The sequence below is a fragment of the Caretta caretta genome, chromosome 1, assembly GCF_965140235.1.
Source record: "Caretta caretta isolate rCarCar2 chromosome 1, rCarCar1.hap1, whole genome shotgun sequence".
Taxonomy (NCBI): Eukaryota; Metazoa; Chordata; order Testudines; family Cheloniidae; genus Caretta; species Caretta caretta.
The window spans coordinates 257,710,037-257,780,316 of record NC_134206.1 but is presented as its reverse complement, the minus strand read 5'-3'; the positions used below and the strand labels follow the sequence as shown (position 1 = coordinate 257,780,316).

At 49.1% G+C, this 70,280-nt stretch overlaps 3 protein-coding genes across 9 annotated transcripts in view; all 3 read right to left on the bottom strand.

Moving 5' to 3' along the window:
* Positions 1-286: 286 nt before the first annotated feature.
* Positions 287-7,658, bottom strand: HMOX1 (heme oxygenase 1). The gene is made up of 5 exons (XM_048832730.2): positions 7,468-7,658; positions 7,015-7,135; positions 4,006-4,497; positions 3,227-3,335; positions 287-991 (listed from the first exon to the last, which is right to left on the bottom strand). Exons 1-5 carry the CDS (start codon positions 7,497-7,499, stop codon positions 855-857), a joined length of 891 nt encoding a protein of 296 aa, XP_048688687.2. The 5' UTR covers positions 7,500-7,658; the 3' UTR covers positions 287-854.
* Positions 7,659-33,036: 25,378 nt separating this feature from the next.
* On the bottom strand, positions 33,037-61,071 carry TOM1 (target of myb1 membrane trafficking protein). 3 transcript variants are annotated; one of them, XM_048832706.2, is made up of 15 exons: positions 60,954-61,071; positions 49,523-49,607; positions 47,810-47,888; positions 46,892-47,041; positions 46,416-46,550; positions 45,896-46,042; positions 44,757-44,873; positions 44,068-44,201; positions 43,189-43,222; positions 42,436-42,544; positions 41,877-41,997; positions 37,602-37,677; positions 35,200-35,259; positions 34,352-34,391; positions 33,037-34,263 (listed from the first exon to the last, which is right to left on the bottom strand). In XM_048832706.2, the coding sequence occupies exons 1-15, from the start codon at positions 61,003-61,005 to the stop codon at positions 34,124-34,126; spliced, it is 1,479 nt and encodes a 492-aa protein (XP_048688663.2). In that variant the 5' UTR covers positions 61,006-61,071; the 3' UTR covers positions 33,037-34,123. The 3 variants fall into 3 exon arrangements, with proteins under 3 accessions (XP_048688663.2, XP_074979607.1, XP_074979608.1); XM_075123506.1 differs by having other exon boundaries at positions 45,896-46,009; XM_075123507.1 differs by lacking the exon at positions 60,954-61,071 and adding an exon at positions 60,472-60,568.
* A 3,149-nt stretch (positions 61,072-64,220) lies between these two features.
* HMGXB4 (HMG-box containing 4) overlaps positions 64,221-70,280 on the bottom strand; it is a 20,877-nt gene continuing 14,817 nt past the window's right edge. For all 5 annotated transcript variants that reach the window (XM_048832656.2, XM_048832672.2, XM_048832640.2 and 2 more), the window contains one exon: positions 64,221-66,454. In XM_048832656.2, the coding sequence (XP_048688613.1) occupies positions 66,410-66,454 (45 nt within the window). In that variant the 3' untranslated portion in view covers positions 64,221-66,409. The remainder of the gene's footprint in view (positions 66,455-70,280) is intronic.

Below are 70,280 nucleotides of genomic sequence, written 5' to 3'. Positions count from 1 at the left end.
CTTTTCATCCATAGATCTCAAAGTGCTTCATGCAGATGGGTAAGTGTAGTTATCTCCATGGCACAGACAGGTTAAGAGACTTTCCTAAGGTCACACAGTGAATTGGTGTCAGAGCTGGGAACAGAGCCCCGATCTGCTAACTCCCCATTCTGTGCCTCATCATGTCAGTTTTCTGAGCGTGCAGCCATGCAGCCAGCCCCTCCCAAAGCATTAACAACAAGTGAAAGGTACCTCCTTCCTCCCCCAGACCAGAAAAGGCACTAACCCCAGGAAACACACAGCAGAGTCTTCTTACTTTGAGGTTTATTGTTAGTCTATAAATTATAGAGACAGGACACAAGGACAACACTGTATTTTCAACAACTGATCTGAAGTCATGATTGGGAAAATATGCTATAATGGGCTAATAGTGTCATATAAAAACAGTCTACAATCCAAGTGGAGCCTCATCACTCCACAGAAGCAATCGCTGCTGCATCAGCCAGCTGTACAAAACACGGAGTGAACAAAGCACCAGTAAGGCTTTTTCCCGGGCAGCAGGGAAGCTACCAGGCCTGTGCTTTACATCTGGGGCTCTTTGCAGGAACTGTTTGAAGCAGTGCCACGTCCCAGCAGGGCCTTTCAGGACCTTTCTGATTCTGCCTCAGCTTTTTGGTTGAGTTCAGTCTGCGGGTTCAGAAATGCTCTCAGCGCAGATCAGAGAGAATTCACACGAAGGCTTCAGAGTGCTCTGAATCCACTGGAAAAGCGTTAGTGGCACAGCCAAGATCAGAGTGTCCGGGTTGAGGGCTGGATGGACGGCATTAGGTGTGTTAGTTTGGGGAGGGAGCGGCAGGAGGGCAGGGCCCTTCTGTTCACATGGCAAACAAGCCCACAGCAACCGTTGTCACTAGGAAGCTGAGGACAAGAATCCACCGTGCCAGTGGAGTGCTAGGCAGCATGTCTGTGTGCTTCATCGATGTCTTTTCACCTTCTTTCACAGGAGCTGGTCCTAAATCAACAGAAATCAAATTTTTAAGAGCAGGAATCAGGCTAGGAAGGGTTTGTTTCTATGTTAGTTTTATATCAATCTCCAAAGATGCACTGATGTTATCCCCTAGCACGCTAAACTGTGGCCAAAGTGAGCAACTGCACAGGATAATGGTGGAGGGGTACACCAGATGTACACCACAAGTGGGTGGGCTAGTGAGACTCAAGGTCAGTAGTCAAGTACCTTCAACCAGTTCAGAAGGGTAGGGTTTGTGGTGTAAATCTTCACATCCCTCCCAGGCATGTAGTACAGTCTAATAACCCTCACTGCCCTGCAAGTGCACTCAATTGGTTTCCTCCATGCCAGATGTGCAGGGTAGCCTCTCACTGCTGTAACTTAATGTGTTTTGGTTCCTTTTGCTTTTTGTAAATCTCAAATTTAGTACGATGCCAGGCTCCTTCTGCTTCCTAGGAGCAGCTCAGTGCGCTGTGTAGAGAAAGCCTAAGTGTTGGTTAAAGCTTTCTCAGTGAAAAGATTTTTCTGGAGCACCTAAGATTATTTCATCTCCTCCTTGGCCTTGCTTCCTGGAAAGCCCAGTGCCTGAGCCTTTCAGACAGTCTCCAGCCTTGTTTTCCCCAGCCACTCTTCATTCCCTGGCTCCAGCCTGACTTCATGGCCCAGTCTTGGCTCGGACTCACAACCCAACCCTTGCTCCCTCCGTACCCTGCCCCAGTCCATTCTCTTCCTTCTGGGGTCTGCATGAGGGCAGACTATACATTGGACTATAGAAGGTTTGCTGAAGCAGGGCTCCTCTCTGTCAGATCTTAGCAGCTCTGCCAGTGGTCAAAAGAGCCTGCATGAGAGTAATGGGAGCCTCCCTCTCTTCCTGGCTGCCTCTTTGAATCCCTGAGCTCCTCACCCTGGTTCAATACTCCCCTATAGGCCCCTCCAACTCCTGGCAGTTGCAGAATGCAGGTAAGCACTTGACATAAAAAAACCTTTAGGGTGGGATTTTCAAAAGGCCAACGCTGAGTGCTTTTGAGAGTGCCACGCTCAATCGTGAAGAGGGGGATAAAATTCCAGAATGACAAAAGATGCATTAAAAATGTTTCATGCCATTTCTGTGAAAATTATCCCATCCTTGAATGTGTAGAGAGACCTACATACAAGGGTGAAATTGAGAGTAATGTTCCTTATGCTGAAATTAAGGCGACCCAACTGAATACCATATGAAAGCGTTGTTTGCTAGTTTCAAAATTCTTAGGTTACAAGAACTTTCTTATTTTAACCACATCCTCTCAGATAAGTCACTTTCTCCAGTAGAAGTCTGGAAGCAATCTTTGCTACGGAATAGTTACTCTGACCCCACAATAACAGCCTGGTTTGTAATGGCTGGAGATCGCTTTGAACCTCAGCATGTCATTCTTGCAATGACAGCATCTTGTCAGTAGATGGAGCCATTTCAGCTCTAAAGTTAGACTAGAATAGGAGGAGTGGGAAAGTAGTCGCCATCGGATACTGCAGCTGCAAGATCTCAAGCCCCGGGGTGATACCAGTAGTTCTGACTTTGCTATATTTCATAGTAAGGAAATGCTGCAGGGACCACACAGCAGCACTTTCCCAACACTCAGGAGAAAAAGAGAATTTTCTCTTGCTTTCCAGAAATATGCACTAACAATAAGCACAAAAAGTTTCAGTCCAAAAGACAGGAGTCTGGGTAGGTCTTCATGTCAAGGGGCTTATAATGGGAGTGCCTCCTCAGTCAGGGCTGTCGCATCAACCCTTACCATGCTACCCTGCGCCCAGTCCTGCAGCTTTTGCTCATGCAAGCAGTCTCAGTTGGGCCGGCGTAACTCCAGTGAAGCCAATAGAGTTACACTGGTGTAAAACCAGTGAGAGGACCAGAAGAATCAGGCCCATTCATTGTAACCCTTCCAAACAGTCAGTTTTGCCATGTGTGAAAGGGGGACGATGATAGCACTTTGAGACCTACTGGGAAAAAGCACTGTAGAAAAGTGGCGAATTTTTATTTCTGCAGAGCTCACAAGACTCCACATGCTTCCGGCCTCCTTTGAGGCTCTCAGCAGCAGTTTCCTCACACAATCGTCTGCTACACTAACCAACACTAGTGGAGTGGAAATAGAGACACAAGGACAGCTGGTGCCAACTCCTCTTTCTTACCACTCAGCAAGAAAAGGTAAAGGGAAGAAAAAAACCCCAAAGGAAACTAAAAATTGACTTTAGGAAGGTTCTTACCTTGCTCATGTGCTTCACTGGTGCCTCTTGTGCGAAGCTCCGGCTTCTGTTGTGCAGGGTGACTGTTCTCATGGCACTGGGACACGAATTTCTGCAGTTCCTCAAACACCTTGAGAACAAGAAACACACACACAGTTACCGCATTACCTGAAATGCTGTCTTCTCTCCTCCCTGAGCCCCTTCTTACTGCATAAGAGATTTTGGGAACTAGAGAAAGACATCTGGCCCAGCCACTGATCCTGTGTGTCCTTCCTTCTCCAGAAAGGAGTCTACCTAAGGGTCTCTCTTGAACTCCTCTATACTCCTTGCTTGTTTAATAGTATGAAGTGTGTGAAATGCTTTCCCAGGGCAATTCAATAGGAAGCTGTGCTCCAATGCTCATCCTCCAGATCAGAGGGGAAGCAGAGTGTGTGTTCTCATAGAAGAGTTGTAGAGGAGGGAGGGGATATGTGGAAATACTAGGATAAAGGGATATGTGGACTCTGATTCCTGCCCCCAAATAAACACTCATGTTCGAACAAGAGCAGCAAAGGAAGAGCCTGCATTCAAATCCTGGATAGGATCCATTGCCCAAAGGAAAAAAGTTTTCTAGTATCCAGTCTCTTAGGAGGCTCATAAAAGCAACTTTCACACAGGACAAGTTCAGTACAGCTCTCACTACTCCTGCCAGCCCGCAGCTTCCCTTCAGTTCATCAGTACAAATGCCACCTCGCCTATGTGGAGATAGCAGCTGTACCTTAGGTGGGAGAGGCAGTGGGGAATGTGGGCTAGTTCCTCACCTGTATATTCAGCAAGAATGCCCTCTTGGCTTCCTCCAAGATTCTCTTCTTGGTGGCTGGGTCCATCTCGATGGAGTTCATCCGGGAGCGGTACAGCTGCTTGAACTTTGTGGCATTGGACACCCCTTCAAAGGTGAAGAACTCCAGTCCTTCTCCAGTACTGGGTAGGTGGAGAGCTTTCTGGGCAATCTTCTTTAACACCTGCCCACCAGATAGGTCTCCCAAGTACCGAGTGTAGGCATGGGCCACCAGGAGCTCTGGTTCATGCTGGCCCACATAGTGGAGCCTATTCACATATTTCTGAGTGGACTCGGGACACGAGATCTCTTCCCTCCATAGTGGGCCGTAGAAATACTCCAAGTCTTCCTGAAGGGCAGTCTTACGGTGCAGTTCAGCTGGGAAGTAAACGGGGATATAGGCTGGGTGATCCTTGTTACGCTCAATCTCCTCCTCCAGAGCAGAGTAGATGTAGTACAGAGAAGCCATAACCATCTGCAGTAAAAGGGAAGGAATAAGTCAGCGACAGGGTCTCTCGCCTTCCAGCTTCATGTGCACTTCACGTTAATACAACATATCTGCATACATACACTGTGTATGTGTCACTGGTTATTGGGTCGTACCATATCCCCAACTTCACCTTCACCAAGACAGACCTTGGGATCATAGAAATTAGAGTGTGAAGAATCCTATTAGGTCACATCTAGTCTATTCCCCCATACACCGCTCCCCATACAAGGATGATTTCCAAAAGGTACATTCTCCAGTGCACTGTTCAGTTCTGACTGTCTCAAGAGATTGGGGAACTTATCCCTTTCCTAGGCCCTGACAGACTGTTACACAACCTTTTTACTTTATGATCTGTTCATCTAAAGGGCAGACCTCTGCTCAGACACCACAGATGTTGGAACCGCAGCCCCTATCCCTTCATTAAGGTCAGTAAGTAGGGTGGCTACTTTCCTTTCACTTTGGTTGCCTCAAGGAGACCAGATAGGAACATCTTTTCAGAGACATTCAGCTAGTAATCCTCAAAAAACACCCACCCACCGTGGCAGCCAAGGTCACTCCTGGCATAAAAGAGGACAGGAAGCACATTCCATCTCTGAAAAGGGACTTTGTGAAAAGATCATTGGGAGGTTGTGTGTTTGTTGTGTCTCTATTGCCAATTCACATTTTCTCCTCTTACAAGATGCTTTTTCTAACTGCCAGCCCTTCAAACTGGGGCTTGACAGTTAAACTGGGCTCTTTCCTTCTTGTGCATCATCACCAGAAGATCCTGCTGCTCAAATGTTGCTTTCGTTAACACATGTACAGTCCCATTGTCTTTTCAGTCAGGGTGCTCAGGGGTAACTAAGGGCAGAATCTGAAGGCAATGTGATACAGATGGCTCAGGCTTGGTTAAAAATTCTGCTGCGGATACAAAAACCAGAAAAGAAACCAGTTCACTCTCCCTGATCTGTGTTGTTTCTACAGGGCTGACAGCAGCAAAAAGTAATCACTCCTACATTTCCCACTACAGTCAGCAGCTATTTCTACATAGTCATGTTTCAGAAGAGATCTGTATATTACAGGGAAGTTAGCAACAGAAATAAAAAGGATTTTAAACACTGACCCCGTTAGCCAAATCCTTGGAAACGTCTGGTAACAGCCAAAGAAAGCTTGGTTACAAAATAGAGGAAAATTGCATGGCAAGTTAAGAAAACTTAACTAGAATAGTTGATATTTTCAAAGCTAACTAGAGGCTTTAGTGGAAGTTGTGTGGCTAAATCCCCCAGTTGATTTTGAAAATCGCAGCGAGTCGGCATTACCTTTTGGAGCCCATAGTTACTTCTGACTCTCCCTGACAACAGATCACTATCCTCTCAGAAACTGACCTGAATCCCTTGGTCTCTGAGGAATGACTTGTGGGGGGCGGGGGTGGAAAGTGTTACTGTTACCCCCCTTTGAAGTTCATTGCCTAGGTAATGCCACGTCCCCATTTGCAGGAGTTTGGCACTGTAGTTACTTTCAGAAATTGGTGGATGATTGAGTCATGCTAGATCAAATCAACACCTGTGGCATGACAATCCATGTGTCACATCCTCAAGGCTCTCCGGAATTTCTAGCTCACTTGGCTTTCCTGTTTTTCCTTATGGCTTTGTTTATTATGTGATTCAGCTGTTGGGAACCCCATTATCTCTCCAGGGTTAACTTACGCCTAGATATTGTATGATCATAGAAATCGCAGAGTTATGTATAACTGGTCCTGCTCAAGCTGAGCAAAAAGGGCTCCATAAGGTAATTAGCATTTATTCATTCATTCACTCAACTGGAGCAATGATTAGCTCTTGCATATTTGTGAATGACACTGTTTGCTCAAATCCATTAACTGTATGGTCGTGTCCTCAGGTCCAGTGCAAAACCAAGTTATAATTCTAATATTACAGAGGAAACAACTAGGAACCTTCAGGACCAGAGACTATTCTACAGCCTGGCAGACCTCACTTTTAGGAAATGACTTCCAATATCAAGACTGAATTTTCCTTGTCTCTTTCCTGCTGTTACTTCCATGTATACCCACTTAGATCATTCTAAATAATTTGTCACCCTCCTTGGTGGCTTTAAACCCTTCATATGCTTGTACACAATTATATCTCCATCAATCATCATTTGACTATAATCAAACACATGGGCATTTAATTGCTTTACTCTTTCCTCACAAATCAATTTCTTCAGCCCTTTCTTGTAGCCTCAGCAAAGCAAGGCACACCCCCACTAAGCGTAGCTTCGGTACCCAACCAGAAATACACAGCTCTGCGTCACATTCTGCAACAGGAGTTTGCAAGACATTGAGAGAGCCCTGAAGTTACCTGGGGCCAGATGCTGGCGTGATGAGTGACACAATGATGCCACGTTGTCATGACCCAAAGATTTTCCCGTTCAGGAGCCCTGGCTTGGCTGTTCTGAATTAGACACGAGAGGTTCCCTAGAGCCCAGTTTTCCCCATCCACTCCAGCAGCGCTGCAGGGTTACCTTAAACTCCTGGAGTGACACCTGCCCCCTCTGGAAATTCTTCATGAACTCTGTGCTCTCTGCCTGCTCATGCACCTCTTTGGTGGCTTCCTTCAGGGCTTCTGATAAGTCTCCAGGCATGCTGGGAAAGCGGAGGGAAAAAGCCCATCAGTGTCAGAAACATCTCACCACCCCCTCCAAAACAAAAGCTAGCTCTTTCCCAACAAGTGGGGTGGGGAGAAAAAGCATCCCAGGGTGGGAGTGGAAAGAGAAGGAACATCAGCATCCCAAATTCTGCCAGGAGAGGGGGAAGAGATTGTCAGTAGAAAGGAGGAGAAAGGGAAAAGGATCCTCCCATTCCCAGTAGAGTAGAGGTGGAGAGCAGCAATCCGAATCCCAACCCAAAGAGTGAGGTGGGGAGAAATGCCATTCCTTTCTATGATAATTTCCCTTGGATTCTAGCCCCACTCTCACCTTTCAGAGCTGTGTGTCTTGGAACCTTCCATTTCTCTTTTCTTTTCTTCCTTCGCTTTTTCACTCTTCTGTTGTCTTCTTCTCTCCTATCCCCCTTTGTCCTCTCTTCTCTCAGGGCTCTGGGAAGCTTTGGAATTAAGCAGCCCTTCTGCATCCTGCTTTATACTTGGCTCAGATCACGTGAGCAACCAAACAGCTGACCCTGGTGTAATTGTTGCAACATACACACTTTCCTCCAGGGAAGGGAGGAGTCTCCTGACCTCTCTTGACAATGAAGCTCAAAAACAGGATGTTGAAAGATGTCTCCTTACAGAATGCTGGGCAGTTTGCCCAGGCTCATTAACCCTTTTTCTGCCCAGCTGGTAGCACCGAGAACTAAGACGCTCCAGTGTGAATGCTTGGGAGGATTCACTAATGCTTAAGGGGTTCACACTGGGAAATTAATTCAGATTAAAGCAGGGTGTGAATTTAAAGTGCAATCTCTAGTCCTGATCAACTCCCTTTGTGGAGACTGATTCCAGAATAAGGGTGACTTTTTCCGAATTAGTTTAATCCATTTTTGTAAGTGGATTAACTAATTCAGAATAAGGCACTCTAATTCCCTGTGTGGATGCTCATATTCTGCAATAAATCAGGACTAGCTATATCAGAATAACTCCCCGTGTAGACAAGCCCTCAGAGTCTATCTGTACATGTCCTCCCTTTCAGATAACATGAATGGAAATGATGGTTGGCAGCTTCAAGGGTACTAAGTTCCCACACAGTAACTGCTTGGTACATGGCACAGAGAAGGTACATGCTAAAGACCCAAACAAGGGCATGCGCAAGAATAAAAATGTGACTGCCTTTGGAGGGGCATGTTCTGTTGCTTGCTTGCTCTCCCCAGCGCGGCCACGGGGCCGGAGGAGCTCTGTGCCCCACCATTTATTGTGCACATCCCTGGACCTAAAGGATGGTGAACTATACCTGGGTTAGGGGAAATTCTGGTGGAGGTCTGCAGAGACCTTGAAATACAAACAGTTCATCTAACCTGGGTCTAGGAGCAAAAGAGAACCGGATTGTCTAGAGACTGGTCTCCTGGCAGTAGTTGCTGGCACCTGCCCCTTTGCGGTTGTAACTGGTGAATAATTAGGAACTCATGGGGCCAAAATGGAGTTCTCATCAGGCTTTAGGTGGGTTAGAAGCTCAGCCTGCTAGTGTGGAGCTGGATGTGGAAAATGCATCGATTGGCTTTCATTTTGGCAAACAGAACATTCTCCTTCAACCAGAAAACAGGGCAGGGTACAGTTAAAGAAGGGACCAAGGTCCTGGTGAGGGCACTGTGGTGTGAGCCTCTCACCCCAGACCTTTGGCCACACCTTATAACACTGACTGGGGACCGTGCCAGTACTAGGATATAGAAGCCAGCTGGCAGGATTTGTTGTTTTCGCCTCAGTCAGACATTTGCAGTTAGGAGGCTGAGTGTTCAGGAAAGATTACACAGCACTTCTGCAGCTGACTCATCTGGGCTCCCTGCCTTCCCTTTTTCTCTTAAAGCAATGGGAACACTCAAGAACATTTCTGCATAGTCTCTAGTTCCCTTCCTCCCTCACACCGTACATGTCATTACACTTGGGGTGCTGCTATTCTTCTGCATTTATCCTGCAGGATAAAATAACTGTCTCACATCTGAGTTGTGAAATCATGTTGCATCCTCATATCATGACTTGACATCATGAGGCCTAAAATATGCTTGTGACATAGGGGTCCTGAAGGGCGACCGCTACTATGCAGGTCTGCATATACAGGATCCTTCTTCAGAGATCCACCTCGTGGAGGATGGAAAGGTGGTGTCCTTAAAATGACCATTTCTCTCTCACATTGTCCTCAGGGTCATGTGGAACTTTCAGGTCTCTTCAAAGAGTCCTGATAAGAGATAGAGGATGCAAGAAATCAGACCTCTAGCTCTGGCGGAGGGGGAGGTTTGTTTGTGATGAAAGAGCCCCTTCCTTCCAGGAGCACCTCCACCCCAGAAGTTACATGCTTGTGTTACATGTCTGTGGATATCTAAAGAGATGATGTACAACAGGGAGGGAACAATCAGGATATTTGGGGAACTATCTGAAAATTACGTAGGCCCAGTCTTTGCAGTGGCAGGACTTGGACATCGCTGAGCTCCACTGCTGTTGGGAGAGAGGTTTGGTCACCTCTGCCATGCTGCCAACATGACATGTTGTGGAAGGGGACAAGGGGGTTGAGCGTGCCAGTGAGTTGGCACAGATTTGAGAATGGCTCCTCTCTTCCTATTCTGAGTTCAACATCCAAAAAGGGCAGGGGCACAGGAGGAAGCAATTCCAATGCCCGGACACTGAAGCTTGAAAAATACAAACAGGAAATGAGATGCACTTTTTTAAACACTAAGGATTAATTGACCATTGGAACAACGTAGCAAGAGACGTAGTGGATTCTCCGTCATTTGAAATCTTTCCATCGGGATGGAGTCTCTTTCTAAGAGAGATGCTTTTGCTCCATTTGTGAGTTATTGTGGTTGATACAGGGATCACTTGGTAAAATTCTATGGCCTGGTAGAAAGTCAGACTAGATGCTCACAATGATTGCTTTTGATCTTAAAAATCTATGAATCCTAGTGGATGAGCAAATTACACCAAGAAGTCAGATGGTTTAGCAGTTGATAAAGAATTACTGACCAGTAAATGGGATGGAGAAGGAGAACTTAAGGAGCATTTGGCCTTGTATAGGATTGACAGCAAATTCTGCAAGTAGAAGTTATGTTTCCAGTTAGAGCACGTGAAATCACACATCCTAAGAAGTTTCACTTCTCTGTGAGATGTGCTGTCCCTGCTGGGGCAGCAGTGAGTAATGCCGGAGGCTGGGCTCAGAAGAGAACACGGTCCTCAGGAGAAGTTACTGTTGCCATGTAAACAAGGGATTAGTAGTGTTTGCCAGGCCGTGACACAGCAGAATGCAGCCTGGTGGTAGCCTGTAGTGTAATAGAAAGCAGTTAATATTCAGTTTAAAAGATTTAATGGAGATGACAGGAGCTTTATGGAGCCTAAAACCTTCCCCAGCAAAATAGGAACGTGACCCATCTGGAGACCAGGGTTATAGCCACCCCACACCTTAGCTGGCAATTACCAGGGTGAGATAATTTTATTCACGTGGATTCACTGACGTTTACCAAGGGCAGGATGGCCAAACCTACGATCAGTACAGGTATGGTGCAGGTGTAGGCAGTCTGACAAGCCTAGATCAAATGTAAAGTCTGAAATCACAGGTCAGAAGTCAGAGTGCATAGTACTGAAGAAAAAGGGCTGGGCGGAGACGGGCATGTGCCCACAGTATGGCTGAATTCCTGTGATGCACCCTGCTAAGGTGAGGGGTGCACATGCAGTACAGCTCAATTCCTACAGAAGCATACCTCTAAGGTGAGGGGTGCGCACACACTGCGGCTGAATTCTTAGGTTATATACTTCAAGAGTAACGGATTCACACAGTACAGAGGAACTCCAAGGACAAATGCTCCAAACAAGATGACAGCACATAGTGTAGATGAATTCCTAGGACAACTTGCTTGAAGGATGATGGAGAACATAGCACAGATGAACTCCTAAGACAAACATTCCAAAGGTGACAGAAGAACAAGGTAAAGGTGAATTCCCATGACTAATGCTCCAAGCATGACAGAAGTGCACAGTACAGGTACTTGTTCCTAATGTTCAAGAGCTCAGAGCACTGGCAGGTGTGCTGAGCACACACGTGATATGTACACATGCCAGGGGCTGTGACAAGAGTGGATAACAGAAAAACTCCCCAGGGCATATGCTCTTATGCCTCCTATAATATAGAAAGCAATGACCTCTTTAGGATATTGGTAGCGCACACAATGGGAGTCCAAAGTATCAACAAATTCTGGTGAGAGTTTGATGGGAGCACATAGTACAATTAAAGTCCTTAGGGCACGTACAGCACTGACAGGCTCTTCGGAGCACGTACTGGAGTGGGGGCAGAGGTGAAAGTAAGCTAGTACGCCCCGGTACGGCATACTGGCAAGAGCCGGTGCGCCGTACTGGGGTGGATCGGCTTCCCCAGGCGCAATTTAAAGGGCCTGCGGCTCCTTTTAAATTCCTGCCAGAGCCCTGCTGTCGGAGCCCTGGGGTAGCGGTGGCGGGGCGGCGATTTAAAGGACCCGGGGCGGTAGCTGCGGCCGAGCCCTGGGCCCTTTAAATCGTCCCCGGAGCCCCGCCGCCGCTGCCACCCTAGGCCCTTTAAATTGCCCCTGGAGCCTGCTGGAGCCCTGGGGAAGCAGCGGCGGGGCTCCGGGGACGATTTAAAGGGCCCAGGGCTCCGGCCGCCGCTACCACCCAGGGCCCTTTAAACCGCTGCCAGAGGCCCTGGCTGCCGCTGTTACCCCGGGGAGGGGGAAGGAGGCACTTGCCGGTACAGGGTCCCAGGCCCGCCCCTTCTGCCCGAGACCCTGCCCCTTCTGGGGGCCAGAGCCAGCCCCAGCCCAGCCCCGTACCAGTAAGTCCCCAGACTTACTTTCACCCCTGAGTGGGAGTGCACATTACTGATAAACTGTGCAGCATGCGCACTGTGCTGATCAACTACTTGGGCTGTGCATGACCTCCAGTCCCCTATACCGTCACAAATACACCTGGCCGAGGGGGGGAGGGGGGGAGAGAGAGCAAGCAGAAACTCACATAGTCAACCCGCAGAAAATAAGATAATGATCCGATCCCGCAGCGCAAACCCTTAGCATTTAACTGTGTTGTCCCTTTGAATCAACAAGACTACTCATGTGTCTAAAGTGAAAGGTGTGTGTATTTGCAAGACTGGGGCCTAAGCATGAACAGCAGCATTTGAATACCCCATACACAAACCGGTAAATCTGTCTGGTGAGTTGTGTATCTTTCTCAGAGTAGGGGAACCTGCAGGAATTAGATTTCAAGTTCCACTTTACCAAAGCTCCCATTTTCTTCCTGCTCGAAGGGTATCTATCACTCATCTTCCCTTCCCCCTGAAGCAGTAATTAGGGGCTCCCTGGATTTAAGGCTTAGCCGTATTTCCAGATAATTCTGAGGTCTGATTGTTTCCAAAATGGGAGTGTCGCCAGCTGAAGCAGCTGCAATCTCAGGCCAGAGAACAGGAAACTGCTTGATTAATACACAGCCTCACATGGGCCTCTGACTGCCGTGACTCAGCAAAAAAAAGCCTCTGGACTGAAATTTGACACAGCACTCTGGAGAGGCAAACAAACACTACAGTGACTCAGCAAAATGAGGAGCCAAACACATGATTTTGGAGTCCCTTGAAAGGGTTAGTTAGCATAATCCAGACAACTTGGCTCCTGGGCTATGTGCATTTTGGGCGTTTGCTGTTCTTGTGGTCAGAGTTCACAAAACAGATGGATTTTCTGACCGACACACAGCTCCCCAAGTTACCAGCAGTTCAGGGGGGAAGCTAAATAAAATACTACTTTGTTCACCTTCACAAATGGCAGGAGATTGTGAAAAGAGGCAAATCAGAAATTTCCTCCCCACCAAAAGAGCACCACATAAAATATAAATGAGCTTTTAGAAGAAACATTTAAAAACAAATCTATCACCACCTGCCTTCCCCACCCTCTTGATCAGGGGTGCTCAAGCTTTTTCTTTCTGAGCCCCCCCCGCCTAACATGCTATAAAAATTCTACGGCCCACCTGTGTCACAACAGCTGTTTGTCTGCATATAAAAGCCAGGGCCAGCATTAGGGGTAGCAACCAGGGCAATTGCCCGAGGCCCCATGCCACAGGCACCCCTATGAAGCTACACTGCTTAGGCTTCAGCCCCAAGTGGTGGGTTTCTGCCCTGAGCCCCAGTGAGTCTAATGCCGGCCCTGCTTGGTGGACCCCCTGAAACCTGCTCGCGGCCCCAGACCCATGGTTGAGAACCATTGCTCTTTACAACTCTATTTTACACCAGAACAAGCTGCAAATTACTGCATTGCCTCAAAGTAGCAGAATTCATGGTGTTGCATCTTCAGTGTAAAAACTCAATGGAGCTCCGCACATGAGTGAAGTTACTCATTCTTAAGTGCCAGACCACAATACACCAAAAGATTAATTTTATTATGTTGACGTACAGTAGTAGCTGAAAGCCTGTCCTGGTGCACAGGAGTAATTCGTAAAGTCATGTGTGTAAAAAAGCCAAAAATGACTGAGCACTTAAAAACTGAACAGTAACAGACTGCAAATCCCAGCTCTGACTGAACCTAGTGACATCCTGAACAAAAAGAGCTCTCAACTATGCTTGTAGCTGTTTCCTTTGCTTCACACTGACTCAGCAGACATTCTAGACTTCAGTTTGGGGTTATTGCGTATGCTCGTTGTGTTGTGGTGAGGGGTTGTGTTGATTTGTGTTTGGTTTGTGTTGAGCTGGCTGGGAGAGTTGTGTGGACTTGTGCGGGTGGCGAATGAGGTGTGCGTGCTGCAGTGAGGGGTTGTGTATGTGTTTGGAGTTATTGTGTGTGCTTGTTGTGGTGTTGTGTGGATTGATCGGTGTCAGTGGGGTGTGCTGGGAGATTTGTGCTGATTTGTGCAGATGGCAGTTGGGCCCACATATGTGGCTGTTGGGCCAAATAATCCACTGTCTGTGCGGCCTCCCTCATTCAACCAATGAAACCGTTGAATACAAATTAGCTGCAGAACAATGGTGGTAGCTGGTTGAGTTACCTTGGATATCACAGTGGTCTAGGACTCTTCTAGATACAGGCCTTACTGTAGCTGTACGACATATGGGTGTAATTCGTAAACTCAAAATAGCTGAGAACTAAAAACTGGATGGTAAAAGACTGTGAATCCCGGTGATGACTGAAGCTGGTGCTATTCTGAACAAACAGAGCTCTCAGCCATGCTTACAGCTGTTTCCACCACTTCACACGGACTCTGACACTCTGAAGTCCAGAATGTCTAACAGGCAGTGACAGTCCAGGAAGCAAGAGTAACAACCACAAGAAAATAGATCTTACATGCTAGGATTATTGAACAAGCAGATGCAGTGGATTAGTTAATGCCCCTTTTCAAAATTTGCCAGGGCAGGTACAATAGCTACTCATCAATTCTTTGCCATGATCACTGAGGATAACAAACCATAATTATTATTTGATTTATAGTAGCTCCTAAAGGTCCCATCCAAGAACAGAGCCCTGCTGAGGCAGTGCTGCCTAGTAGATAGAGCTGGACAAGCCCTCTGGGGGCTTTGGTTCTATTCCTGGCTCTACTACTGGCCTGCTGGGTGACTTTTGGCAAATCACTTCACCACTCCCGTGCCTCGTTTCCCCATCTGAGAAATGAGAACTATACCACCCTTGTTTGTAAAATGCTTTGAGATTTATGGTTGATAAGCATGTGGAATTATTATTACTGGGTTCAGTGCTGTATAAATACATAGTAAATACAGTCTGTGCCCTGGAGGAAAAGGAAGTCTTATTTTAGAGATGGGAACTGAGGCACAACAAGATTAAGTGACTTGCATAAGGCTACTGAGGAAGTGTGTGGTAGAGGCCAGAAATGTTATTTTACTTGTGTATTAAAAATACTTGCCCTTGGACAAGCAGACAGGAGTAATTTTGCCAGGCTGAGTTCATATCTGTAAAGTGCTTTGTTGATTAAAAATACGATATAAATACTAATTATTAAGTAATATTACCACAGACTAGAAAGGCAGAAAGCCATCAGGAACATACCATATTATTCAGTGAGCAGCCAGTGGAGGATCTCATGGAGATCTTTGAATTTGCCCCAAAGTCCCACAAAAGACTTACTAGGGAGTGTCTCACTGTTAAACAGAGTTTAAGGCCTAAAAGTTCCAGGGACAGCAGCGCTTAGATACTGCACTTATTGGTGCTATAGATAAATCTAAGATAGAGTTAGTTGCTTCCATTCTCTGGATGGCGAGACTCTCACCATGTTCTCCAGCATCACACGATGATCACTGTCTACTATACTCTCAACAACTCCCACACTCGCATCAACTTCCTGGACACCACAATCAGCTTCAACAATGGAACCCGACAGACAACCATATACAAGAAACCCACAGATCACTACACCTACCTTTATAGATCCCATAACCACCCCCAACACACCAAGAAATTGGTTATATACAGCTAGGCACTTACATACCACAGAACATGCTTTGAGGAGAAAGTCCGGGATATGCACTTTAACAATAAAACTACCTTCAAACAAGGACAGTCCACCAGAGAAGTAGATTGCATCATAGAACGGGCCACCCAAATACCCTGAGAGATCCTGCTTCAATACAGAAATAAAATCCCCTCTGACCAAACACCCCTGGTTGTCAGATACTATCCTACACTGGAATCCACACAGGGTATCATTAAACAACTACAACCCATACTCAATGGGGACCCCATTCTGAAACTACAACCCCATAACCCTCACTTTTAGCCTTCAAACAACCCTCCAACCTCTTGAAGCTCATCGTCAGATTCAAGCTCCCCACAGACCAAGACACACTAACTCAAAGCAGCACCAGACCCTGCCAGAACAACAGATGCAAAACCTGCCACTGCTACAATGATCAACACCCAGCACAACACACCTTTCAAGATCCATGGGTTCTACACATGCCTATCACAACATGTGGTGTACCTCAGCCAGTGCATCAAATGCCCCAATAACAAATATGTGGGTGATAAGACAATTACTAAGCTTTCAAATGAACTCATGCAGAAAGATGATAAAAGACAAAACCATCCTATCACTTGTGGGTGAACGCTTTCCACAAAGCAATCTCTCTATATCTGACCAGCAGTCCTCATCCTCAAAGGAAACCTGCACAACACTTTGAAAAGGTGAGCGTAAAATAAGTGTAAATTTATAACTCTGCTAGACACTAAAAATCATGGACTGAACAAACAGTGGATGTGTGGCTTATTACAATAATCTGTAACCTACTAACCCCCTTTTTTGTCCTATGACTGCAGAGGTGTTAATGGGCCACTCTACCTTAAATGGTCCCTTATGACATGTGCTAACTCCTTAACGCTAAACTATCTGTTCTACCTTGCACTTTGCTGTGATGCTGGGAGTACCTTTCCCAGCTCCGAAGAAGAGCTCTGTGTGGCTCAAAAGCTTGTCTCTCTCCCAATCAGAATTGGCCCAATAAAAGATAGTACCTCCCCAATCTTGTCTCTCTAAATTGAAGAGAGTTCAGAGAAATGTACCAAAGCTAATTGGGGACTGGAGGCAGTGACTCAGGTGGAAAGAATAATAGACATAAATAGGACTAGCTCATCTAACCAATGACTAAGGGGAGTACATGACAATAGCCTACAATTACTTGATGGTTGTTAATTCCAATTAATTATTTAAATTCTTATTTAGGGTGGAAGCTAGACTATGAACAATAGGAGAAGATTAAGAAAAGGAAAACTGAGACCAACATGGGGGGAAAATCCTGGGCATTGAGAGTGTCAATGAGGCTGTGGAATAGTATCCTAAGGGAAGCCCTCTTGCTTGGGACTTGTAAAGCTAGTCTGGATCAAGCACTAGAAAATGCTCTGTAGGGAACGGCCCTGCACTAGCAGGGGATGGACTGACTAACCTAATAAGGGGTTCCATTATGATACTACTGGAATGGCAAGAGTGCAGCCTAAGCTGTGACTAACCGACTCCTCTCCCTTGACCCTCATCAGTGCACAACACATACTGTTCTATACCAGTTGGAGCTGGAGGCAGAGGTCTTGGAAAGACAGTGCTACCAGGGTATGTATACTCACAAACTTGAAGTAAAGGTGACAGGGGGTTCTAGGAGCAAAAGTGGTCCTTGGAATCAGAGCCTCTGGAATGTGTGAGAGAGCTGGAGCTGCTGCTCTTAGAAAGGCCCTGGCTTCATTTACTTGGACTGGGATTGTCATAGGGACCCAAGGGAGTCAGATGCTCAAATCCTGTTGAATTGAAATAGCACTTTATTCCCCTTGTTCCCTTGTACATAAAGGCTGGGAGTTGCAGAGTGCCTCTCTCAAACTCTAGCTCAGGGGTTCTCAAAATGGGGATCGGGAGATTATTACAGGGGGGTTGCGAGCTGTCAGCCTCCACCCCAAACCCTGCTTTGCCTCCAGCATTTATAGTGGTGTTAAATATATAAAAAGTGTTTTTAATTTATAAGGGGGGGAGGGGTCACATTCAGAGGCTTACTGTGTGGAAGGGGTCACCAGTAAAAAAGTTTGAGAATCACTGCTAGCTGCCTCACAGTCTTTACAATCTTGACCTGAAGAAGAGCTCTGTGCTGTTTGAAAGCATGTTTCTGTCACCAACAGAAGTCAGTCCAATAAAATATATTACCTCACCCACCTGTCTCTCTAATATCCCGGGATTGACAGGGCTATAAACAGAGATAGTTATCCCATGTGGCTAGTACCCAAGAAAAGGAGCTCACCCCAACACACTACCAAACAGTATCCTCCCCCTCAAGTCACCTCATACCCCAATCAAAGCTTCCCTGCAGGGATAGCTTGGGAAAACACACAGGTCTTGGAGATGCAAATCTGGGTTCTTTCAGACCAAGGCTCGAAAATGAGTTGCAGAGTCAAGGATCATTCACTGGGAAAGCCCTGCCATCAGAAGGTTATCTACCAGTGGAGTCTCCATACCATACCCCAAGCCTAAAACTGGATTGACTTTGGTCCCAGAACTCTTAAGACTCTTAATATAGCGAGAATTGCTTCCCAACAATTTTCTCAATAATTTTCCTTCTTCCCCGTCCGGGTGGGGGGACGGAGGAGCGTCAAGATGGGCAGCCTCACCAATTATCAATGTATGTCAAGAGCGATTTTATCAAACAGGAGAATTGTTAAGGTCCTGCAAGAGATGCTAGCACCTTCCCCTCTCCCAGGGAGGCACTGAAAGTCTCCAATAATAGGCCAGCTGTGAGAAGTCATCAGAATTTACCCCAATGTCTGTACCACCCGGCAAAAGAACTTGTGGTCATTCAAAGAATTTGTCCCCAAACCCTCCATGCTGGACAAAATTCTAGTTGGAATAAGGGCAAAAAGCAAGGAGCATGACCACCTAGTCTTGAAAAAAGAAAAGGAGTACTTGTAGCACCTTAGAGACTAACCAATTTATTTATTTAAATAAATAAATTGGTTAGTCTTAAATAAATAAATTGGTTAGTCTCTAAGGTGCTACAAGTACTCCTTTTCTTATTGTAAGGAGAGTGATCACTTTAGATAAGCTATTACCAGCAGGAGAGTGGGGTGGGGGGAGAGAAAACCTTTTGTAGTGGTAAACATCCATTTTTTCATGGTCTGTGTGTATAAAAACATCTTCTGTATTTTCCACAGTATGCATCCGATGAAGTGAGCTGTAGCTCACGAAAGCTTATGCTCAAATAAATTGGTTAGTCTCTAAGGTGCTACAAATACTCCTTTTCTTTTTGCGAATACAGACTAACACGGCTGTTACTCTGAAACTAGTCTTGAAAGTGGGTCTTTCATACTCTCAGAACAGGATGTCCAAAAAACAGCACCAGGAATATCCAGTGTTGGAAAAGCTGGAGGGTGTGGAGAGCTCAAGGGTAGAATCTCTAACTTGAATTTACAACGAAGAGAAATCTCTGTATCTGAAATAATACACAGTTCTGTGCCTATTGGAAAGAACCAAAGGCAGAGTGAGGTTATGCACCTCTTACTATTGAATAGGCCTGATGGATCCCTACACAAAAGCAGGAGCTCCACCCCCAAAGTGAGAGAGAATTTCTTTAGCTGTGACGAGCATTAACACGGCCTTCCAGACCTCTAGATACTAACAGCCTGATTTTCAAAGGTGCTGAGCACCAGCAGCTCCTGTTGATTTCCACGGGATTTGTGAAGGCTCAGCACTTCTAAAAATCAGGCCATACCGAGCTGGACTGGCAAGCAGAGACAGAAGGAACTTTAAGAGCTGGAGAAAAAGAAGAGACACGGAAAGAGCAACCCTTCATAAGTGGAGCAGAAGAGGAATTTCTCCCAAAGACACCAGTGTAGGAAGAACTTTTTGACTGAAATAAACAGATCACCTCCTCCCTCTCTTTTCTGGCTCTGTGACTCTGAATAACCCAGGGGTCAGAAAAAGGAAGTGAATCCAATCAGATGCTTGCAGAGAGAAGCAGAATCAGAAGTTGCCCCCTGTTTACAAGATTTTGTAAGGCAAAGGACAGACGGAAAAGAGGAAGTGCTGGGATGGGAATGCAGGGCCTATACAACCCCTTGCTCCCTACCCCAGATTTCCTAAGTCAGAGCAGTATAATACCCAGGTGTCTAGTGGACAGGCTATGGTTTTGGGGGTTTTGTTTTGTTTTTTTTAAGTACCCTCAAAGTCCAAAGGTCCTTTGTAGTACCTTCAAAGTCTTCCTCCTACCAACCTCCACTCACAAGCAATGTCTACAGATGTCAGCCTGTGTGTGGTCTGTGGAGACTGCCTCATGGGGCTGATACTATTCTAGGCACATCATTCCAACCTGACATGGCACACAGATTAGCTTTTCCTCAGAACATTTCAGCCATCATTGGTGAAGCTTCAGCAGGGGAATACGTGGCTAAGCAACAAGTGCTCTTCCCCAGTAGCTCAGACCAGTCGCTTAACCCAGAATTCTATTTCAGCAGACAGTCTCAAGCTGTGATTCAGGCATCTGCTGAATGAAGAGCCTACAACCAAAAAGGGACTGACTTGGAAAAGGTGAAAAAACACACACAGAAAACCCAACAAAAACCAAAGACATGCAGGTTATCAAAAGTCCACTGGGATTTAGGCTGAGGCATATCCCCTTTTCATAGGTTACCCAAATAATTGCAATCATAGGCTTACCTTTTTCAATCCAAAGAGACCAAATACTTAACCTTCACAGGGTTTGGTCAGGAGCTAGTGCGTACATTGAGGAAGGAAATTAAAATAATTGCTTGCTGGAAGTTCACCCCAATAAACATTGAATTGTTTTCACCTTCAGACTTCAGGTACTGTTGCTCTCTGTTCATGCGAAAAGGACCAGGGAAGTAAGAGGGTGAAGGAATAAGCCTTCTAACACTAGTGCCTCCTGAGAAAGGTGGTCACGATAGAATTTTTGTGTTGTTCTTTTATCAGGAATAGCGAGGGACTATTGGAATTTATTTTTGGTGGAGTTATTTGGGTAGATCATCCAATCCTCCATCCATTCCTACAGTCTGTGAAGCACTTAGTGGATGGACCTGTCTTTCCTCCCAGTTACAACAGGGGCTTCCGCCCCCCCCCCTTTTTTTGTTAGAGTACCCCCATGTGGTCGATTGGCCCGTGTGCCCCTTGAAGCTTCTTGCCCCAAGCCTCAGTGCAGTTACAATCCTCTCCCCTTTTCGGTATATTTTCTCACTCTTCCTTTTCTGTGTCTTTTCCTCCCTTCCTGTTATAATATTTTTGCTTTCCCTCTCTGCCTCTCCCCTCAAAATTTTCCCATTCTGCCTTCCTCCTTTTACAGCTAGGCCACTGCCGTTCATATGAACCTCTCTGCACATAGCTCTCCCATAGCCCTCATTTTAATCCCAAAGTCCCCTACACTCCACAAAGATTTGGTACCCCCATCACTTATTTGAGGAAGTTATTTACATCGGAAATAAACCATCCTTGAGCTGAGGCTATGGATAGAATCATTGATATTAAAGGAACTGAAACCATAGCAGCTTCTGTTTCCTTCATGGGTAATATTGTAAATAACCCAATGCAGAGATTCACAGCAAGTGCTGTGATACACCTGCCCCCTAGAGGCTTGGTAGTGTGCATGTCTGCTTGGAGCAAGTCCCGTAGGCACTCAAAGCAATAGACCCTTTGGGCTGTAGGGGTCAGAGGAAAGATAAAGGGTTGCTTTACTAGGGCTCCCAGAAACAAGGTAGGTATCCTAGGTACAACTGCTTTAAAAACAACTCAGAGACTAACAAATTTATTTGGGCATAAGCTTTCGTGGGCTAAAACCCACTTCATCAGATGCACGGAGTGGAACATACAGTAGGCAGGTATAAATGCACAGAACATGAAAAGATGGGAATTGCCTTACCAAGTGGGGAAGTCAGTGCGAACGAGGCCAATTCAATTAGGGTGGATGTGGCCCATTCCCAACAGTTGACAAGAATGTGTGAGTATGAACTGAGGGAAAATTATTTTTGTAGTGACCCAGCCACTCCCGTCTTTATTCAGGCCTAATTTGATGATGTCCAGTTCTGCGGTTTCTCATTGAGGTCTGGTTTTTTGTTGAAGAATGGCCACTTTTAAGTCTGTTATTGAATGTCCAGGGAGATTGAGGTGCTTGCCTACTGGTTTTTGAATGTTACAATTCTTGATGTCTGATTTGTGTCCATTTATCCTTTTGTATAGAGACTGTCCAGTTTGGCCAATGTACATGGCAGAGGGGCATTGCTGCCACATGATGCCATATATCACATTGGTAGATGTGCAGGTGAACAAGCTCCTGATGATGTGGCTGATATGGTTAGGTCCTATGATGGTGTCCCTTGAATAGATATGCGGACTGAGAGAGTGTGGGGATAGGTAGTAGATCCTTGATGATGCACTGGAGAGGTTCTAGTTGGGGGGCTGTATGTGATGGCTTGTGACGTTCTGTTACTTTCTTTGGCGGGCCTGTCCTGTAGTAGGTGACTATACCCAAATAAATGTTTTAGTCTCTAAGGTGCCATAAGGACTCCTCGTTGTTTATGCTGATACAGACGAAGGCGGCTATTCCTCTGGAAACTGCTTTAAAGTTGCAAACAAAATGGGGTAAGACACCACACACAGCAGGTGCCCCCCATAGCTCCTAGGGTCAGTCAAGTCCAAGGCTATGAAGATAGGGCTCCTCACATAGAGTGCCAGGGATTCTTGCCCCAGATTACCTGTCTTTCGACAGCACTCATGCACTGGCCTGCAAATTCACTGGCCAGATTCCAGTCCTTTTGTCCAGCACCTGTAGTCTCCTTCAGGCTCATCTCCACACAGCTCTTTGTTTGCAGACAGCTACCTGTCATGACTACTGCTAGTAAGGTTGCCAGGCATCTGGTTTTTGACCCGGAATGTCCAGTCAAAAAGGGATCCTGGTGGCTCTGGTCATCACTGTCAACCGGGCCATTAAAAGTCCAGCCGTGGTGCTGCGGGTCTAAGGCAGAGCAGGTAAGGGACTAGCCTGTCTCTGCGCTGAGCCCCAGAAGTGGCCAGCAGGTCTGGCTCCAAGGTGGGGAAGGGGTGGGAGGGCACGGGGCTCTGCACACTGCCCTGCCCCAAGCACGGGCTCCGCACTCCCAATGACCAGGAGTCGCCTGAGGTAAGCCCGCTCCCCCCTCAACCCAGAGCCCCTTCCTGCACCCCACACCTCTCATCCATGGCCCCACCCCAGAGCCCACACCCCTAGCTGGAGCCCTCACCCCCCCCAACCCCCTGCCTCAACCCACAGTCCCCTCCTGCACTCCAAATCCATTGGCCCCACCCCCCAGCCTCGAGCCCCCTCCTGCACCCCAAACCCCTCATCCCTAGCCCCACCCGAATCCGCACCACCAGCTGGAGCCCTCACCCCATCCTGCATCCCAACCCCCTGCCTCAACCTGCAGCCCCCTCCCACACTCTGAATCCCTCATTTCTGGCCCCATCCCAGAGCCCACACCCCCAGTTAGAGCCCTCAGCCCCTCCTGCACCCCAACCCCCTGCCCCAGCCCAGTGAAAGTGAGTGAGGGCGAGGGAGAGCGAGCCACCGAGGGAAGGGGAATGTAGTGAGCTGGGGCAGGGCCTCAGAGAAGGGGCGGGGCATGGCAGGGCCTCAGGGAAGGGGCGGGGCTAGGGTGCTCGGTTTTGTGCGATTAGAAAGTTGGCAACCCTAACTGCTAGTCCCCTTGCCAGCCCCAGGCTGCTTCCCAGCTTGGCTCTGAGCATTTCAGTCCCAGCTGCTGGCCTTCCCTCCACAACCAGCTCCTAGGCTGCTGCTTCTGGCTTGCTCTCCTGCAGCCTCTGGCTCCCTCCTGGAGCAAGTACCCTCTGACCTCTGGTTTGGGGGCAGTAGCAGCTGTTAGGGTTGCCAGGTGTTCAGTTTCCGGACAAAAAGGGAAACTGGCAGCATCTGGTCAGCACAGCTGACCAGACCGAAAAGTCCAGTGACCTGCACTAACTGGCTTCTGCCACTAAGGGGTGGGAGGAGCAGCAGCTGCTGGAGTGGTTCTGCTTAGAAGCTGCTTCTCTTCCCACCCCACAGCCTGACAGAGAGAACTCGGAGGTACTGGCCCCATCTGGGGGATGGAGAAGGAGAGTGTAACCTGTCTGCCCCACCCACCCCGATTTCCCCAGCCCCTCGCTCCAGGGACAGACCTCACCCAGCTGTGCTCTAATTTCCCCACCCCAACCCCCCTTCTGCCCCGGCCCCTTGCTCTGTTGTGCCCCAGTTTGGTCACACCGGCCCCTTGCTCTGGGGACTGCCCCCTGCCATGTGCTGATTGGGCAGGCAGGCTCCGCGTCAGCTCCTCCCATCCCGGCTCTGCAGGCAGTAGGGGAGCAATGGGGGAGGAGGGGGAAGAAAGAGAAACAGGTGGGGCAGAGCCTCAGGGGAAGGGGTAGGGCAAGGGGTGTTTAGTTTTCAGGGATCAGAAAGTTAGCAACCCAAGGAGCTGGTGACTTTTTGGCAGGTCAGGCATATATCACAGTCTCAATATAGGTCCTCCTCCTTGCAGTCCTGGCTTGCGGGGGTCTCTACTCTGCTGGGCCAGGATGACTGCAGCCTCTTGTGCAACTTATGCCTTGGGCCCCCTCAGATGTGCAGGGAGCACCCTTCAGCCCTGCTGTCAGAACTGGCCTTAACTGCTGCAATCCTGTCCCAGCCTCACCAAGCCGAGCTTACCACAGCAACACTCAAACAGATTCCAGGGTCTGGTAAATTGTCATGGTAACAAGACAGCTTCCTAAGGCACTATTCCATGTCCCATGATTTGAGCCCGCACACACACGTAGTTTTGGGGAGTTAGCTTCTGAATTCTTTGATTGGGCTGGGCCTCACTTGCTTAGGGTGATGAGCCATCACTGTTGGAGGGTGGGATTATGCCACCTGGCTGGATGTTGTGTTGTACCCACTGAGGAGCCAGCAGGTTCATGACAATATTTTTGTGTCCCATGTTCTGGGCCTTTGTCACACATTCTGTCCCACACTTGTGCCTTGGCAGGTGGAGATGTACATCTCCATTTCCCTTGGCTGATACGAATATACAGCTTTTCTCCTAGCCTTGTTGCCTGTTACCATAGCAAGGCAGCCACCAGTGCTTCCGGGAACAGCACCGCGTAGCACCTGCTGCAGGATACAAGGCCGAGACCAGGGCATCCCCAGACACTGGAAAAGGGTCTGTTAGCTGGATATTCTCCCAGAAAGGACTCTGCCCACTGGTGCACTCTGCAAGTTGGCAAGGAGTACTACAGAAATAAAAATTCTCTTCTCTTCTGCCTTGTACTATCACTTGGATCTTGTGATATATATATCACTTGGATCTAATAGCAGTGGAGCTCCCCAGCTAAGAAATGGATATAGTCAGTGGAAGCAAGTAAAATATGAAAAGTGAACAATTCTGCTAGTTTAGTTTATCCTTCGAACTTAATACAATTTTTACTAAAGCAACAAGCAGCCTGGGTCTGTTTGCTCCCACAGAGGTTAATACCTTGGGTCACAGGTTAAATCGAAGACTATTGAAAACACAAGGTAAATTCCCTTTCAAATGACACATGGCACAAACTTGGAATATAAATAGTCTAGAAGGAATTAAAGTTCAGTTGTTAATGTATACAAGTTGAACTTTACTCCTGGGGGAATTCTGCACCACTGCACATGTGCAGAATTTATGTCCCCTGCAGATTTCTTTGCTCCTGAAGAAAAATGACTTTCTGAAGCAAAGGGAAGCCACAAGAGCGGTCATGTGACCCTCCTCAACAGTATGTTTCAGATGCCCAGGGCAGCCGGCAGAGAGGTAAACCACTGTGGGGCAGGAGGCGGGGCTGGGGAAAACCCTGCTGGTGGCTCTTATCCTGCGCCAGACTCAGCTGCTAGTCCGGAACGGGATGGAGAGGACAAGGCTTCCTCTTCCCCTGCACGGCATCCGGGGTCAGACCCACCCCCAGATTTCTCCCCCAGCTGCAGGAAGCTCTGCAAACCTCCCCCCATCCCCCCACCCCAGGGTTCCTGCACCTCAGCTGCAGGCAGAGGGATCCCTGTACAGCACAAGGTGGGCAAACAACACCCCGCAGGACCATCCTGCCCAGCCCTTGAGCTCCTGGATGGGGAGGCTAGCCCCCAGCCCCTCCCCTGCTGTCCCCCCTCCCTCTCAGTTACGCCGCCGCACGGGCGGCGAGCTCCTGCTGCTCTGAGCGGCATGGTAAGGGGGTGGTGGCAGCATGCACACATGGTGGCAGGGGGAGTTGGGTAAGGGGTCCTGGGGGGCAGTCAGGGGACAGGGAGCGGTTGGATGGGGCAGAGCAGTCAGGGGTCGGGGAATGGGGGGGAGGGGGTTGGATAGGGCATGGGAGTCCCAGGGGGCCTGTCGGAGGGGGCGGATAGGGGTCAGGGCAGTCCGGGGACAGGGAACGGGGGGGGGGGGGGTCCTGGGGAGCCTGTCAGGGGGCAGATAGGGGGAAGGGGCCAGGCTGTTTCGGGGGGTCACAGCCTTCCCTGCCTGGCCCTCCATACAGTTTCGCACCACGTGGCCCTCGGGCCAAAAGTTTGCTGTACAGGGAGCTGCTCCCCCATCTGCCCAACTCCCATGCATCCAGACCCCCTCATACCCAGACCCTCCCATCAAGCCTCACTCTGCACCACCCCAACAAGCCACCCACACCCAGATCCCCACCCAACCGAGCCCCACTCCCCCAGCATCTGGACCCCCCACTAAGCCCCCCACATCCAGACTCCACCTGCCAAGCTCTATCCTCCCTACACATAGGCCCCCCTTCTGCTGAGCCCCAATCGCCTTCACCTGGACCTCCGTGCAGAGTCCCATTATCATGGCACCCAGAACCCCACAACAAGCCCCTATGCATCCAGATCCCCCACTGAGCTGCCTGCACCCAGCTTGCCCCACACAGAACCCTCTCAACTCACACCTGGATCCCCCCACAATAAGCCCCTCCACACTTAGATCCTGCCTTGCAGAGCCTGCCTGCCCACACCTGGTGCACCTGGCATGGAGGGGCAGGGTCCTGGGGTGTTTCCAGGGCAGGCCCAGTCCTTGCACTGTGCCACAGTTGGGTGCAGCCTCACCACTGAGTCTGTGCGGGGAGCTGCACAGTTACCTGTGTTCCCCAATGCCATGCTGGAGCCTCCACATTTGTCAAATAAAATTTGGAGAATTTTAAAATATTGTGTGCAGAATTTAATTTTTTTTGGCACAGAATGCCCTCAGGAGTAAAGTTGGCCACTATACAGTATATAAGCCAACAAGGTGTAAAAGAGTTCACCAGTAAAGTGTCAGCCTTTTACAAGGTATCAAGTATTTAACACAGGACACTGCCTTGGAGGAATCACCTAAAGGAAATCAGAACTAATTTTAATTTCACATCAGAAAATAATTTCCCTTATTTTTCCAAAATAAGCATGTTACAGAGAAATATACCCCATCCCCCTTTGGGGCAGGGAGAGGAGCATTATAGCCTCACGGCTGAGTGTAACCACCCTTACCCTCAGGGCTGTATGGCTTAGGGGCCAGAGTCAATACAGCAGCCCTCCCTCGCAGGGCTATGCAGCCTAGTGGCCAGATTCAATACAGCTACCTTCCCTCACAGGGCTGAGTATCCCAATGGCTAGTGGGGGATGGGCCACCACATGGCGTGTGGTGGGCAGAGTAGGGAGACCCAGGCTCTCCCTACTCCACCAGGTCCCAGTCAGCAGTGAGCATACTTAACCCTAGGTCAGCAGGGATCCAACCAAAACAAACTTAGTTCCTCGTCCTACAACTGGGTCAATGGCTAGTCCCTCTGGGCTACTTCCTGCCCTGTCTTCCAACAACATGGTCTCTGTGTCTCCAGCCTGTGAAGCTGCAGACAATTCCGATGTCTCCTGGGCATCTACAGGTAGCTGAGTATCTGTCCAGATTTCAGCGGGCTTCGCCTCTGCAGACTTGGACAACGGCAGCTCCCAGGCAAGAGCCTGCAGCAGCCATCCTCCCTCTTCAGTGGTAGTCAGCCCTGACTGAGCTGGGTTGCTCCCTTTTTTACTGTCACTCCAGTTAGAGCATGCCCAGCAGGGGAAGGGGGCGTGGCTTCCTCTGCCCAAAGTATGGGGTTAAGCCCTCCTTGTCCAGTGCGGGGCAAGCACACCCCATCACAAAGCACTTTTAGGGAACTATTCGGATGGCAAATCACCTGAAAGCCATACTAAATTGAGATAGGAGCATGCATGGAAGGGGTTACCTTTGAATACATTCTCAAGACTACAGTGCAATCACTGGGGAATTAGGACGTATTTTAGTTAAAAGTCCTTGAAAAAAAGCCTAAAACTCTTTGGATTTTATCATCAGATACAAAATGGCCCTAATTTTTCATGCTTCTAGGGGTGTGATTTTGATATTTTAACAGCCACACACATACAAATGAGAGTAAAATTCTTATGAACATAATGCAGAATAGTATGTGCTTTATAGAGTAACTCTCTACAGACACAGGCCAAATTCAGATCTTGTGTAAATATGTTATGGCCATTTGCAGCCTGGCTAAATATGCCCAGACAGCATAATTTGGTCAAAAGATCAGCGTAAGTAAATTCTATAGTAGTTCACCCTAGGAATCTTTGTAAGAGTTTATGGTAGGAGTGAATACACAGAATATAGTAACATTCTGTACTGAGTTTTCATAAGTTGCACAGCTTGGTAACCACTAACCAGGTCTTTGGCAACCAAAACCCTGAAAGATTTTCAGTCTGATTTTAGACAGCATGTTCTGAGCACAGTAGCTTGCTGCTGACCTGACCTCTAGTGGTCACCTTGTTTTACAAAATAATCAAGTTACTTAAAAAAAAAAAAAAAGCTCAATATTCGAAAATGCAAGTGTATAAAGTTAATTTTTAATTAATTTAAATGTGGTCTAATTTTGTCTTTTTTATAGCCATAATGTTGAAATAATGCATTTTAAGTTGTTTCATGGGTAACTTCACAATTTTGGGGAGGAATCTGAAAAGAAAAACAGACCTTGTACAATTCCATCTGAATTCAGAGGTACTTCTGGATCAGCTGATAGTAAAGCAACATTTCACACTAGCTTAGGAGCATTTCCTCTGTTTACCTTTTACTTTGGTGAACACAACGAGACTTACACAAGTTATTCCATACTGTACGGGGAAAAAAACCCCAAAACCCACAATCAAATCTACTGCCTGTTCATTCTTTAAGTCACAAATTAAACCAACACTGATCTCTGCTGTTGGTTTAATTTTTGAGCCTAAACAGAACATTGTTTAGACAGAACCAAGACTTTGAGGGACTTGCCTGACTCAGGGTGTTGGTAACATGATGCAGAACCTTTCACTTGTAGGTCATTGCGTCCAATAGACTCCAGCTTTGCAGTGCTTATACGTTATTACCATCTGTTGGGCTTTGTTAAATTAGAAATGATAGCATCAGCCCAGTGCCCAGTGGACAGGTGTTTTCATAAACATTGCTGCTCGAGTTTTATAATTGTGGTAGTCTCAACAGACAGACCAAGGAACAAACAGGCCAAAGGTGGGCCCTCCAGCTCAGACTTAAGGCACAGTAGTAGGGTAGTGTGAACCTTGCACTTCTTCTGCCAGGATGGCATATATTCTTTGGACAAATAAAACATCTTAACTCTCCAGGGCTAACAGTTGATGCCTGGGCTCCGTGGCCCCTCCCTCAATTGAGGGGGCCAGGCCTTGTGTTGCTTTAGTGTTTGGACTCCACTCACCGTTCCCAGTCATCTGATAGCCTGGCACCTTTCAAAAGCTCTAAGTTCACAACAAAAAGTATTCTGAAGAAAGAAAAGGAGTACTTGTGGCACCTTAAGCTTATGCTCAAATCAATTTGTTAGTCTCTAAGGTGCCACAAGTACTCCTTTTCGCGAATACAGACTAACACGGCTGCTACTCTGAAACCTGTCATTATTCTGAAGAAGAAACTCTTCTTAACCCAACCAGCTGGTGAGCAGGACAGTAAGGAGACACAGAGCCCTGTATGAGGACCAATTGTACCTATAGTATTCTGGGTCTTCAGCTTGAGGGACCATCTCCCAGGGCATCCAAGTTCTTTTATTCCGGCCTTCTATCTTGCAGGCTCTGGCTATTCTAGATAGGGAGCTCAGATAGAGTGCTGATCTTTGATCTTTTCTGGCCAGGGTACAGCTGCCTTTCCATTATACTGCCTTCTTCAATCAGGCAGCCCTGGATGGGGGCAGCAAGAGCCTGCAGATGCTCCGTTCCAGATTCTAAGCTGCATCTCTCCGGAAGTACAGCTTGGTGGTTGGAGAAAGCAGCTTTACGCCACCTCTGTGCCTCTGGAATTCTGGGCCCAGCCCCTTCTGACAGACTGACCATATCCTGTAATATTCTGGACAAACCTTATGGAATTAAGATAAATCTTATAGAATTAGGGTTAATACCTTTGAAGTCCATTGTGTATGTGTTATTGTGGCATTGTATGTACCTTCTCTAGGGGCAGGGATGCTAATGTATGCCTCTGTTGTCAGCTCTTTGAAGCCACTCTCCCTGGAGACAGACGCATACACTAGCTCAAACTGAATTCTCCAGGGATCAACAGACACAGAAAGGGGTTTGGACAAATAGCTTGGTTTTAAACTGGCTCAGGGCCTTCTTCCTGATTGGGCAGACAGGACCCCTGGTCTATGGAGGGTCCTAATCCTTAGGGAAGGGCTGAGGCCCCATAAGATTAGGTGCTTGCTCTGAGCTGTTGCTATGATGAACTTGCAATCACAAAGGAAACCCCCCAGCTGGGGGTGTTGAAGGCCTGCTCCTGCCAGAGTCCGTGTGATTGCTGGTAAGCTTATTAGCATGCATGCAGGTTCTTTTATTGTTTTTAATATTTTTGCTGTAGTGCTTTTTACTTTATCTTAAAGTAGGCTTGCGTAGGAAGTGCTGCGTGGGTAACATAACTGTGGCAATTACACCTGTTAACCATCTCTAAAGGAAAAGCAAGCAGGTATCCATGGGCAGCCTGTCTCTGCTGGGAAGAACATAGTGAAGGCAGGAACGTGTGCAGCCTGGAAACACCTGGTCAGAAGGGAGGGAAATGCAGGCCTCCTCCCAAGAGAGGCAACAGGTGGAGAACTGGAAGCATGATAATGGGTGTCCTGTCTGGACCACAATGGGAAAATACAGGTGCCGTTGCCCTGATTTTGTGACATCCTCAGTGTATGTTAGAGCAACCCCACAGATTGCTCTATCAGCCCAGAATAGCAGAGTGCGGAGTACTCCAGCCACACCCCTGCCTCCTTTTCCTGCTCCTACACCAGGGGTTGCATGGGGAGGGAAGGCAATATTCATGGTTAAGTGGGCTTTGAGGCTCTTTGGTGGTGGCTGAGCTGTCATAAAAGGGGCTACAACAAAGACTAGAATGAGAGCTCTTCTAACAACTTAATCTCTGCAAGAAACAGCATCCCCCCTCGTTTTAGTTCTGTTGCCTCTCAAGCCTTGGTTCAATCCTCAAGGGAGAACGCTTGAGCAAACCAAGAACATGTGAAAATGGGGTCCTAATAGAAATCTGCCATTAAACTGCCTTATCTTCAACATTCACTACCTGCAAACCTGCTGCCACCCCTTTTCCATCTCCCCCAGAGCCTCCTGCTGCACTGTTCCCCTCAGCTCCTTGGTTTGCATATGCCAGCCATGGCCCCACAAAGTCACAAGAGCTCTTCCTCAGCCTGCTCCTGGCAACGGCCAAGACAGCCATCCATCAGACCAGGAGGAGGAAGTTTGATGGAGGTAGTGCTCTGCGACTGAGGGGCCTGTTTCTGCTCCCTTGATGGTTCATATATCTGGGGTGAGTTCCTCTTGGTGGTGTCCACTGGCTCCTTGGACTCCTTTGACGAGCCGCGGGCACAGAATACTCTGCTTGGTGTCCCCCGTGGGATCCCTGGTTCTGACCCTGTGACCTGCACACTCCCATCCTTGTTTTTGCATTTGATTCCTCTGGAATCAGTTACTCTCTGGGCTCTGTGGCTCCTTTGCCTCAGTTGAGGTGCAGGCCTTTAGTCTTGGGGGGACATTGACCAGCTCTTCCTGCAATGCAATAGGCACCCATAAGCCCTCTAGTAATAAGCATAATGGAGACACAAAGCACATACATATCCCTTTTCAACTCCAACAGAATACTTTACAAACCGTACCTGATTAACCTCTACAATGCCCTAGGTACGTCATGTACATTTTTGTGATGTGGACGCCTGTCCCAATCAGGGACTTGACTGGGACACCCAAAATCATTACACCCAGAGGGAGTTAGCAATGACAAATAAACTTCCTCCTTGCTTCCAGACATCAGTAAGGCACTAAATGAAGACATCATCAGGTAGAACTGGGACAGATGGCGACTGGCAGTTCCTTCCCACTCTGCTGGGCCTACCTGTGCTCAAAGGGATAGTAACTTGTCAGAGATGAAAGTGCATTCAGAGAGAATAGGAGGCTGGATCTGCTGCACAACTTGAACCTTCCTGTCTAAACCCACTCTACAGCAGCTGGATGGAGAGTTCCCACCCATGGTCCTTTACTCCTCCTTCCTCCAGAATCACATGCAGGTCACCATTGCAGCTGCGGGCACTGGAATGAGATATCCTGCTTCATAGGCTTAACGGACAACCCAGTTGAGATGCTCCCATCAGCTTGGAAAGCTGGAGAGGCCAGGTAATAAACCCTAAGCCCAGCTGCTCTGCAAAGGGGGAGGGTAGCTTGAACTGCCACCCAACTTGTTCCAGCACAGGTACATACAAGCACATACCAGCTTGGCTCCCAGCTCTTGTACTCTCCTTCTCTCTGCCTCTGAGGTGTTCAGTTGAGGCTCCAGGTTAGTGGAGAAAGGCTTTCAGGTTCAAACACCTTCCACTGATCTAACCCTTTCCTACAGAGCGGGGCAAAAGGAAAGTGTCCAGTTTATTCAGTTGCCCTTTAAGTGACCCCCATCCCTGCGCTGCTTCCAAGCGAGCCAGTCATCTAGCAGCTTGCAGTGCATGGCTGTAGAGGGAACTCCCCTCCCCACCGCTTCGGCAGAGCTTTTATTTAGTGGAAATCTTTAAATGAACAAAGAGCAGATCCAGCAGCAGCTACCTGCTGGAGACAGGAGGGGTTAGCTCCTGCTGACGCTTCCCACAGGTTCAGGACATTGATCAGGGTGATCACAATATGAAGGTTCAGAGGGTGCCTGCTCTCAGCAGTCATGGTCCCCCCGCTCCCCTCCTACCCCGAGCCGGTGCCCACTCTCGGCAGCCATGGCCCCGCACTCCTCTCCCACCCCAAGCCGGTGTCCGCTCCTGCTCTCAGCAGCCTGGCTCCCCAGGTTCCTCTGCCCACAAGGGCGGCAGCACACACTCTCCAAGAGGGTCAGGACGTTGCTTGTTTAATGTGCGATACAAAAGGCAAGTCTCCAAGGTTACATGGAATAATCAGCATTAGCCCCAGGCCTTGCACGCTCCTCCCCTGCCATGTCTGCATAGGGCAGCATGCACTGTTTGTTTAAAGTGTTCTCTTCTTTCTCTCAGAGACACTCTCCTCTCACCCCCCCCATTCCACAGCGGGAACAAGGGGAGGCTTAGCTGGACGTCATGGGGGGAGTTAAGTCCGGGGCGGGGGGACGGAGACTAAAGGAGATCCAAGAATCAAAGCAATTCACCTCAAAGCGTTTGCTGAAGGCACATCTGCCCCTTTGCCCCCCTTTCCAGAGTGGGACTGCGCGCACCCCTCCACCCTCGGATTTGGTACTGTTTGCAGCCCCTTCCCCATCTCCAGCCATGAGATTCGGTACCTGGACTACGGGTGACAAAATCACACGGCCCCTGAGTAGAGTTCTGGGGGCACAAGGGGGGTGTTGCATATATGTGCTTGTGCGACAGGGAAACGAATACTAGAGGCCTCCCTGCTGTCAGTGCTCTCCCCATCACTGCAATCGTCCCACCCCTGCGCGTCCCACTGCAGCAGGGGATGGGAAAAGCTCAGCCCTGAGAGCAGCAGGGAGGTAGGGAGGGGACCCAATCTGGAGAGCAGCCTAGAACAGAGCGCCCCAGCTAGACGTGGGAGATGCAGCCAAAGGGAGCAGCCGAGCAGGAAAGACCCCAGATGCGGACACCTCCCGGCTGCCAGTTCTCAGGAGGGGTTACAGTGATTTCACAGGAAAGAAGGGTGGGGAGAGCCCTCCGCTTGCCCCCATCACAATAAGATACCCCAGGGCCCCCAGACTCGTCTGGCAACATCTCCGGCAGCTTCACCAGCGCTCTTCATGGGCCTACTCCATGATGTCCCCAAAACACAGCAATAATTAACTTAACCCCAAAGCAGCCTAAGATTGGTAAGTGGTGGGGAGGAGTGAGAGGAGAGCAATGGGGGCGCAGGGCCCTTCCTCTCCCGGCCCCTGGCAGGGATGGAGCACCACAGCGTGTGTCCTCTTGCTCCACAGCACACCAGTCCATAGGGTTCATAAGGCAAACATAGTGTCGTCTTCCTTCTCCTGCTTCCGGTGCGGACTGGAGGCGGCAGGTGGCCCTGCTCGGGGGCTGGGGAGTGCGGGCAGTTGGTCCGCCACCTTTGCTCGCTCTTCCAGGAACTTGTCGAACTCTGGGGCAGGAAGAGAGAGTTAGCGCCGAGGAGGGGGAGGAGGGCTCTGAGAAGGGCTCAGGAGGAAGGAGGGGCCGGTGGCTCTTACCTTCGCTGGTGACGCCCTTTGCCTCTTCCGTCTTTTCCCCCTGGGAAAGGAGAAGAAAGACATGTTGGGAAGCAGGCCTGAGCACCCCAGGTGGACACAGCGCTCCGCTCCACCTAGGCAGATGGGACTGCAATCCTCACCCCTACTGACAGGAAAGGGGGAGGTTTCTCTACCCAACCCCCAGCAGGAACAGCTGACAGAGCTGGCAGGAGGGCAAGAAAACTCTTCACCCAGATCAGATTTCCCTGGAAGCCTTTTGCCAGCCTTGTGGCTGCAGACAGACACCCTCTGCTTCCACGCCACATGAGAGACCCCACCAATCCCCTTGCTCACCACACAGCCAGGAGAGCCTTGGAGACCTGGGTCGCCCTGCTGTCTCTCAGCTGCCCCCTCCCAGCAGTGCACTGGGGGCACGCTGCACAGCCTTTCCCGGTCCTGTTACCCACCCTCTCCCCTCAGTCAGGGGGTCCTGCTCCAAGACCCTGGCTGACTTCACCGGGACGACGCACACACGTCGAGCTAAGCATGCGCCTCAGTGTTGCAGGATCAGGCTCTAGGAGGTGGTTGGGCATAGTGGCCATCCGGAGAGGTGGGGAGGAGGATGGCAGTGTGGAATGAAGGAGCATGGGAAGGTCAGTGGGGTGTGTTCTGAGGAAGGGAGCATGAGGGAAACCCCTGCCCACATCGACTTGTTCCGCACTGCCACCTGCAAGAGCCTTGGACGGTCATCGCCAACATCCAGGGAATTTTGAGCCTCTCCTGGGGCCGAGGGGGAGACACAGTTCATTGCCTGCCCTGAGCAGTAAGTGAAATGCCAAAGGAACCACCCCGTTCTGCCCCTCACTTACCACATCAGTGGAAAGCCACTGCTCGATATCCTCCATGAAGCCAGCCTGGGGGACCGGGATCTGGAGTTGAAGGAAGAGAGAGGAATGAAGCAGAGAAAGAGAGGACATTTCTCAAACCCATCCTGGCAGAAACTCTCCCCCTCTCACAAGGTTCACTGAGCCCAGCCCCTTGTTGCACTGGCCAATCCCACCACAGCTCTTCCAGCCAACAGTGTCATTTTATGCCTTCTCCCTACCCACAGACGTATCTTCTAGCACATAGGCCTTTCTGAGGGAGCTGGAGGTTTGAGACTGGTGCTGGGGTACTGACACTGGCCTATCCCCTTTACAGGGCTCATTCCCCTCTCCAGCACAGCTCGGTCTGGAAGGGCAGCACTGGCTCAAACTCAGCCAGGTTGCTCAGACAGGAAGCTACGTCCACAGCGGTAATTTTCTGGATTCCCCTTGCTATCACTGCCAATTCTGACCCAAAGAGCATGAGATTTTATCTCCCGTCTGATGCCGTTCCACAGCATGTGACATCACAGCCCACCACACTGCAGACAAGGGGGCTGCCACAGGTTTGGCTTCACATCACCGCTGTGGGGTCAGATTTGAGGAAGAGGTGAGCCTGGCAAGGAGGAAGGCCCAGGTGTAACTGTGGCTCACTGTGGAATGAAGGGGCAGGGGAAGGTTGCTGGAGATGCCAAAGGGGAAGCTGTGGAAATGCATACAGGAGGGAAAACTCCTCTACAGTTAAGGTGTAGATACGTGACTGCTGGCTCCCCCATGGAAGCGCCTCTTTCAGATGTGCTTTCACCATTGGTCAATTCCACTGTGGAAGGGGAGAGGAGCCCTTTTTGTGTCCAGGGGTAACTAGTCACGCGACACCAGCCCAAAGCCTCAGATCCTTATCCCAAGACCATGCCCCAGGAACAGCTGAGAGAGAAGCAGCAGCTGCGGGTTCCCCGAGCAGAAATAGGAGGTGGTCGTTTGGAGGCTGTTGTCCCTTCGTCTCCCAAATTCATGGAACCCTCCACAAGGAACAGCAAAGCCAAGCTCAGCGGCAACCCTCTCCTCCCAAGAGCAGGATCCTCCAAACCAGTCCCTTGCCTCTGGACAGATACTGCCACAGCCTCCCTGGTGTCAAGATGAAGCTCCTCTGGGAGGAGAAGCCCTCAGGTAGTTACCATGGTTGGTGGGGGGCAGGCTGCGATTATGGAGGTTTCAATCTGTCCTGAGCAGGATCCCCAAGGCTATAGAGAGTAGAGATTTTTACAAGCTAACTGGACAGCGTGTGGGGACTTCCCAGACCAGAGGTTTCTCTGGGCTGGGCGCTGCTAGGAAGCCTGAAGCCTCAGCCTGAAAGGAGAAGCCCTGTGAGTGTATTGCTGCCCCAGGGACTGAACCTGAGACCTCTGGGTCTAAAAGCACAGGCCCTGCTGCTTGAGCTGAAGGACCAGGCTCAGTAGCTTCGAGGCAGTAGCAGCCTCAAACCGATTTACACTGTCCAGCTACCAGAGAGGGACAACACGCCACACTGGGGTAATGTGCACTGCACTCTCCCCAGTCCTGAGAATCAGAGGTCAGCAGCCGTTCAAATCCCAGCACTCATCATGATGCCCTTGCTTAGGCTGACAGCGACGGAACACCAGACTGGCGCACCTATCCAGACCCGGCCCTTTCGCTAAAGCGATAGATGCTTATGCTTTTGGTCCTGGGTTCAATCCCTACAGACTTCTCCTAGGGCATGATTACACCAGGTGAGGAGCCACAGCCTCTGGCTTCTTTCCTCTTAGTCTCTACTACCTGCCCAGACCAGGGTGCCCTTCAGGAATGTTGGGGTTTGGCCGGGCTCCTCATTGCCCAGCCATTCTCCCATTGCCTGCTGTGTGTGCCCAGACGCTGTACCAGTTTCAAACCCTAGCCCAGCAGCCCCGGCTCTCTTTGCTCTCCACCGGCTACGCGCCTCCTCACCATTCCTTGCTGCACCATCCAGTTAGTTAGTGGGGCTCCATCAATGGAAGCTCTAGGTTCCATCTGCTTAAGAGAGAGGCTGCACTGAGGGCTGCTTTCGAAGTGGGAGGTTGAGGAGAGGATGGGAGCAGAGCAAGTCAATCCCTGACCATCCAGAACTCCAGGAGGGTGGGGAGCGGGAGTCTACAGGACAAAGAAGGAGTCCACCTCTGCTCGGGGGCTTGGAGAAGGGGATAGGGAGCCTCACACCACTCCGGGACCAAATCCAATCCAGGCCCAGGTTTAGCGACGACTGGAAATTACCACCATCACACCGGTTAAGGATTGGCTTGCATGAAATACATTGGGAGGCTCTACCCTAATGGACCTCGTTGACTGGCACTGCCGTTGGGCAGGAAGGATGGGCCCATTACTGGTGGGGTGTGGAAAGCCCCACGGCCACTTACCGCTCCTGTGCTCTGCTGCCGGGCATCTAGGGCTCCAGCCAGCCCTTTGTTTGCTTGGGGGTCTTCATATTTTACCCTGAAAGAGAGCAGCAGGCTAAAGTGAAAGCATAGAAGTGGCAGGAATACACAAGGGGGCAAGCTCCTAGCGGAATTCATACATATAAATATTCAGGGCTGTTGACCACACTACAGCTTGCTTGCTGCGACCCTGAAGATCTCCCTGAGAGATTTAGGAGATCTCAGATGTGTGCAAACCCTGGCTTGTTAGAAACACTACAGTAAGGTCCAACCCAAATACTGCAGCAAGATTGTGAGGTACCACAAGAAGGTACTGGGACATTATTGTACGATGGCCGGGCCACCATCTTGGCCAACACCAAGGATGAAACCAGGGACCTCCAGAGCTAAAAGCGAGAGCTGGAGAGCCAGCCCGAGATCTGGAACAGACGGACATCTTCTCTGGACTGGGCAGAGAGGGGAACACAATACACACCGACCAGTGGGTTAAATGGCTGTACAAGGGCCCAGAGCGAAACAAAAACCCGCACCAACACAAGCACACTTCACCCACCTCACCCCTCCCCACGCAAACACGTCCCCCAAACAGACCCCACCCATCACACCCTCACTGACAGTCATAAACCCACTAGCGGCTGAGATTCCACGGACTGTGTAACACATGAGGTCAGACCCGACGAGCAGAATGGTCTCTTCTGGCCTTAACACCCATGAGTGTGCAAATACAACGACCTTGCCACACACAAACACATCTCACCCAAGATCTCTCTCTCTCTCTTTCAGACACACACCACCTATCTGCCTCCTCCTCTACGTCACTCCCTCTCAAGTTGCTTGCAGTCCTCATCGGACCAGTGCAGGCCAGGGAGACTAGCTCCTATTCCAGGAGAATGAAGCCACCTTGGATGACGTCCCAGCGCTGGAGGCCTGTGAGCTGGGGAGCTCCCGTCATCTAGCTGCTCTCATTGGAGGGCAAGGGCTTGGGCCACTTGCGCTCAAACTTTTCAAAGAAGTTCTTGTCGGTGAAGGGCCCGCTGTGGACAATGGCGTTGAGGATGAAGTAGAGCACTGCCACCATGCCGCTGATGAGAAAGAAGGGCAAGAAGGGCTTGAGGTGCTTCCAGAACTGCTGAGCCCAGGTACTCATGAGTCACGGGGCCAGGGAGACGCCCCGGCCCCACTGCTGGGATCTCCTGCAGAGGCGCCCTGGTCCGACAGCAGCGGGGGAGCAGCTCAGTACAGAGAGAGGGAGACGCAGGGCTGGTGGCACAGGAAGCCTGAGTCAGCGAGTGCAGAGGCTGGCCGGCAGGAGAGCAAGCGCAAGGGCGGCGAGAGCCGGCTGAAGGGGGTGGCGAGAAATAAATAGAAGATGCCTCGTTTTTGGAACGATCACAAGTCCCTGTCCCTGGAGGATCGGGTTATGCTGGCGAGGATACACTTCCATTCCTGCCCAGCCCCTAGACGGCCGTCCAGCACGGTGGGGGAAGGGAGCGCACTGAGCACGTGCCAGGAGATCAGGTTTCATTACAAAATCAGGTGCTGTTGGCTACGATGCTCCTTCCCCATCCTGCCTCTGTCCATGCAGCTCCACTGCACCCCAGCTCTCTGCAGATGGCCCGTTGAAAGCACTCTGCCCGCAGCATATCACGCGCACAGCCTGTGCACCCTCGTCCTCACATGGTTGCTTTCAGGTTATAGCCCAACCACTGCTTGGTAAAAGTGACAGAAATTAAACCTTTCAGTGCTAAGTGCTGTGCCAGGTACGTCCATCCTGGGACCCAGATGAGTTTTCATCGGTGCCTGTATTCAAGCACAACCCCCTCAACAACATGTGTTCCAGCGGCAGCAGAGAGAGCTAGTTACCAAGCCAAAATGTTGCCTGGATCGACCCGGGAACCAGGCTTTCTGTCACACAACTGCACATTTTCACGTCCACTTGGCAAGCTCTGCAGGTGGAACTGGCTTAGCAGAAGAGGCAGTCAGTGTTTGGCCTTTGGTCCAGTCAGCACTGGCCACCGGCAGAAACAGGCAGGGAGTTGAACCGCACCCGAAAACAGGTTCAGAGAAGTGCTTTGAGTGAACCACAATAAACTATGACCTGAAAACCTCTCAGTCACATTGAGCCCAAACTGGAATTGAAACCAAAAAAACCAAAACCCGGTAACTGGTTCAAAACAACAGGTTCAATAATCAGACAATGAGGGAGCATTTTCGGGGGAGAAGGGTACTGAGAAAGGATCTGTCTTGGCTGCACTCTTAAAGAGAGGGGGAGAGACTACACTTCCCAGGAAGCCAGAGGAGGAGATGAGCCAAGAGAGAGGTTCTGGGATGGGTAGTTCTCTTGGCTGTTGTGCCCAGATAGAGGACTTCCCACAGAAGGGAACTACAACCCCCAAAACACCTCCCTCCCCTCTCTGCCTCCTCCTTCCTCCTGCTTGTTCTTGCTACACAAGGCAGTGTAGTAAGATAGGGCATTTTCTGGGCTGACATTCAGTTTGTCACCTCAGCGGTGAAATATGACAGAGTTCTGGACCATGTTGTACTAGTGCGTGCAAAGAACTTGTTTAAAAAAAAATCGTTTTTCTACAGTGAAAGAAATATGTATCACTGTATTCTTTTGCTAGGAGTTACAACGGCAACATAAGAGTGCGTGACCTTAATCCGCAGGAATGTATTTGAACCAGTTCAAACAGGTTCAGCGTGGTTGAACCAGTTACTGAACCATCATTCTAAGTTAGTGCCTGAACCAGAGGCAAACTGGAGCAGGGGTGCCAGAATGGGGGCGGTGGGCAGGGGCCATGCCCCCGCCCCCCCTGCTTTTTACCAGCTGTAAGGACGAGCGACAGGGGAGGGAGGGAGGGCGAGTGGAACGAGGTGGGGCAGGGTCTTGGAGGGAAAAGGCAGTGCAAGGGTGGGGCCTCGGGAAGAAGGGGCAGGGCCTTGAGGGTGGCATGGAGGTGGGGCCATGGTTCGGGCACCTGTGGCCTCCCACTTTTAGGGTGCTTCCGCCACTCCTGAACCAGAGAGTTAGGAAATATCGATGAACATGAACCAGAAATGAACCAGAATGTTTAACGGTTGGACTCCCTGGAAACAGGACAGCAGGCTAGATGGATCAAGGATCTAAACCCGTACAGCAGGCCAGGGCGAGATTTCACAGAGCATTGGCCCACCTAGTGGGGTGATTTGTATTCCTAATCCAGAGCCCTGCTCCTCATCAGCAACGCTCCTATATCGACCAGCTCCACTCAAGGGGTTAATAAACTCCGTCTCACTTGGCTAAAGCTGCTAAGAATGAATCAGTTAAAGCTGTAAGTTATTTTGCTGCAGCTTCAATTCCCAGAAGCAGTGTGAGAGGCAGACTGGGCAGGGGAAGGATCAATCCTAAAGACTCCCTCGGTCTGCTGTAAGGAACAGAGGATAGCACGACGCGCTCTTGTGGGTTAGGGCCTGGGAGCTCATGGTTTTAAACTTGAAGCACAGGCACCAGAACCAAGATTAACCAAAGAGCGTGGCTCTCTAGTGGCTAGTCCAAGGGCAGAGGCTGAGCTACAGAAGCTGGGCTCTTTAGCTGAAGCTGCAATAGTGCTTACACAGCGCTTTTCATCAGCGGATCTCAAAGCACTTGACAAAGGAGGGCAGTGCCATCATCTCCTCCTCTTTTACAGATGGGGAAACTGAGGCACAGAAAGGGGAATTGACTTACCCAAGGTCACCCAGCAGGCCAGTGGCAGAGCTAGGAATAAAAACCAAGTCTCCCGAGTCCCAGTCCAATACTTTATCTACTAGGTCACACTGCTACCCGCTAAGTGCTCATGGTTTGAGATCTAGAGGTCCCAAGTTCAATCCCCGTTGCTGCCAGCCCACCTGGGGTATTGTGTTACACAAAAATTCAGACAGCGCCAAAGAGGCACAACCACTCCAGTCCTATGTATCCATCCCTTATTGCCCAGCCCAGCCACCCCCTCTGTGACCAACAGGCAAGTGACATACAGACATTCCTTCTCCCATCCCTAACAGGGCATAACAAAGACCTTAGGGGAAACAGCTAAGAGCAAAGCAATGAGAGCAGAAACCCTGCCCCACAATAGTACATGGAAAGCGCTGGCTCCCTCCTCAGCCTCAGGACTCTCAGGAACGATTAGCAGCTGGGAACTCAGGTCTCCCAACTCAGGTGATCCTTTTCCTCCCTGTACCCTGCAATCAAACACGCTCAGAGAACACGAAGGGGAGCAGAAAACAGGTGCCGCCACTCACTCTTTGCGCTGCTCAGCCAGCGAGCTGCCCCGTGTCAAGGCGAACATGTCAAACGCTTCCTCCAGTTTGCCAGAGCTGTCTAGGGACTGCAGCCCTGCACTGACGCTGCCGGAGCCCAGATCTGCGGGGGCAAGAGGGGAGCAAGGTACATCCACAGCACAAGGGACACACCATGAGACAGAGAGTGGAGGCTTGTGGAGCTAGTCTGAAAGCTTGATGCTAATTAAAAAATGTTCAACTTCTGCTTCGGGGCCCCCTTCCTCTCCTTCTGGGCAGTGGCTGCAGGGGAGAATCCATCTCTACGGCTATTCAATGGATGCATTTGCAGTTCAGACAAGGGCCCATCAAGAGCACCAGGTTCACCAGCTTTCTGCACTGATTCCTGGGTGATGTCTCTTCAAGACAGGTTAAGTCACACCCTAATAATTACAAACAATGCATCTGATTTCCCTCATGCCTCCTGTCCCCAGAGCACTCTACAAACATTAGCCAATTGACGCCCCTGTGCCCCTCCCTGGGGAGCTCCACACCCAGTAGAGGCCACTGCTTGGTTACTTACTTATGCCAGCCAGCTGAGAGGAGAGGCTGTTGGCAGCTTCGGGCGGCTTGTCTATCAGAGGAGCACTGGGCCCCTTGTTGATCCAACTGTTTTCCACCTCAATTGGGACCTTTGGGGAGAGAGGAGAGTTATTTTCTACTCCTGCAGCCTGGGCTTAGCCCTCACTGATCCCTGCCCGTTCCCCTCACCACGTGCATCTGAGACGGAGGCCCTCCTCAGCAAGAGACCTAGGCCACAGGGTCTGCCCCCTTCTCCTTGCAGGGAGTGGGCTGTGAATGGTGCCAAAGCAAATTCTCCCTAGGTCACCATCCTCCCGTCTCTCCTGGATGCCAGCAGGTCAGGTGCTAGCTCAGAGGCCACAGCAGTGCTGATTCTGGTGCCTCTGATCCTTTTCCACGCAGGGACCTGCCCATCGCTGAGCAATACAAGACGAGCGTGGTGGTTGCTACCCCGACACCTGTCTGCCGTCGGTCTAGGGGTCACAACCCCCAGGTTGAGAGACCACGCTGGACACCCACATTGCTGCCAGCCCTTGACGAGACTTTGGGATTGGGAATGAAACATTTTCCCACGTGCCAGTGCAGCAGACCAGCTGGGTTTCAGAGCAGTGCTTACAGCCTGTGAGAAAGGCACAGCGATTCTCCCTCCACCCAACCCAAAAACAGCAGGGCATGGACGATGCAAACCAGGCTTTGGTACATTCTTATCTGCAAGATGCCCAGAACCTTGCACGGGAAGGGAGCTCAGAGTTACCTTAATGGGCTGGCCAGCCCGGAGCCGCTCAAACCTGCAAGGAAGAGGTGAAATGAGACGACTTTCTATCACAAGAGCTTTCATGGCTTCCAAGCATTTCAAGTAATTATTCACCCTGATCCTTCTGGCTTAACCCCTCACTCCAAGGGCTGGCTCGGCCTGCCCCTTCACACCTGGAGGAAGGAGAGACCCCTGTTTGGGACCTGAGTCTGACCCAAGGTAACAGATACTGGAGGAAATCCAAAGGGGGCATGTCCTGGCGGATGGCACAGGAAAGGGTCTAATGCCCCCCTGGAAGTATTCCCACCCCAAGTGACCCAGGAGTAGCTTTTCCTTTTCGATGGGAGAGGGGGAAATCCCCTTGCTTCCTCCCAGGATTCATTCAAATCTCCTACTAGTATTACAGGAGGGGCAGGTGGAATGTAGGAGAGTGGCCGATGCCTCTGCCCATGCTAGAGGTCTGGGTATCTACCCTCTCTGTTCTACTCAGCAGCCTCGCGGCTTGGGGGCCTGCTCTGAAGCTCTCCTATGCAGCCCAAAGGCAGATCCCTCCTCCCATCTGCCCATTCAGGGCTGTGCTGCAGAGATCTCTTTATGTCCCATCAATAATTACACAAAGGCCAGCATCATGAAGGGACAGAGATGAACCAACACGAGTTGGAGCGGAGACAACCATGCGTTTTCTTGAGTCGAGGGAAGACGGTGGACCCGGGTTGATAGGCCTTACCAGTTACATTCACGGAAAGACACAGACAGTACATGGGGCAGAATGGGAGCTGCCATGGGAGAACGAGCCCGTGGTTTGTTCCTTGGGAGAGAGCTGGGCTGCTGTGTGAGAGGCAGGGAGGGAGAGGATGGGGGCACGAGGCTTCGGGGTACCGTTCGTAGCGCAGGAACACGTTGTTGAGGTTGTCGTTGACGATGAGCAGCTCCTCCGTTAGCTGTTCGTGGAGGATACGGGGGATCAGCTCCAGCACGCGCTGCTGCATTGCTTTACACGTCCGGTTAAGTTCCTGCCCATGGTGAGAAGAAGGAACAGCAATGGTCAGGCCAAGGACACAGGGGTAGCCTGAGAGTTCACAGCATTGGGGGCTCTGGGTTTAATAGTCGAAGACTATTGGGTCTCTGCCAGCGAGGAGGTAAAAGCCAAGCCCATGGATACTAGCATGAGGGGCTCTTACGGTTACTGGCCTGGTTGGGTCTCCCAGCTCGGGAAAGCTAAAGATTGGGCCCCTGGTTAAGTAGAAATGCCCTATTTCCCAGACAGAAATAGACAGTCAACCACCTTGGGAGACTATTCCGTGGCCTAACAGCTCTCACTGGCGGGCAGCTTTTCCTTGCAGTTCAGACTAAATTTTCCCCTTTCTAAATTTCATCCTGTCACTCCTCATTATACTCTGTGAAAGCCCGCCCTAAATAATTCTCTCCGTAACATGCCCAGCCCCCTAGCAGCTAAGTGCAATTTCTCTCCCTGCAGGGTGTGAACACCACTCAGTTCACTGAGCCAGCACTTAGCCGAGCTCTTCGTATTTCTCTCTCCGCCTCAGACGTTGCTGGAGATTCCTTACCTGAAGGAGTTCAAGGTCAGAGGGCTCAACCTGTCCGGGCATCAGCTCTGTCAGCATCTCGGACATCACCTTCACGTTCCCGTTCACCACTTCCAGCTCGCTGCGCAGCTTCCCAATCTGCAAAGGCAAGAGGAAAGTGCTGACCAGGATCTGACTGCCCACAGCCTGGGCTAAGGAAGGCTACAGGGTTAAGGGCTAAGAGAACTGCTACTGCGGCAGACATGACTGACTCCTTGGTTACAGCCTCAGGAGCTCTACCAGCTGGGAATTTTCTAGGCCCTCTAGTTACCATCTCACGGGGCTCCATTTGCTGGAGATAGAACCCAGGCCACCACCAATACCTTCTGCTGCCAGGCCTCAATCTCCAGGCTGAGTTCCTGCATTTTATGCACTGGTACAAGCTGCTGTTGTGACCCAGGTTCCCCTTTGCAACCATTCAGAGAGTCTCACTTGCAAAACGAACAGTGCAGGTGAACAAAATTAACCTCAGTCCGAGCGTGAGCCTGCGTTGAGTGACAGAAGTGGCTAATAAGCCTTGGGAGAGCAGTTAATTCACCTCCCATTAGTGCAAGGGCACTAAGTCCACTAGAAGCTGGATAATTCCATCCTTCTAGGGGAAGGGAGGTGAGAATCTGATGTCATGTTGAGTCAATGGCAGCGTGGAGGAGCATGGACAGGGAAAAGAGTGGAATCACTGGCTTCCGGACACTTCCTCCCCGGGCAGAGCTGACAGCCAGGAGAGTCATTCATACACGTGGAGAAAAATCAGCTGGGAGTGGGGCAAAGAGATGAAAATGAGGTACTGGCTGAGCAAACTGTTGCCATGATGAGACGTTGAGGAAATGGAAGCCAGGAGCCTGTTCCTGTAAAATCTCTGTGTCCCCGCACCACTCCTCACCTGTGTGGTTGTGCATCAGAAGATGCCATCTCCTTTTTAAGCTCATCCTGGGCGGATTCCTTTGGGATGTCACTGCTCCGTGTTGGTGACATCGCAGCTTGGCGTGACTGAGTCCCTAGGGCGTTCTAGAGGGGCAGCACCGTCCGGAGGAAGGGGGAGCCCAGGGGCAGCTGTGTTGTGACCAAGAGCTTCAAAGCGAGGGGAGGCGGCAGCAGCAGCACTGGGCCTGTGTTCTGCTTACCTGCTCTGGTGTGGGTGTGATGGGGGCATCGCTGGAGGCACCCGGCCCCCCCGGCAAGGAGACAGGATGCAGGATGGAGTCTACTCCCTGAGGGGAGTCGCCAGCAGGCGAGTTCTGTTCGGATGGAGAGTCAGAGCTATACACAGTCTAGAGAGAGAGAAGAACAAGCACAGCGCAAGAGAGAGGAACCAGACAGCTCACAGGTGAGAGGACACAGCTGCTAGAGAGGAATGTTTATACAAACTCACTGTCTGTTTCCAACAGCTCTGCCTGTTTCTCCTTACCATATCTTCTAGGGCCCCTGTGTGCCCCTCACCACCCCACTCCCATGGCTTCTGCGCTCTGGGCACAGCCCCTTTCCACCCACACAGGGCCCCACATGTAGACTGCAATCAGAGATCCTTACTCCTAAGGTGAGCTCTGTGGGCTGGCTGCAGTCACAGTCCCATGCCCCAGCCCCAGCCCCACAGCCCCCATATGGCAGCAGCCATATCTCCTCCCATCAGAGACCCCCCCTTACCCTCTGCGGTGTGTGAATGGGCGACAGCATGTCGAGGTCAGTCATGGGGAACTCCAGGCCTTTCCTCCTCAGGTCTTCGTAGACAGCTACAACGCCTGTCAGGTCTGGTAAGCTGCGGAACGCATCTGCCCAGGACTGGGGAGAGAAGCAGACGTGCATACCATGAACAGTTAAAGCATGCACCCTTCCACACAAGCACCTAAGGGCAACATAACCCAGGTCAGGGCCCATGCTCTGGAGATCAGTGCTTGGCACTGCTGAGCCAGAGATCCACATCCCATTCTCGGCTCCAGGAACTGGAAGAGCTGTGGGGGTGAGGCCCGGTGGCCTAGAAGTGGTTATTCAGCACAGCATTGTGGGATACCCTGGTTCCTTGCTCCCCTACTGACCAGCATCTTGCCAAGTGCTTGGAGGCAGGAGAGAGAGGGGCCCTGCCAGGCAATCAGACTTGCCGACTCCTTCCGTCCCTCACTCACCTGTATGAGAGTCAGCACCTTGTCATGCACTATGGTGGGTGGGTTGTTCTTAGGGAGGATGATTCTCACCAGGACGCTTTCCACAAAATCTTGGCTGGCCACGAGAACGTGGAAGCGGTGGCCGCAGTTTTTAACGCACGTCTCCAGAACCTGCAGAGTCACAGGGGCATTAGTTACAGGCCCCTCCATCCCAACCAGTTTGCCTCGCTCCTCTAACTGGCGGGAATGGAGTCCCCGCCTTTCAGTTTGAGGGGAGGCGTCAACGCTTCCACCACACATCCTCCAGGTGTCTGGAGATGGAATGTCCACACGGTAGAGGTGTGAGAAGTGGGAGGAAGGAGGGGGTGGAGGGAGGGACCCTTCACCTTGGTGGGATCCTCATAACTGCTGGCTAGCTCAGCTTCCTAGCTGAAGGGTGGGGAGTGGCTTTACCTGAGCCAATTCAGGATCAGCTGGTACACAGGGCTCTAAAAGGAAAACCCCACATGATGGTATCCCTCATCGCACTTGAAGTAAAGCCTGCCAGATTTGCCACATGCCCGGGCGTGGGGAGCCCTGGCTCCTACAGGAACCCCGGCCTTCCCTACTCAGACAGCAGGAATCACATGGTGTCACTCACTCTGCAGCTCCCAAGATGCAAGTGTCCCCGCTGCACCATCCTCTTGACTCCAGATCCCAGACTCCCTTTACAGTGCCATCCCACACCTTAGTCCAAGGCCCCTTGTCCCCACTCCCAGACTGTGAATACCACTCCCACAGACAACTCCATAACCTCCCTGTCTTATTTGGTTCCGACAGTGACCAATTGAGCTGTACTGTGGTAATCCCTGGAGATGGCAAGGGCCAATGGTAGAGCAACCCAAGGACCTAGCCTAACAGCAGGGTTCATGGAGCTGAGAAAGGGATCACACCACTCACTGTCAAAGCCAGCAGGACCTCATGGAAGTTCTTATTTCCTACGATCCGCTTCTTTATGGCTCGGAAGGCATCTTTGGGCCTGGAGAAAGATTACACAGGGGGCTGCACTGGCTGAAGAGACACAAAACAATATGTCTGCCAGCTTCCAGGGACTTGCAGTGAGGGTTGCAATCAGCCAACGATTTGCCCCCAGGCTTTTGCGGTGGCCCAAAGCAACAACGAGTGAGCTGGTTCCCCGTGGTGGCTCTGCCTCGGGAGCAGTCGTTAACACTAGCAAGTTACATTTCCTGGAGCCACGGGCACCTGTGCTGACACCATTGACAATCCACCATGTGCAGAGCGAGGCAGAGAGAGCGAGAAAGAGCAGACAAAAGGAGCTGCGCTAGGAACACGACATTCCTGGATTCACCAGCTGGGACAGAGCAAAATCCTGTGCCAGAAGGGGGAAATTCCACTTCTACGCAGAGATGTTATCCTGAAACCCTAGGAAAAGCACCACCGATGGAATGAACTTCCAGCTGCAATGCAGGGAAGACACAGTGGCAGTGTCATGTCAGAGAGCGAGAGAGACAAGCTGTAACTGAGTTGGTGCCTTTCACACTTTCTTGGTCAGGATGAAAGTGCTGCGGCACAAGTGCACCTCAATACTGCGTGAGGACAGGGTGATGGACTGTCGTGCGCTGGCAGAGCTGACCGAGACTGGGGTCAAGGCTGTAATAGCAGGTGGTGCCGAAGGGTCAGAATAAAGTGCATTTTATGGGGGATAGGATGGGAATAACAGGGGGTGCTGCAGGTCAGGACTGAGGTGCATTGGCTGAGCTGTCTGGGGCCCAGAGCTGGACCAGCAAGAGGACTGCAGGCTAGGCCTGAGGGACAAGGAGAGAGCTAGGAGTGTGTGTGCAGTGAGGACACCAGGACTGGAACAGAAGAGATACTACAGGTTGCTGCTGAGATGCGCTAACAAAGATAATAAAAAGCTTTGTAAGTGGAGACTGGGCCATCCTAGGAGCTCTCACTCCAATCCCATGCTGCTGTGGGCGGGACAGAGGGAGCAGCGAAGCCCCCGTTTTGGATTTCATGTAGCATCATTCCTGTTACATACTGTTCTTGACATCTCTGCAGCCAGAGGGAATGGCCCCTTTGGAGCTCACCAGCAAACCCACTGAGGGTTATTTATAGGGTCCCAAGTTAACATGCCTGGCATTCCCTGGATTTCTGAATGTCTTGTCTTAGGGCTGCTCAGGGAGAGGGGACCTTGGACCTCCCACCCCCTTGCATAGGTCTGACTTACTGTGTATGAAAATACCTGAGAGCACAACTCCCAGGGAGAGAAACAGCAAGCTATAAAGAAGGAATACAACAGAATAAAAGAATTTTAAACTTTGCTTCATCAGAGGGGATGAGAACTTGCTTGAATCGGGTGTAAGTGGGGAACCTGATGGCCCATTTGATAAACTGCTCCCCATGTTGGAATTCTGGGGCATAACGAATGAGGCCTTTGGCAGCTGACATTAGCTAGGCTGCCCCTCTAACTCCCTCTACCAAAGCCCTTACCCTGGGAGTTTCCAGTGACCCAGCTTTTTAATCCCACCAACCCATGCTGCCAGGAGATCTGACTGTACAGGCTGTGTGTGTTTTTGGAGATGCATACACAGCAGACTCTGGGGTTGCAGCATGTACATGCACATCGCTTAGTGGGGCCAGCTCCCTTACCCTTCCTCCGTCTCGTTAATGATGTCACAAATCTCCATGTTGAGGGCCCAGTTCTCGCTCTGCAGGGATCCATCGGTAGCTTTCTCTGGGGAAAGGAAAAACAGGACAAGGCTAAGAATGGCCCTGGTTTGCCTCTGACTATTGCTCAGTAGTCAACTGTGAGGAGTGCGGACACCTAGGAATGAAAGGCTGCTCTCACATGGTGGTGGGAGCCAGGCTGCCAAAATGATGCCCCTCCAGGAATCTTAACCAAAAGGAATGTGGCCAGAATATCCCTGTAAAATCCCAACCCAGCCTGGTGAGGGGAGCCTGCTGCCCAGTAGGTGGCACTATTGCAAATAGCTTTACTGGTTAGCAATGTTTTTGCTCCAAGTCAGCATTGCCCATCCACTTTGTTCACTACCTCACTGAGCTTCACACTAGGTGCAGACTTAGGGGAAGAGGCTCAGATGGGAAGGCGTGGCCAGTGAACTCCAAAATACAGTGACATTGTAATGGGAACAATGCTGCACAGCCAGCAAGGGGAGCAACACCACACCGGGCCAGATCCTTCTCTCAATTTCTCTGGTTTAACTCTTGCTTTAAGTGAGAGCAGAATCACGCCCCTTGTTTTTATGTAGGCCCTACAAAAACAAAAAGCTGCTTAGTTTTTAAGTTTCTCTTCCCATGAAACCAAAACATCTGGCCCTTTAGAATGTGAGGAGCATGAAGGGAAGTGGGTTCCAGCACCAAGTTGGGGCAATGTCAGTCCCACTCTGACTGTGTCTCCTTTAATTAGGAGTTCCTGAATTTGCCATGATGTTATTCATGGCTGAATCCTGAGCAACAAGCTGCTATTACTCAGAGTTACCAGTGCCTCCACCCTGTAATCAGCCAAGCCTCAGTCCCACCCTGCACCCACTGGTTAGAGGACTGGATAGGCTAGGAATCCTGCCAGCTTGCAGGGGGAAAATAACACTAACCAGGCAGACAGGCAGCTGGGACTCTATATATAGAGAAATTGAGGGATGGGCATGGGAAGACAAGTAAATACAATACAACTGATCGGCATGCCACACACACAGAAGTGCTAGGGACCAGAGAGGATCTTTCCCAACCCCCCATCCCATTTTCTAAACTGCTCACTGATCACACGGGGCCAGAGTTTCAGAAGAGCTCAGGGACAGAGTTTCAAGTGCGCAGCAGCCACAAGCTGGGCCTGGTTTTTCAAAAGAGCTCAGCCCCATTTAGGCACCTAATTAAAGGCCAGATATTCAAAAGTGCTGAGCACTCAGCATTGTGAGCTCTCTGGAATATCGGGCCCTTCAAGTCATGTAAATGCCCCTCTCCCTCCCCTTCAGAAACAGCCCTCTGCAGATCTGTCTTTCCTCCCCATTTCTGACCCAACCATTCTACTATCATCAGAGCAACAGCTAATGGTCTTGATGAAGACTGTAGTCCCTTACAATGCATCCCTCCCTGCTGGCATTGGAAAGGGGGCAGGGACAAGACAGCGGGGGGTAGGATTAGAGAAGGTCTTTGCTACTCCTAGATAAAGAAATAAAATAAAATCCCTGCATTTCTGGATATGATGCCACTAATGCAGGAGTGGGAACACACTCTGCAATGCAGCCCATGGCTACCTTCATTGTGTATATGGCTATGCATCCCTCAGAGATTAGAAATCTAGGCAGGCGATTGCCCAGCAATCTGCTCCCTTTAATGCAGCACTGGAAAGGTCTGGCTCGTCGGTTCCTCCTGCCCCACTGCTGTACCCTGAAGGCTCCGGGCAGATCAGGTGACCCTTTTTACTTCAATAAATAAGTTTTAAAATGCTGGTCTTTGAGATATCCCCTTTCCCCCCTTCCCCAGTACTCCGGTGGGTACATCCTGCCCATTATAAACCTCAGCACAAAATCCAAGACAGCTGCATACTCTGCCACACTGTCTGTTACCAGTCCACCTGCATCGAAGGGCACAAGTAACACCATGCACACTCTACTGAAAAGGGCGTGTACACAAGCACACCATTCTCCCACCTCACAAAAAAACCCAATCACACGTGGATGGAGAAAGGGAGCCACCTCACTTGTTCACAGGAGAAGAGGCAGCAATGGATGGGGCTGCTGGACAATCTTCAGCAACAAGAGAAACTGGAGGGTGGGGGTGGAAAGAAAGCTGCTCACAACCATCCTGGCTTCCTTTGGATGCAAGAGTCCCTCAACCCTCCCCCCCTCAACCCTGAATAGCCTCTGCAGGCACCCTCCCCCCACTTTCCTAGGCCTGATTTCACACAGTGAGCTGTATCACCCCCATGCAAAGAGATCCTTTCAAGGTCTGGGAGGGTATTTACGTTTCAGAAAGGAATGCAAACAAGCTGCATACACTCCTCTGGCTGGCTGTTCACCTACCAGAGAGGATTCCAAATAGGTGACATATATGTACACAAATGGCCACAAAAGAATGCACCAGGGTTCACTGATTCAGCCATCCTATCTGGCTGTGGCCAATGACAGGTGGTGCACCTGCTAAAAATGCAATGCACACTCAAAAAAAAAAAAAGTATCAGAGTAGAGAGCAGTATTTAGGTTAGGGTTGCCAAGTGTTCAGTTTTTGACTGGAACATCCGGTTGAAAAGGGAACCTGCCGGTTCCAGTCAGTTAAAAATCCAGTTGGCGGGGCTGGCAGGCTCCTTACCTGGTTCCGTGCGCATCCTGGCAACAAGTCCCTCAGCTCCTAGGTGCAGGGGTGACCAGGGAGGCTCCGCACACTGCCCCTGCCCTGAGTGCCGGCTCTGCAACTCCTATTGGCCAGGAACCATGGCCAATAGGAGCAGTGGAGACGGCGCCTGCGGGCAGAGGCAGCGTGCATCATGCAAAGCCACCCGGCCCCTCCGCCTAGGAGGCAAGGGACATGTCGCCACTCTGGGGAGCCCCCCGAGGTAAACATCACCGGGAGCCCAATCCTTGCACCCCCTCCCATACCCCAACCCCCTGCCACAGCTTGGAGCCCCCTCCAGCATCCAAACTCCATCATGGAGCCCACCCCCACACCCCTGCACTCCAACCCTGTGCCCTAGCCTGGAGCCCCCTCCCGCACCCTGAACCCCTCATTTCTGGCCCCACCCTGGAACCCGCAGCCCCAGCCCAGAGCCCGTACCCCCTCCCATACCCCAACCCCCTGCCTCAGCCCAGAGCCCCCTTCTACACTCCGAACCCCTAGGCTCCACCCCCAGCCCCCTACTGCACCCAAATCCCTCATCTCTGGCCCCAGCCCAGAGCCCACACCCCAACCCCCTGCCCCAGCCCAGAGCCCCCTCCCACACCCTGAACCGCTCATTTCTGGCCCCGACCTGGAACCCGCAGCCCCAGCCGGAGCCCTCACCCACTCCCGCACCCCAACCCCCTGCCCCAGCCCAGTGAAAATGAGAAAGTAAGTGAGTGAGGGCGTGGGTAGGGTGACCAGACAGCAAATGTGAAAAATCAGGACGGGGGTGGGGGAGGGGCAATAGGAGCCTATATAAGAAAAAGACCAAAAATCTGGACTGTCCCTATAAAATCAGGACATCTGGTCACCCTAGGTGTAGGAGACCGAGTGACAGAAGGAGTGGGGGATGGAGTCAGTTGCCAACCCTAATTTGGGTGCATGGAAAGATATGAGTATGATTGTGAAACAGATCCAAAAACAAAGCACCAGGAACAACCCTAAACAGTGTAGGGGCTGGACTAGCTGATCTAACAGGCCTTTTCTGCCTCTAACTTCTATTATCTCATGATGGACCATTTTAAAACACCTGTTTTCAGCATTGCACATCCAGGCTGCTCTTTGAGACAGCTGGAGTTATTTCCCTTATAATCCTTCTGGCTCCTATGCAATAACGGACTATCTGAGCTCAATAAGAGACGATGGCGTTTTCTCCGAGACAGGAAATCCTGGACTTTACTGCTTTGTTGGAGCTTTGGCGGAAAACAAAGTCTGTTATTGCTCACATGAAGGATCAAAAAGCAGGGCCCTGTTTCATGAGCTGTAATTAGTACATGAGCTGTCTGCACCTCATGCAATCTGATGCCTGCGAACCCGAGTACTGCACAGAACAGCGATAGATTCCTAAGGCAGGAGGCACAAGAGCCTGAATACGATGGGTTTCAGAGCAGCAGCCGTGTTAGTCTGTATCCGCAAAAAGAAGAGGAGGACTTGTGGCACCTGAGAGACGAACACATTGATTTGAGCATGAGCTTCCGTGAGCTACAGCTCACTTCACAGGATGCATACTGTGGAAACTACAGTGGGGAGATTTATAGGCAACCACACACCACACAACAGAACCACTAACCCAGGAACCTATCCTTGCAACAAATCCCATTGCCAACTGTGTCCACATATCTATTCAGGGGGACACCATCATAGGGCCTAATCACATCAGCCACAAAATTAGAGGCTCATTCACCTGCACATCTACCAATGTGATACATGCCATCATGTGCCAGCAATGCCCCTCTGCCATGTACATTGGCCAAACTGGACAGTCTCTACATAAAAGAATAAATGGACGCAAATCAGATGTCAAGAATTAGAACATTCAGAAACCAGTCGGAGAACACTTCAATTTCTTTGGTCACTCGATTACAGACCTAAAAGTGGCAATTCTTCCACAAAAGAACTTCAAAAACAGACTCCAAAGAGAGACTGCTGAACTGGAATTAATTTGCAAACTGGATACAATTAACTTAGGCTTGAATAAAGACTGGGAGTGGATGGGTCATTATACAAAGTAAAACTATTTCCCATGTTTATTCCCCCCGCTGTTCCTCAGACGTTCTTGTCAACTGCTGGAAATGGCCCACCTTGATTATCACTACAAAAACATTTCCCCCCCGCTCTCCTGCTGGTAATAGCTCACCTTACCTGATCACTCTCCTTACAGTGTGTATGGTAACACCCATTATTTCATGTTCTCTGTGTATACAAATCTCCCCACTGTATTTTCCACTGCATGCATCCGATGAAGTGAGCTGTAGCTCACGAAAGCTTATGCTCAAATAAATTTGTTAGTCTCTAAGGTGCCACAAGTCCTCCTGTTCTTTTTGTGAATACGATTGGCCTCTCAACATTCCAAATTGCAGAGGTCATCAGAGAATATCCTATGGCATTCCCAAGAGCTGGAATCTGATTGGCAATAGCACATTCCAAGCTGACTGCACGTCCGCCCCATAGAAACTTCAGAGCCATTTAATTTTGGCAGTTAATCTAGCTCCAGATGTTGAGGAACCACTGAACCTTGTGGAACCATATTGCTCTATGGGCTGGTCAGGTTAATCCAGGCTGCTGGGAATTCTGGCATGCTTCAAACCCAAATCATCTCCTCTTTTCCCTCAAACAGCAGCTCCAATGCCCAGGCATATATGAGCGAAGAACTGAATCTCACTTTTTTTTTCCCCGCCTGCTCTTTAAAATTTTCCTGCTTATTGTGACTAAGTTATCAAAGCTATTTGTGTTCTAAAGATGGGAGTCAATTCCAGACCTGGCATAAGTAGTACAGTGGAGGTGCATCTGCTCATTCCAAGACTGAATTGGACCTAGGGACTTTATTAATTTGTCAGTCTCTCTCCTCTTCCTTCCCAATCCTGCTGGGGAGAGCACGGTGCTGGATTTGTGATCTCATACAACCATTCCTGTGGCAGCAAGATGTCATGTGGCAAACAAGTCAGAGTACTGGAGAAGCTAGAGACAGAAGAGGTCAATCAGCCTCCAAGACCTCTGTCTCCTTCCTCCCTCTCTTCAGCATTGAAGAACCCCTCACAAGTCAGCCACCACCCAGAAACTCCTCTCTTCATCTATATTCTGAAAGGCTCTCCAGTAACAAGTCAGAGTCTATAATCCCCTCCAGAGCCTCCTCCAATTCATCCTTATGCCTTTTGCCAACATTCCCTGTAGTGCTTTGTTCAGTCTAGTTTTAAAAGGTTTTGCAAAGGGCTGAGCACTCAACTCCCACTGACTTCAGTTCGAGTGGAGAGTGCTCAGCATTTCATGGGATCATGACCATGGAGATCCAGCAGAAAGTGACATCAGAGACAATGCACCCTCCAGCCAAGTTCTCCCTGGCTTCCTGTCCAACTCAGAATCCTGTACAAAATCTCCCTATCAAGATCTATGCTTTCCCCTCCTGTGAAGAAACCTATGGGAGGAGATACAAGCTCAGGAAAGTCTCCACAATTCAAACTCTATCTACATTCTTCCCTCAAAGGGAGGGGTTTCCACTTTAGAGAGAGGGGAGGGAGTGTGGTTCAAAACCATGTCCAGGCTGAGGATCCACAGAGACATGCTGCTCCAAACCTGTGGGCAGCTGGGCCTTTACACTTCTTCCCCTGCTCCCCTTCCATCAGGCAGCACGGTTTCCTAAGCTGTACTGCAAATACCTGTTCTGTGCTGGGCTCTTCCAAGGGGTGCAGGCCCTGAAGCGGTGTTAATGCTTATCACAGCAGCATTAGCTTTCAGGTACCTGTGTGGTTCTGAGGGGGGGCATGCTGAAGAGAACAGCTGCTCTCCGATTCTCTTCTCTCTCACCCCCTGAAACTGCAAGCCCCAAGTCCATGGAGCTGGGATGGAGGGACCTCTAGGAGGTGGGGAGGGGATGCTGCATTGGCTTCACTTCTTTCCTTTCAATGGTGGGTGTTTAGAGGGTGTTTCTGGTGTATTATATTTTGTTCACCTCTGTACATCACAACGGACGGCCTCATATCTCCCTGGCCTTTGCCACCCCACCCCCCCTCTAAAATTAGCTCTTCCTATTTATCATCTTCCTTAAATACTACACTCCTCTATGCCTCCCCACAGGATAGAGACTTGAATAGAGACTGGGAGTGGTTGAGTCATTATACAAAGTAAAACTATTTCCCCTTGTTTATTCCTCCCCCCCTCCCCCCCACTGTGCCTCAGACCTTCTTGTTAACTCCTGGAAATGTGCTGGAAATGGCCTACCTTGATTATCACTTCAAAAGGTTTTCTCTCCCCCCACCCCACTCTCCTGCTGGTAATAGCTCATCTTAAGTGATCACTCTCCTTACAATGTGTATGATAAACACCCATTTTTTCATGGTCTGTGTGTATATAAATCTCCTCACTGTATTTTCCACTTTATGCATCCGATGAAGTGAGCTGTAGCTCACGAAAGCTTATGCTCAAATAAATTTGTTAGTCTCTAAGGTGCCACAAGTACTCCTTTTCTTTTTGCGAATATAGACTAACACGGCTGCTACTCTAAAATCCCCACAGGAAGTGGCAGACCTCTCTCTCCAAGCTATTCCCACCCCCTGATACAACCAAGCTCTGTTTGTTCTGCATTGTGTTGCAATTTTCTTTAAACTCCAGGTGTCAAGGTCTGGGAGTGTGAGGTATGGGTGATTCCCTGCCCTTTCCCCTAGGGTCTCTAGGGCCTTGTTACACTTGGAGAGCTTCCTTGTACTGTTGTGTTTTTTCCCTCTTAGGGATTTTCTTGTAGCTCTTAGGGACCACAGAAACCCTCATGTGCAGAAAATCCACACACTCGGCAGATGGAATGTTTTTCTGTGGATTGGGAGGTTTCTTTCCTTGGTCAAAGCTCTTATTTTAAAAGGAAGTTTCTGGCCTCCTGGGTTGGGAAGGGCCTTCAGGATATAACAACATGATAGAGCCTGATCTTGTGGTTAACTCCCAGGACTGAGAGTCCAGAGCTGGAGAAACTATTCCTGGCCTGCAACTGACTTGCTGAGCAAGTCACTGAGGTTCTCTGAGCCTCAGTTTCCCCAAATGAAAAATAACAAAGATATACTGTAAAGTACTGAGATCCTCAGATGGAATGCACCACAGAAGTGCAAAGTATTTTTATTACTGTGTTCAGTGTCTTTCACTGCAAAGCGTTTTACAGGCTTTACAAACCAGACACACCAAGTTGCTTCATTCCCCTAGTCATTTAAGCTGTTGCACTATTATCTTTCTGAGTCTGCAGACCACTGGAAATAGTAGCACTATGCTGGTTTAGTGCTCAAGACTCATGGGTTCTATACCCAACTTAGCCATTGTCCTGCTGCGTGACACTGGGCAAGTCACTGTCTTATGTCTCAGGTTTACCTGACTGTAAAGTGAGCATAATAGAACATCACAGGGGCGTTGTGAGGCAGTGCTCAAAGGGAAAGAACGTGTTCCCATTTATAGATGCCAGCTCTTTCCCCATCACCTTTGTAAAACTGTAACCCTCTCCATGCTGGCTTCTTCATCACTGGCTACAACACCCTCACCCCTCTGGGCTCTCCTCTCTCTCACATCTCAAGTACTGCAGACACGAGGCTCTCCTCTGCCATGTCCCCCTCCGTCAACAGCCCAGGATACACTGGCCTCCTCCCTTTGCTGCTGACTTGTTGCCTGGAAACCCCCGCTACATCAGAAACAGGAATTCAGGAGAAGTTGGTCATGATCTGGTTACCGCCATTCCAACCAGGACATGAGGTAGGGAAAGAAGTGGAGGTCTGTAGCATCTAAGGGTGGGTTTAAGCAAACCTGACCAAATGTAACATGCAGGATCCATTCACTTCAGGAATCAAGGGTCACTTATTCTTGAAGAAAAGGAGTACTTGCGGCACCTTAGAGACTAACCAATTGAAGTGAGCTGTAGCTCATGAAAGCTTATGCTCAAATAAATTGGTTAGTCTCTAAGGTGCCACAAGTACTCCTTTTCTTTTTGCGAATACAGACTAACACGGCTGTTACTCTGAAACCTGTTATTCTTGAAGGGTCCAGGAGAATGCTCCTCCAGAAAATAATTGACAATGCATCTGCCTGCTGTCTGTTACAGATTACATGGAATCACTGTATGAGCGACCCCTTCCCCCACACTGCTGTACCACATACTGTGGACCTGGCTGCTGCCCTCCACTCCAGAGCGTGCCACACTTCAGCAGTGCTCTATTTCTATAGTTTCCACAGTGCTTTGGGCTCTTTGGAATGAATAGCACTTATAGCAACATAAACATGGGGCCAGTGTTTCAAGATGAAAGACCAAGGCACCCTGTCTCGGTGCCTGATGCTAGGTAGCAACATGGGTGTGCGCCTGTGTAAATTCCAAAACAAGACACTCCATTGCACACGCTTCTCTTCTTGAAGAGAGGATGAGAGAACAAGCATGTGACAGATGTTAGTCACATTGCTTAAAGCACAACTGAAAGGCATTCAGATACCACACTGATGAGTGCACCGTAAGAACCCGAACAGAATAGAATGTCATGGGAAATCCACTGGATGATTTTGATGGGTATCAGGGAGAAGGTTTTAGTGGGTGGGGGCAGGGGCAGGGAAGAGAAGGGAGAAAAAGGTATCCACTCTTCTTCTCTTCAGCTAAGCAAACTTCCCTCCCACTTCTCCTATGACACCCTGTAGACTCAGCTCTGTGAGAGAGGAAGGGCTAAGCAGGGTGGAAGGAACTAGAAGGCCCCCATGGGTGAGAGGAATGTAGGTCTCTGACATGACAGAGGCTTGGTGGTGGTGGCATAGCCACAGGGATTCCTGTGGCAAACGTGCTTAAACAGCCTGTCATCAGTATCACGGGTTCAATTAGTGAGTGACTTCCTTCAGGCTGTCAAAGAAAGTCTGCAGAAGGTTGCAAAGTCTGAAACAAAACACTTTGAAACTGACAGGCAAACAAGGAAAGGACCAGAAACCAAGGACAGGCCTAGTTCCCAGGGACACAAGATTTCCCTGAAAAATTGAAAAAAATATTACACCACACAAGCAGGCAGTCTTTATACATATTTTTAAAGGAAACTTTGTTAAACACTTAAAAAAAAAAACTTACTGTGCATCCCTCCCTGCTTCGTTGCTCCAGTCCTTTCTTGCACTTTCTCTCTAAAACAATTTTCCAATTTCTTGTTCTACCCTTAGTTTTTTATCTTTATATTAGCTTCCTCTCTTCCTTTCGTTAAACTCAGCCACAGACTAAGAGGAATGCCATTCTTCCTAGATTTGCAAGGTCTTGGATTGGACGCTATTTATTCTCAAGTTCTTAGAGGTGATGTACGTCTAAGATATCCTGCCTTTCTAAAAACTTGATAGATGAAGACACATTCCCTGCCCTATCTGTAAAGCATTGGGGAAATACCTGGTGCTATAGAAAAGGCCCCAATCCTAAAAAAACTCCAGCTAATAACTAACGCAATGAGTAGAAATCAATATAGTACTAAAACATAACAGGTTTACACTGAACGAGCCTATTCTTCAGCTAGGGAAGATGCCCTAATTAAGAGAGCTCAGTTAAACAGATTAGCAAATACAAACAAGACTTCCCTGTTAGAAATTCCACAGATTTTGCCAAAGCTTCCCACAGATTTCTATCAAGACTGATCACGGGTCTTGCGGCCTGTGGCAGGGGCGAGAAGGATAACGCCACGAGAAGATGGAGGGTGTGAGGAGCCAAGTAAGGAATTAGCCTATGGCAGGGCCAGGTGCATACAGTTATTACAGGTTTCAGAGTAACAGCCGTGTTAGTCTGTAGTCGCAAAAAGAAAAGGAGGACTTGTGGCACCTTAGAGACTAACCAATTTATTTGAGCATGAGCTTTCGTGAGCTACAGCTCAGCTTCATGGGATGCATACCGTGGAAAGTGTAGAAGATCTTTTTATACACACAAAGCATGAAAAAATACCTCCGCCCACCCCACTCTCCTGCTGGTAATAGCTTATCTAAAGTGATCACTCTCCTTACAATGTATTACAGTGCCATAAACTTAGAGCCGCATGCACAACCCTTGCCCTGTAGGGCTGGCTGTGAAGCTGCCATGTGCATGTGTCCTTCCCCCCAAAACTAGCTGGGGCCCCAATAATTGCACCGGTCGGGCTGGGCGGCTCCAAGGGCAGGGAGCAGATATTACAGCTCCCCTCCCGACAGCGAGCGCCTATGGGCTGTTCCTGCGGTTCCCTTCCTCTACAGGCACCTACCACCCCTACCGAGGCGAGGGCGCCCGGCTCCGGTGAGCTCCTTCTCGGGCGCGCCCAGCAGCGAGAGGCGCCAGGTTTGTTACTGTAGGGTCGCCGCCGCCCCGGCCAATAGGCGGCCCCAGAGAACTGTGAGGCCGGACGCCCGCTCCCAGCCCCGCCCCCTCGCAGGAGACGTGGCTCTCGCCACCGGGGCCCTTTAAATAAGAAAAATTCCGAGACCCCCGCGCACGGGGATTGGCTGGAAGGGGAGCCCCCCAGGACCCGCCTCCCCGCCCGTTCCCTATTGGCCGCTGGTGCCAGTCAAACAAATGAGCCTCGCCTCCTTATTGGCCAGAACCGTGTCAATCCCGCCTTGCGGCCGTAGGACTCGCCCAGCCGCTCGCGCCGACCCAGCACCCAGCTGCTGTCGCTGCTTCCCAGAGGAGGGGGCTGAGTTGGCGGCGGAGTCCGAGCGGCCGGGACGTGGGGTAAGGGGGGGCTGAGGGACTCACCGATGCGCTGCCCCACGGGGGAGCTGAAGGGGCTGCCCAGGAGAAACTCCATCGCCGCCGCCGCAGCACAGCCCAGTAATCAGCTGACAGCGCGGGCGCCCGTCACGTGACCTCCCCCCCCCCCCGGCTCAGGACGGGGTGTGTCTCGTAGCCCCGCCCACGCGTGACGAAAGCAAGCGGCCTTCTGTTCTTCGAGGGCGTGGCCGCGGGGGGGAGCGCTGGGAGTCGCTGAGTGAAGGGAGGGCCTGTAGCGCTCGCCACCGCAGTGACGTCACACAGCCATGCCCGTGACCTCACAGTGTGATGTCACAGAACATGTCATCGTGCTGCAGGGTCACAAGGGGCCTGTGAAATATCCACTGGGAAGGTGAAGGACCGCGCTGCGGCCCGCTCCTTCCTTCTCCCATCCCCGCAGCGGCCCCTCTGCCCCCCAGCCCTCTACTGACCAACCCACAAGACCTGTCCTTCCTTTGCCCCCAGACCTGATCCTTCACCCGCACCCACAAAAACCTCACTCCCCCATTCTTTCCCCACATCCGAAGGACTAGACTAGGCCTCTGTCCCCAGCGCTGTGTGGCACATGGATTAGAGCAGAGCAGCAGTCTCCGATGCAAGGGATGCACTTGCTCCTCCCCCACGTTACTGCAGCCAGGCAAGGGCTCGCGCTTATTTTCAAGGTAAGGCATAACATGGGGCAACAATGTACCCAAGGTCATGTTATCACATTACAATGCCCCCAAAGAATTCTGGATCCTGCCAAAGTAAATTGCAAGGGCTTTTATCATAGCCCTGCGACATGCCTATTAAATTCACAGCTGCCTGTCTCCCCTGCCTGGGGTACCTCAGTGCTGTCCACCCCCTGCCGAAGCAGGTGCTCTCGTGAGTGAACAAAAATCGTCACCTACGTCCTGACCTGATATGCTGATTGTTTTTCATCTCAGGTTTCAGAGGAACAGCCGTGTTAGTCTGTATTCGCAAAAAGAAAAGGAGTACTTGTGGCACCTTAGAGACTAACCAATTTATTTATTTTATTTATTCAAATAAATTGGTTAGTCTCTAAGGTGCCACAAGTACTCCTTTTCTTTTTTCATCTCAGAAATTGTCCTCACTTCAGGCAGTGGGAAATGTGGTCTGGTGGTTAGAGCAGTATGGGAGTCGGGAGTTAGGAGTGCTAGTGTGAGCTTTGACACTGACTGCCCATTTAATCTTGGTCAGATCACTTCAAGTCTGCCCCCGGGTTTTCCTATTTACCAAATGGAATCATACCCATATTTGCCTAATATTTTTGAAATCTGCAGATGAAAGGTGTGCTGGTAGAGGAAATTAGACTGAAGAGTTCTGTCAGCATGCTGAAGGGTTAACCTGCACCAACCTACAACTAGAGGCTTTCAGGAAAGATTTTTAAGTGGTACAGTTAAATATTTTCAAATTGTGTTTACTTTTCCTAAGTCTTGTGACTTCAGAGACTCCACAATCACACAAAGGCCTGATCTACCTAAAACTTATATTGGTTTATCTACAGGGCTAATTTTATACTGAGTCAGTGAAACTGGTGCAACTTTGTGTGTGGACACTATCAGATTAAACCTGGTGTATTGCATTTTGGCTTGTCAATAAATTTACAAATGCATGCTAAACCAATATAACTCTGAAACCTATACAAGAGAGTTCACATACAACAGATGCACCAGTTTAACTGAACTGATTTAAATTAAACCAGTGCAATTTCTGTCTGGATACACAGATCTAAGGGTGATGTTGCTTCTAGGGGGTATCAGTGTGGGAACAAGGGGAAAGAGTGGGAATTCCCTAACAGGAATTGATTCACCCTAATGACCTAAAATGGAAAATTTCAGGCAAGAGGGCCTAGTCTTCCTACTAAGTCCAGCACATTGGTGGTACTCAACCAAAAAACAAGACTTTAATAGATGTGCCAATCAAAATACCAGCCTCATTTGTTATTCCTGACAACAAGGGTACTGGATACTAAAGAATATGTCTCTGTAGTAATTATTCCATAGAAGGGAACCATTTGAAAGTCACCAATAAGTATTTTTGGAGCAAATACCATCCATAAAATGTCTTAGAATCAAAACACCTTTTTGGAGCGACAGTAATCAAATGCAATTTATTGTTTTAACATAGTATGTTACTCCAAAAGCCTGAATGTACTGATTTATTAATCCATGCAGATTATGAACTCACAATAGCACCCTGTGTATGTGTCATATCTATTTTTAAAACAGACCTAGTAGTTTGGATTCTACTGCCTCTGAATCAAGCCAGGCTTATTACTTCTGTGGGCTCTGGTGACATGGGTGGAGGCTGCTGAAGAGTGATGGACGAAACTGCTTCCTTTGCTATGGGACTTGTGCTGGGGAGTTTAGGACCCCTCTCTCTACCTGAGCGGTCTTTTAAATTGGCCAACCCCAGCTCCAAAGTTTACATTTGCTGTGTTGTGAGTGCGAGTGGTGGACTAGAACATAGCCTGCGGCACTTAACATATGCAGAACAGTTCTAAGTGCTTCATCTTTTAGTTTTACTGTTTGTTTCTGTTTTATGCATGATGGTAGGAGGAACTGACAACCACCTTCAGTACGTAAGTCTTTTTCCTCCAACATATTAAATAGTTCTTTTAATGTGGTTTTCCTGGAATGTTGAAATGTGTGAGGGTAGGTGGTTATGTATTTTAAAATTTATCTCTTGTCAACTTGTGTTGAAATACAAAATACAGTTTGCGTTGGTGAAGTGTCATATTCTGTATCATCATGGGTTGAGACATCCCAACATACAAGTTCTGAGGCTGCAACTGGTCCATGAGTTTCTCAACTCCTGAAAACAGAATTTTTAAAGAATATAATGACAAGATGTGATCCTACTATTCCTGTAACTAGTGGCATACCATACTGATCCTGAACCGCCAGTACTATTTTGCTTGCAACACATGAATTGAGCTGCAGGGAAGGTCACAGGGGCAGGAACATGGCTCAGTAGTGGGACATTTGCAATGCTAGATGACAGCTCTCAGGCATGTCTCTCATTGATGCCGCTAAGAAGTATGGAGTAGGGGGTCTAAATTATCAGTAATTTTCAAGAGATGTATCAAGCAGATTGTGCTATTAGAAATGAGGTGTTGGAACACAGTGTCCATAGAACAGGAGAGGCTAATAAAACAGACTACTATGCACTATTTAGTAATACTAAACACTAGTAGCCAGTGTTGTTGGGGAGAAGATGCAGATATAAATACAAAATAATGACACAAACTCCAAATGTTAAAAAAATTATATGTAAGTACAGTACAAAAGTTTCTTTATACAACTGTAATGCAATCTGGACCAAATGGCAAGAAAAATAACAAAAATATAAAAACAGGTCTCAGTCCAAAGTTTCCCCTCTAATACCAAATACCACAAGATACAGATTATACAAATGTTTACAAATTTTAAATAAAAATACAATACATTAGGGTTTGTGTGTGTGGTTGGTTCTTTTTAAAACTCTTCAAGAGTTTGTTATATAGATGGCAAAGCTATAGTTGATTGATCCCCTTATGCTCCTTAGATAGAGATCTGAGTATCTATCACTCACTACAGTGCTCTCCATTGTGGAGAGCTGGAAACACAGTCAGGTGTTTTATGCCATTTCTTAGAATAGAGGGTTTGGTGAGGGTTCAGAAGCCCACTAATATCTCTCTGCTCACCCCTACCTCCCTCAAATGCCGCTTGGGATTAGCCACATATTTTTGAGATGTGTATGCCTAGGTCTGAGGCCTAGGCCCAGATCTTCTATATGCTCTATAAGAGCCTTCTGTTTCACCCACCAGTCCAGCCCTACTGACTGACCAACAAAGCAGCACTGAACTGGGAAGAGAGGAAGCCCTACAAGACAGCATTTACCATGTACGTGCAGCTGGGGAAATACACAGTAGAGGGGATTGGGTGGAAGCTTCCCTCTACACATCCAAGGATTTGCTTAATTGTGACAGATTTAGAGCTCAGCCATATTGAGATACAGCTCACTTCCAACTGCCACGGAAAAGAGAATCCAGAATTCAAAACAGAAGCAAAAGTGTCCTCCTTCTGCTACTTTAAAACCTATAAATTATAAGGGATGGGGAGGCTGGGGCCAGAATAAACAGGTCTCCATTTCAGCTTCCACCCAACATCCCTGGACACACTGTTCTTCAAAAGGGCTTAACATCCTGTTGTTGCTATTCCCTCTTGCAGAGTCTATGCCTGCTACAACAGGAGCAGCTAATTCCTGTAGGGTGGGGGGTGAGCACAGCTGATTCATATTTTCCACAAACGATTGGTGGAGGGAAAGCTATTTTGTTTTTAAATTTTATATATATATATATATACACACACACACACATATATATATACAGAAATATACAGGATAAATTAAAATCTATTACAGATATTGGCAAAAGTTAAATACACCACACATACACACGCACACCTATGTGAGAATCAAATGCTTTCCTGCAGCTCACTTTAGAGGAGAAGGCGCTCAGGTGGGATCTGGCCACCCAACCCATGTTCCACTCAGCAAGAATCTCTTCGATCTTTAACATTAAGCACTGTCTCTAGATAATCCGGCAGCACCAGGATTCCATAACTCTTTTTCAATACTGCTGGTGAAATAGGATCAACACTCTTAGAAACAAAGTCCTCTTCCCACAAAACAGGTACAGATGGGCAGAGGCAGTGCAAGTTTCTCCCACCTATTGCCCTCTCATCCCCATCAGGGTGGTACAGCCCTGATCTGAAGGAATTAAGAGGGTGGTTCATTCTCCTCAGTCCATTCAATCTTTGGCCCTTTTCTGAGGTTGGCATCTAGTGTTGATGATGATGTAGGTACAAGTCCACTAGAAGAGTACAGATTCTTCACCATCTCCACAACTATTTTAACACAAGCTACCAGCCAGTCAGCAGACAGTAACACTAATGACCTGGGAGTTGGAAGAAATGACCTAGAGGTCAAAGCCTCTTTCTTCTGACAGCCATCCAGTCCTCCCCCAAAGCAGTGCATTTCAATAAAGTTAGAAACAGGTGTGGTGATGAGTCCAGCAGTATTGCTTGGTCCAAAATGAACAAGCCTGTGCACTTGTCCATTAACAGACAGTCTGTGCTCAGGCCAATTCCCCAAAAAGGCTTCTTTGAATTTAAGGCTGATATATCAAAAGTTTTATGAACTCCAACCACGCAAAAACCTTCTGACTGGAGAATACATTGAGTAGGTCTCTCCCACCAACAGGAAAGGATTTGCTCAGCTTATGTCACAACTTTTCATAAAATTAATAAAAGTAAAATAGTTACAATCCTATGTATATACTATACAGATATAAAACTTTAAAACCCTACACACGGAGCCCTTAGAGAGTGCCGGTATAGCGCCTATGTACACAAGTTGGTAACGTGGAAGCAGGTTCATCCCAGGGTCCTTTCCTGTCAGAGTCCAGGCATGATGTAGGCGATGTTGTCTAGTGTATTTGACTGGAAAGAGAACATTTAACATTTTTTAAAAGAATCAGTTGTGATTCTAAATCCTACAGAAACAATGCTTCAATGTAACAGAGCTGTGGGATGTGGAGATCCTCATCTTGTCATTCTTTTGGAAGTTACCAGTACTGTTAGCTAACCTTCGGCGTTTTGGAAATATAAGGAGACCTAGCTGAAAGACAGTCTCAGGCGCTGAGAGCACAGTGGGGCACCTGGAGGTAAGGGAAACACTCACAGTGTGTTATAGTGCTTCCTCATCCCACCTGGCCAGTGCTAAGAGCAGTGTAGATGCATTGGGAAGCAATCCATACCCAGCCCACATCCACCAGAGGGAAGCTCAGTGAGGAAGGACCCAACCCAGGGTGATGGAATAGGGGAATCCAGGAGAAATGCCCTGCCTACACAAACTCATGAAAAACTCTGCTAGAATTTGTAATATGAAAGTTGAAAAAAGGAAAATATTTCAGAAATAAGGTGAGAGTGAAAGAAAGTTTGTCTTAGCTCCTGGATTTTCTTTGCAAATGCTGTTGGCAGCCTAAAGGACATTGTTGTGGTCCTCAGCATCTCAGTAAACATGTTCCAGTGACTTCACCTGTAGTGTCTATGACTGCAGCACACCAGTAATTCCAGAGGTGTGGCTGGCTACCCAAAAGAAGCCTCAGACTAGAGCTGTGCGAATAATGGATTTTTCAGTTCTCTGGCAATTCCGGAAAAAAAAAAAAAGGAAAAGAAACTCATTTGGGATGAAGAAAAGGAGTACTTGTGGCACCTTAGAGACTAACAAATTTATTTGAGCATAAGCTTTCGTGAGCTACCCCTCACTTCATCGGATGCATGCAGTGGAATATACAGTGGGGAGATTTTATATACACAAAGAACATGAAACAATGGGTGTTACCATACACACTGTAACGAGAGTGATCAGGTAAGGTGAGCTATTACCAGCAGGGGTGAAAAAAATCTTTTGTAGTGATAATCAAGGTGCACCATTTCCAGCAGCTGACAAGTACGTGTGAGGAACAGTGGGGGGGGGGGGGGGGGAGAGGAATAAATATGGGGAAATAGTTTTACTTTGTATAATGACACATCCACTCCCAACAAAGCCCGTTGCCAACTGTGTCCACATATCTATTCAGGGGGACACCATCATAGGGCCTAATCACATCAGCCACACTATCAGAGGCTCGTTCACCTGCACATCTACCAATGTGATATATGCCATCATGTGGCAGCAATGCCCCTCTGCCATGTACATTGGCCAAACCGGACAGTCTCTACATAAAAGAATAAATGGACACAAATCAGACGTCAAGAATTATAACATTCAGCAACCAGTCGGAGAATACTTCAATCTCTCTGGACACTTGATTACAGACCTAAGAGTGGCAATTCTTCAACAAAAAAACTTCAAAATCAGACTCCAACGAGAGACTGCTGAATTGGAATTAATTTGCAAACTGGACACCATTAAATTAGGCTTGAATAAAGACTGGGAGTGGATGTGTCATTACACAAAGTAAAACTATTTCCCCATGTTTATTCCCCCTCCCCCCGGCTGTTCCTCAGATGTTCTTGTCAACTGCTGGAAATGGCCCACTTTGATTATGGCCCACCACTACAAAAGGTTTTTTTCCTCTCCTGCTGGTAATAGCTCACCTTACCTGATCACTCTCCTTACAGTGTGTATGGTAACACCCATTGTTTCATGTTCTCTGTGTATATAAAATCTCCCCACTGTATTTTCCACTGCATGCATCTGATGAAGTGAGCTGTAGCTCACGAAAGCTTATGCTCAAATAAATTTGTTCATCGCTAAGGTGCCACAAGTACTCCTTTTCTTTTTGCGGATACAGACTAACACGGCTGCTACTCTGAAACCTGTCATTTGGGATGGACTCTAAACAAGCTTTTTCAGAATTTTCAGCAAATAGAAAAAATGTCATTTTCGGTCAAACGAAATATTTCATTCAATCCAAAACAAAATGCTTCATTTCAATGTCAATCATTTTTTAATGTTTGGGATTTTTTAAAATATAAACTTGAAGGATACTTGGAAAAAAGTCATTTCTAACTGAAAAATCAAAGCATTTAGTTTTGAAAATGTCAAAATGAAACATTTTGCCGCTTTCTGGTTTTTTAAAAAAGGAATCATTCAGTAAATTTGCAGAATGTTTTAGTGTTGCCGAATCTGCACCCTTTGCTGAAAAAGTTTTGGCTGATAAATTTCAGGTAGCAATATCTTTGATACACATTCCTGTTAATGCTTGAAGAACGAGGGACTGGAATCTTGGCAGTCTCTTGATCAGTTCTAAATTTAGCAATGCCACCTACTGGCTGAAGAGATAAACAGCACCTTACACGACACACAAACCCTGCCAACTCTAGCTTACTGTGGCGAAAGCACGTTTACTGATGTGGACAAATGTCTAGATAGGAAACTAGCTTGGAACTACCAGACTAATTGCACTTGTGACCAGGTCTGAGCTCACATCTCCAGAAGTGAAAGATTAGTGCCTTAACCTACCTACAGCTCCCTCGTTCTTAACAGAACTAAAAAGAGGTTCCAGTTTCCAGCCCCATCAATGATGTGGAGAGGGAGTGCCAGTGCTCAGAATGCTTTTGGCAAGAGGTATAGGCTGCATTGTCCAACGGTTATATAGCCATGGCTTGAGCTGGCAGCACCTGATTGACATACTAGGCAATGTGCCCATGACCACTGTGGGAGTTTACAGCAGAAGCTGCCACACCTTTTTATTTTTTTTGTTAGAGACCCCTTCCTGTGATGAGTCAGTGTCTGGGCCACCCTCCCAACCAAGATCATTCACATCATGCCCTGGACAATTTGCCTTATCTTCCATTTTCTTCCCAAATATATTTTTTCTCTTCCTTGGCAGATTTGCTTTTCATCTAGTATTTTCTGTGTACTTTACTGGGTATGTTTTCTCTTTTTGATTCCAGTTCCTTCCCTTTCTCTCTTTTTCTCTGCCTTGGTCTTCTCCCCTGCTTGGTGCTGTGACTTCTGTCCCTCTCTCTGCTTTCACGTTCTAACTTTGCATTTGCCACCATGCTGCACTGGTGCTGCAAGTTGCCCACTGCCAAACGAGGGCTCACTATGAAGTGTTGTTTAGGAATGGAGGAGAGAATATGTATCTCTGAACCCAAAAGCTGTAAGTAACAGACCACATGCCTCCCTTGCCTGGAGGAGTTTACTGACATATTTTGAGGTGCCCACCCTCCACATAGGGAATTCTGGTCTTAAGAGTTAACTGCGGGTCACTGGAATGATATTTACACAATTACAGAAAAACTGAATGTGTGTATATATATACCAGCTGGAGAGGGCCTTTTAATTCTTATGCAAACTTGGAGCTTATTAAGATGTCTGGCATGCACAGTTATTTTATTTGCTCCAGATTTACTGTTTCAGTCATTGAGAAACAGGAGCTGCAAGTACTGCAATAAATGGAATAAAGGTTACGTTAAGTTCCCTTGAACTGTTAGCATCTCTGTATCTTTCACTGAAAATCTAATGCACAATATCCTACAGCACATATTATCAGTGAATTCCCCACACATAAATCCTTCCCAAAGTAACCAGGGCTTTGGAGCTGTGCTCCGGCTCCGCTCCAGCTCCAGGCAAAAACCTGCAGCTCCACTGCGCCGGAGCTGCTCCGCGGGCTCCTCTCCAAAGCCCTGATAGTAACAGTGCACTAGCAGAACTATTTATCCACCTGTGTAGCAGTAGAGACTCACCAGTGTCACAAAGACATGCTAGTCAGGACTCCAGCTCTCTTTCCATGGAGACAAATAGGTCTAGAAC

Excerpts from the sequence above, each read along its gene's own strand:
- HMOX1 (XM_048832730.2), bottom strand. The coding sequence starts at position 7,499 with ATGGAAGGTTCCAAGACACACAGCTCTGAAAG. Across the intron at positions 4,498-7,014 it reads TGTCACTCCAGGAGTTTAAG|ATGGTTATGGCTTCTCTGTA; the intron begins GTAACCCTGCAG and ends CTTTTACTGCAG. Across the intron at positions 3,336-4,005 it reads CATTCTTGCTGAATATACAG|GTGTTTGAGGAACTGCAGAA; the intron begins GTGAGGAACTAG and ends CTTGTTCTCAAG.
- TOM1 (XM_048832706.2), bottom strand. The coding sequence starts at position 61,005 with ATGGAGTTTCTCCTGGGCAGCCCCTTCAGCTCCCCCGTGGGGCAGCGC. Across the intron at positions 44,202-44,756 it reads CTGACCTTGAACTCCTTCAG|GAACTTAACCGGACGTGTAA; the intron begins GTAAGGAATCTC and ends CACCATGGGCAG. Across the intron at positions 35,260-37,601 it reads GGCAGCAGAGCACAGGAGCG|ATCCCGGTCCCCCAGGCTGG; the intron begins GTAAGTGGCCGT and ends CTTCAACTCCAG.